Source organism: Lathyrus oleraceus, chromosome 2 (assembly GCF_024323335.1).
Source record: "Lathyrus oleraceus cultivar Zhongwan6 chromosome 2, CAAS_Psat_ZW6_1.0, whole genome shotgun sequence".
NCBI classification, from domain to species: Eukaryota; Viridiplantae; Streptophyta; class Magnoliopsida; order Fabales; family Fabaceae; genus Lathyrus; species Lathyrus oleraceus.
The window spans coordinates 146730629-146802717 of record NC_066580.1 but is presented as its reverse complement, the minus strand read 5'-3'; the positions used below and the strand labels follow the sequence as shown (position 1 = coordinate 146802717).

At 34.4% G+C, this 72089-nt stretch overlaps 4 protein-coding genes across 4 annotated transcripts; 2 read left to right on the top strand and 2 right to left on the bottom strand.

Moving 5' to 3' along the window:
* The first annotated feature begins 24849 nt into the window (after nt 1-24849).
* Nucleotides 24850-28799, top strand: LOC127118577 (josephin-like protein). Its single transcript, XM_051048791.1, has 3 exons — nt 24850-25024; nt 25195-25677; nt 28123-28799. The coding sequence occupies exons 1-2, from the start codon at nt 24941-24943 to the stop codon at nt 25666-25668; spliced, it is 558 nt and encodes a 185-aa protein (XP_050904748.1). The 5' UTR covers nt 24850-24940; the 3' UTR covers nt 25669-25677; nt 28123-28799.
* Nucleotides 28800-28869: 70 nt separating this feature from the next.
* LOC127118578 (uncharacterized) lies at nt 28870-29531 on the bottom strand. Its single transcript, XM_051048792.1, has one exon. The coding sequence runs from the start codon at nt 29264-29266 to the stop codon at nt 28982-28984; it is 285 nt and encodes a 94-aa protein (XP_050904749.1). The 5' UTR covers nt 29267-29531; the 3' UTR covers nt 28870-28981.
* A 14528-nt stretch (nt 29532-44059) lies between these two features.
* LOC127121252 (cytochrome P450 86A1) lies at nt 44060-46088 on the top strand. Its single transcript, XM_051051808.1, has 2 exons — nt 44060-44733; nt 44938-46088. The coding sequence occupies exons 1-2, from the start codon at nt 44060-44062 to the stop codon at nt 45794-45796; spliced, it is 1533 nt and encodes a 510-aa protein (XP_050907765.1). The 3' UTR covers nt 45797-46088.
* Nucleotides 46089-47384: 1296 nt separating this feature from the next.
* Nucleotides 47385-48954, bottom strand: LOC127122332 (transcription factor MYB119). The gene is made up of 4 exons (XM_051052683.1): nt 48913-48954; nt 48423-48835; nt 48202-48328; nt 47385-47936 (listed from the first exon to the last, which is right to left on the bottom strand). Exons 1-4 carry the CDS (start codon nt 48952-48954, stop codon nt 47385-47387), a joined length of 1134 nt encoding a protein of 377 aa, XP_050908640.1.
* Nucleotides 48955-72089: the final 23135 nt, after the last annotated feature.

The window sequence follows — 72089 nt, the reverse complement described above, 5'->3', positions numbered from 1 at the left end:
TCTCCTATGTTAGAGCATCAGGAGTATCAAAATAGATGCCAACGGTGGTTGAGGTAAAGAGGCCCTATCTTTGTTATATGCGTCTAAAAGAAGCGAAGACTGTTTGAAAAATGATGCATATCCAAAAGAGTTCTAAGCCATGTTTCACCCCTCCAACAAGTACAACAACATATGGTTTCCTTTTCTACTCGACTCCACGAACATTGTATATAAAACGCCTATCAGTAAAATAGAATCATTAGCAAAGATAATCACTAGTTGAAAGTAGTATCAAACATTAAGAACATAAATTTGAATGGAACTAAAATTTATTTTGATTAAATACCTTTTCATAATACACTTACCACCCTTTCAAGGAAAACCAATCATCAAAACACCCATTTGATCAAATATACTACAACATAGATACGGGTACGGTACTCAGTGCGAATATCAATACCAATACGGAATACAATATTTAAAAAAAATTAAGATATAAATACGTTAATAAAAAATATTTTTTTTATAAAATATATAAGTAAATAATTAAATTATTAGGTTTACAACAAAACATCTCTGTAAAATTTAGTTTAAAAATAATAAAGAAATTAAAATTTATAAATATACTAAATTGATATTTAAAAAACCCACAAATTTCACTTGAAATTGAGTAATTACAAAAATCAAAATACCTCATATACCTGATATCATTATTTCACCATTTTAGAATTATTCATACTTGACAAGAACAAAATTTAGTAAAAAAAGCCAAAATCAACCACATGCACTTAACATGTTAGATCCGGAACCAAACTCATATAAACCTTAGACCTTTGAGCGAAATAAAATTAACACTCTAAGAAACTCATTTAGTAACATCTAATTACTCGAATATGAAAATATAGAATACCATTGTAAAAGAACATTGACAATCACAAAGACCTTTCCTTTGTAGTCACCAAGATTGACACCATTACCCTTAGAAAAAAATCAATAAATTTGATAATTGTTTTAGAGATGCAAATGAGAATGGAGGAAGAAAAGGCTACCTTAATGGTGAAATCATGAATAGAATTAGAGTTTTAATGGAAGGTCGTGGTGTGATTCCTTATTATCAAAACAAGCAGAAACAACATGTTGCACGTTAAAACCAAAGAAGATATACAATTAGGGAAATGAAAATATAGGTTCACCACAAGGAACAAATTTGATGAAAATCCTAAAAGAAATCACATATTTAGCTACAAAATAAGAATGTTGGCCTAGATGTGTGACGACATTGAAAACTATCTTGTGATTTAGAACAACGAAAACAATGATGGTGGAGATGGAAGTTTCGAATCTTGAGAAGATGAAGCAAAGGGAAAGACAAAATAAAATAAAATTAGGGACAAAGAAGTGAAGCTACAACGCATGACATTTTTGTGAAAGAGGGAAACAAAATTAGAATAAAAATAATAAACGACATGAATAAAGATATTGTATAAATAATATATTGTTCCGTCGATCATTAGAGAATTTCTTAATGCAATATATATATATATATATATATATATATATATATATATATATATATATATATATATATATATATATATATATATATATATATATATATATATATATATATATATATATATATATATATATATATATATATATATATATATATAATATACCACTTGAAAATACTAAAATTCTCTCGGATTTCAGATATGTATCTCCGGACGCATCCCAAACACACATTTCATTCATTTTTAGTCACGTTCTAATTTTATAAATAATTTAATTTTGAAAATATATTTTCGGAAATGCATAATTGAAAAGTTTCCTGAAATGCATTTCCAGAACCGACTGAACAAAAAAAAAATCTTATGTCTAGCCTCCTCAATTTCGCCGCAAAAGTCACAAAATCAAAACCTCTATGACTAGATTTCTTGACATCCTGGATAAAAATAGACATAGGGGTTGTTAGGATTCAACACTCGTATATATTTTATTTGACATCCTGCAAAAATTTATGTCTAAGCCTCCTCGATTTCGCTGCAAAAGTCAATAATACATGTTTATACAATGTTCGGTTGAGTTTCCCTTTGAGTGATAGTAGAATTTCAATTTAATGGACAATAAAATTCAATTTAGTTGAATGCTAAGGTGTTACAATTTACATCATGCTTCATACCATATTTGAGTTTTTAATTGGATCAAAATTAATGAACAATAAAAAGTCTGGATTCTGATATGACGTCTTTGTCCAATTTAACGTGGGTGTGTAACAGTAATACGGAGAAATATATATCTCGTAATAGACATCCATTTTCTTATAAAATTCAAATTCTATTGAGCCTTTTCATTTTTTTATGTATTAATCTCTTAATAATGGGGTTTTTTTTACCGAGATAACCCAGTTTTTCGAAAAAATTCCCAAAATACCCCAGTTTTCAGCAAAATTCCCAATCTACCCCACTTTTAGGAGGAGGCGCCAATTGAATTGGCGACTTCTCTTAAAACTTGAAAGGAGGCGCCAATTGGATTGGCTAGGGCAGGTGCCCTAGCCAATCCAATTGGCGCCTATGTGTAAGTTTTAAGAGGAGGCGCCAATTCAATTGGCAACTCCCTTAAAAAAGCCTCAAATGACAAAACCTACAACATGAAAGTTGTATATCTTTTCAAGACAATGAATTTGGACATAAATTTTGCATCATTTGGATTTTTTATGAGAACGTTATGGGCAGTTGAAGTTGGACTTCTGAGTTTTTCAACTGTTATCTGACCTATAATGTTTTGTATTATCGCATGTGTTTCTTTTAGAATTATGAAATTTTGTCCAACATAACATTTGAAGTAGACATCTCAAATTTTGCAATTCACTTGGTCCCACCTCAAAATAATTAAAAATGAGTGAGTTAGGTCCTTGCGAACTTGACCCAAAATTAGGGTTTCTGTCAAAATGACCTATAATGTTTTGAAATGAATGATGAGCTTCCAAGTTTCAAATGGATTTTTGATAAACATGAAAGTTGTTCATATGGCGACTCTTCTTAAAACTTGAATGGAGGCGCCAATTGGATTGGCTAGGGCAGGTGCCCTAGCCAATCCAATTTGCGCCTATGTGTAGGTTTTAAGAGTAGTCGCCAATTCAATTGGCGACTCCCTCATAAAATGCCTTTTTTGTCTTATAAATAGATGCGTTGTGTGAGCAATTGTTCCACAGCTCATATAATCATTTGGCTATCATGTTTGGTGTTCGTCGCCGATACGGTAAGGTGATTTATGCGAGAGACAAACCTCAATTGTTGATGCTGTTTTGGAACATCACCACGTTGGATCAACTGAAGAGGGAGCTGGTTCGATGGTTAGACGGGAAAATACCAGAAGGGAAAAAAATCAGAAGTACTGAGAGACTTGACAGTATCTTTGGTTGGGTGCGAATGAAGACTGATAAGGATGCTAGGGAAATGATGTTCGGTCGAGACGACATTAATTTGATTGTTGTAATCAGTTAGAACTATTTATGTTTTTAGATGTTTTGTACTGATGTTTGTTATGAAACTCGTTGTAACAAGAACTTAATGATATATAATGATTGATTGTTACAAAAATACAATGTTACAAAAAGCTTAAGATCTAGATGATGCTCCTTGATTGGGACAGTTGTTTTTGTTGTGTCCTGGTTGACGACAGATACTACATAATCTTATCATTTTATCTGTGGAATCTATCTTTGTTCTGATACGTGTGCTGTTTGGCCTTCCTTTCTATTTTCTACGCATCTCTTCATTGTGCCAAACAATATCTCCTTCATATGGAGGCCAGTAACCCTCCATTGGTAGTACTGAAAAGCTTTGACTATATACATTCATGATGGTGTTGGCCTTGTACACATCAGATAAATGGTTGTAAGCGTCTTGACGAGTATAAGCGCATGCTGCAATGACATGGGAGCAAGGTATGCGGAAGGCCTGAAATTTTCCACAATCTCACCAACTTCTGTGTAGTCTAACAACGTAGGCCAAATTTGGTCTCCCCTCGTTGTTGCCCATTGTTTCCTGGACGCTGAAATTTTGTCTATGACGGTCAAAGACTGTTATAGCGTGTGTCGTAGCTTTGATGCTCTCCTCTTTCATGACCTTCATGCAACACTCACTGAATACTTGTTCGGACATTAACACTGCACTCCATCTTTCACCTCTGGTTGCGAACATAGAAGCCAACCTATAATAGGTTGATCTTACCAAGGCGGTTATCGGCAGATTTCGAATTCCTTTGAAAACCCCGTTCATGCATTCCACAATGTTTGTTGTCATGTGGCCCCATCGACAACCACCGCCAAATGCTCATTCATTCCATTCTTTGATTATTTGATTTGATCATATACTTGTTTATATATCTTATTGTTTGATTAACTGTTGCCTACTTGTATGGTGTATGAGGCATATATTTTTATTGCTTGATTGCCATGAACAATCCCCATTCATAACAAATGTACCCTTCTCCCATAAAGTGTATAATGTTTATTCTTTCACTCTTTATTCATCTGTTAATACAAGAAATAAAACGAACATCTGATAACCATTTCAAAACAAGATCAAAACCTCGATCCAACACCGAGTAACCATTTTCAAAACTTAACAGAACCAGCACGTGTTCATCCATTCTTTTGTAAGTCGATTGCTTCATGCATCGCTATTTCTCTTGTAAGTCGATTGCTTCAGGCATCGCCATCTACCACCCGTAAGTCGATTGCTTCATGCATCGCCATCTACCCTTATCCTCTTCTTGCTCCATTCGTCGATTCTTGTTCCATTTAGGTAGCACCCATTAGGTAGAACCCTTTGTATGATAACATAGGTAGTATTCCCTCATTCTTTTGTATGATAACATAGGTAGGATTCCCTCCCCCTTTGTATGATAACTTAGGTAAAACCCTTTGTATGATAACATAGGTAGTATTCCCTCTTTCTTTGTATGATAACATAGGTAGTATTCCCTCATTCTTTTGTATGATAACATAGGTAGGATTCCCTCCCCCTTTGTATGATAACTTAGGTAGAACCCTTTGTATGATAACATAGGTAGTATTCCCTCTTTCTTTGTATGATAACATAGGTAGTATTCCCTCATTCTTTTGTATGATAACATAGGTAGGATTCCCTCCCCCTTTGTATGATAACTTAGGTAGAACCCTTTGTATGATAACATAGGTAGTATTCCCTCTTTCTTTGTATGATAATATAGGTAGTATTCCCCCATTCTTTTGTATGATAACATAGGTAGAATTCCCTCTTTCTTTTGTATGATAACATAGGTAGAATTCCCTCATTCTTTTGTATGATAACATAGATAGAATTCCCTCATTCTTTGCATGCTAACATTAGGTAGAGGTTCCCATTTGTAAATCCTAACACATAGGTTCACATTGCATGACAACTCTAGGGCAGAGCTTCCCCACTTCTTAGACCTTCCGTGCGTCTCCGATCCTGTGGCATGTCAATCCGTTCTATTGCAAAGAGGTAACTGCCTAAGACTCGATTCAGCGAGCTGCGACACCTGCTGCTAGGACGTGAACACATTGCTCACTCTCCTTTGACACAACTGGTGTCCTCCTTTGTAAGTCCATGTTCAGATGGCAAACCATATGTAGCTGAACTACTGCAACTCTGATTCTCATGTTCAGATGAGATACGTAGGCACGAGATGCGATGTCTTGCCGAGTTTTTTTTTGACAACTAACAACTAATCCTTGTTTGCTTTCGCCCCCATTGCGATTCTTTTCTCTCGCCCTCATTGCGATCGAGACCTTCCCTTTCTCTTGCCCTAGTTGCAATCGAGACCTTTGTTCCCGTAGTTAGCTGAACTATGTTTTGCTCTGATTCTCATTCCAGATGAGATACGTAGGCATAAGACGCGATGTCTTAGCGAGCACACTTCTCTTTCACCCATAGGTAGCCGAGCTACGAAGACTCTGATTCTCATATTCATATGTGATACGTATGCAGTGGATGCGATATCTGTGCGAGTCATTTTCTTTTGACCCTTTCTTTTAGTAAATAATACATTAGATATTACACACGCCCTTTAGACAAGAACAACAAGAGTGGATCCCGTAGAGTACTACAGATGCGTAGGGGTGCTAATACCTTCCCTTCGCATAATCGACTCCCGAACCCAAGATTTGGTTGCGAGACCTTGTCTTTTCCTTTCCTTTCTCCAGGTTTACTTCGAGCGTTTCCTTTTCCTCCTTTTGGATAAATAACGCACGGTGGCGACTCTTCTGTCATTTCTTTTTCGTCGGTTGTTTTTTCGCACACTATATTTTTTTAGGTTGCGACAGATGGGAAGTATCATGCTAAGAAGGCTTTCTTCAATTTATTTCATGTGGTGATGGAGTTTGATGGTAGAGATTGGATCCAAGCTCTAGCTCTATCTCTTAAAGAAAAGGGGAAAAGACGTAGTCGTATGGATTTTGAATTAACACCATTAGCTTTCAATGTGTCTGTTACAACACAAACACTAACGAATGAAGGTTCGATTCCTCTGTGGGATTACCAGAGAATTGGTTTTGTTGCACGATTTGCAACAAAGAGAGTTTCAACTCGAAATTGTTCGCCTCGATGACGGGGGTGTAATAATCGAGTGTTGCTCCTCTTGAGATGGAGAAGCGTAGTCCTTGAGAGGACGGTTTTGGTTTGCAGCCATATCTAAGTTTGGGATATTATACTCTAAGCGAAGTTGTCTAATTTGGCGTCTAAGGATAAAACGCTCAATTTCGTTAATGGGTTGTACTAGCTCGTCCTCTGATGAATGAGTGTTTGACATACAATCAACTAACTAGTAGGGAAATATAACTAAATTTTCCCTTAGTCTATACAGTGCAACAACGAAGTTACGTTGTTGACTAAATTGGTCCCCGACAACAGCGCCAAAAACTTGATGGGTGTTATTCCGCAAGTGCACGGAATCAATCGTAGTTTTAAAAGATATCGAACTCAAACTGACCAATAATCAAACTTATCGTTGTCTATTGATGCTATCTAAATATAAGGCTATAATTCTTGGATTTGAAGGAAACTAAAAAAAACTGAAATTAAACTAGTTGGTTTGATGACTATTTAGATAAGTGAAACTGGAATGTGATTTCCAGTGTACCTCGGAGATTCGGATAAATTTAGACATTTTTTACTAAGTTTAAAATAGTTTTCGGAGGAAATATAAATTTAAATACACTAGTCACTCTCGCACAACCCGTGTCATATTTCGAAACCGTAAAAGTCATGTTGTCGCTCCACAAATTACAAATTCGAAACAAATTTTGAAAATAAATAAGTCCTAATTAATAACTAAAGCAGTGTCACTGTTTTTAGAAATTAAAAATCTAAATTTTAGGATCGGATACCGGTCTCACACCATCGCGCTATTGATCGGTATTTGAGTGTGTTCGCTGTCGTGCAAAACTTTTTGTCCTTTTTTTATAAAATAAAATTTAGAACCAAAAAGGAGAAATAATATTAATAATTAACGCCTATTAATTTTATCAAATCCCGTCGGAACGACGATCATCACATTTCTAACTTTAGGAAATCAGCGGGACATATTTGAAACAAACAACTTATTTTTTACTAAATTATAAATTAAACTAGAAAACATGATATATATATATATATATATATATATATATATATATATATATATATATATATATATATATATATATATATATATATATATATATATATATATATATATATATATATATATATATATATATATATATATATATATATATATATATATATATATATCATGTGAAAAGTACTCAAAAACTAATAAAATAAAAACATATTCCAATGGAGTCTTTCTTTGGCACAGAAAAATAATGCTGGCAAGCTTAAACAACAAACGACTTGAATATAATAATCAATTCTCTAAATACTTATCACTCAATGCGAGCAATAAGCTGTTTTACAAAAGTAGTGTCTGCTTAAATTTTAAACTCGGAGAAATTTGGATGCAAAGTTGAACAAATGAAATCCCATTTATAGAATCCAAAAAGTGTTAAAATTGTTTCAAAGTCGTACAATAACGGATGAAGAATTCTACTCAAAGTGGGAGAAAAGTAAGCAAAAACAAAATACTGGATGCTACCTATTGACGCTGACGATCGTCAGCTGGATGACGGTCCTTCCATCAAGCAGGGTGAGGAGGCCGACAGTAGTCAGGCCTCTGACGTTCGGACCATCAGGCTCTCAAAGCTTGACTTTTCTGATTTGTTGACCGACAATCCGTGACCGCATCGTTTTTATCAATTTTTCTTTCTAATATCTCCCGTACGAAGAGTTGTAAGGCTTAAATACCTGAAATACACAAAGAATACATGCATAATACTAAGTGAATCAAGTCAAAATATACTATGTATTTACACGTTATTAATAGTTTCCAGAATTATTTTTAAAAATAATAGTGTAATAAAATATGGAAAAAGTATATGAGTAAAATGTATTTATGAAAATAAGCAATGTGTCTCCTCCTTTCTTCTCTAGTTTGAGGAGAATTGGAGTGAGGTTCTATATAATGTAACTTATATTCCTAGGTTTCTACTGTTGTAAACTTTGACATGTTAGGAGGTAGATTTATCTTATAAATTAATTGTAATTTTTCTTACATTCATTAAAATTAACCGTGTAAAACGAAACATGTATTATGTTAAATTATGTTTTTATTTTTAAAATATTTATATGATTTAAGAAATTTAAAGATTTTGATTTAATATATTTAATATATTATATTATCTTTAAACTCTTATTAAAATGGATATAATTTTATATAAGAACAGTTTTATTGTCTCTTATTGACAAATTTTTTGTTATTTTATCATAACTTTTTTCTTCTTTTGATTTCTTATATATACCTTCTTTATTAGAAATCATTTCATGATATATATATTTAGATTGAAGACTTTAAAATAAATTTATATATATATATATATATATATATAAATAGTATGATACTCAAATTTTAGATAGCCTCGTGTAATTAATATAGCATTAAACTTAAAAGTTGAGATATTATATTGTTAGTAAGTATAACTAAATACACACTACTAAAAATCAATGTTCAATTACAAACACGATTAAATGTACTAATAAACTAAAATTTATGTAATACATAAATAAGATATAAAGTATTATTTTAGTTTTTCTAATTTATTTTTTATTAAATTATTTTATCACAAATTATGTCTCTTTCTATCCCATTGAATGTTTTTCTTCCTATAAATTGACGTCTAAATTTTTTTTCTTCTCTTTTTTAAATAAATTGTAGCTTATATTATTTATTATTTAAAAATTTGAAGAAAATATTGATCAACTAGTGATCATTATAATTTTTTGAGAGAGAATTAAAATAGAAGAAGAAATTTAAAAAATCATTAAAGAAAAATAAGTGACCAATGAAAACTAGTTCTTTTTTTGTTGGTGTTATAATGCTATTATTTTAATAACTTATGATGTTATAAAGTAGTAAGACATTCGTATTTCTCCAAGGTTAACAGAAACGGTTGAGTAGTTTAAACATGAGGGATTCACAACCAATTACTCATATATGCAAGTAGTTTCACATGAGAGGCACCAAAACACACTGTTATGATGAGTGGCGGAACATGTCCAAAACGTTAAAGGAATTTGTAAATATTAATTAAAATATTATAATTAAAAATAATGAGAATAATTTATAACTCTATCAATAGGAAATATGTAAATAGCAAGAAATTTGATCAATGGTCAATCTAAATAGCAAGAAAAAGAGAGTTTTTGCCGCAATTATCTTTAGCTATTGTGACAATTTGAACCGTCGTTATCAATAATCACATTACATGCACTCTCTATTATTACACAAAGTGATATTCAAATCTGCATGGTATGCAGGGAAGTAAGAATATTTATAAATTGATAACTAACTGAACTAAAGATAATCATTTCATAAACATACCTTGATTTCTTTTTTCTTAAAATATCGATATCGTGCCGCACTTTTTATTAATCAGTGAAATATCCGTTTTTGATGCGTGTAAAACATCAATTTCAGAACTTGTATTGTCAAATGATTGAACCGGTGGTTGTGCCACAAAGAGGAATTGGGGTTCTTAACAATTTCATGCGTGTTGTTAACATCTTTTGGTGAATTCTCAATAACTAGAATTTTTTTTTAAAATATCCAGAATTTTTAAAAAAATTTCAAAATTAACCATTTTTTCAAAAATATTACATAAATGGGCAAAATTTGCCCTAAATGTGTACATAGGCGCCACCCTAGTTGGCGCCTACCCTTAATGGGTAGGGCAAGTCGCCACTAGGGGTGGCGCCTACACCCATTCCCAATTTTTTTTTTTTTTTTTTAACATGTTTTATTATTTATTTTTAATTTTTTTTTTAAATATTAGATATTTGATAAATATATTTTTTTTATAAATTATATTAATTTATATTAACACTTATATATAAATAAAATTATTACAAGATATATATATATATTAATTTATATATATATATATATATATATATATATATATATATATATATATATATATATATATATATATAAATTTAATTTATAAACAATTAATATTATACACATGTAAATTAATATATATAAATATTTATTTATAAGATATATATATATATATATATATATATATATATATATATATATATATATATATATATATATATATATATTAATTTATATATATATTAATTTAATTTATAAGTAAATAATATTATTTATAAATTTTTGGGAGAATAAGGGTTAATCATGTTAAGGTTAATCTATCAATTATAATTAGGGTTTATTGATCGGTTATAATCAGAGTTTGGTAGTTATGACCTAATTGAAACCCTAATTAATCAAGTGCGACACTAATTAGGGTTAAGTAGATTGGTGTACAACCCAGATCTTTTCCTATAAATAAAGTGTTATTTCCTTGCATTTGCTTCACCACTATTTCTTATCACTTTCTCTATCAAGTTGAGTTCATGGCATCTCCAAGACCGTCGTCATGGCAGCGAACATCATCAAGGCGCCCGGATCCTGAACAAGTAATCTTAAAAAGGGATGGGCATGTTATTTTTTCGCCTTTGAAACCCCCAATGGAGATGAAGTTTTGGAACATCCGTTCGTTGGACCAACTAAAAAGGTCCTTGATGTCTTGGTTAGAGGGAGATTACCAACCTGGTGAAGTCATAAGAAGGATTCAGAGGCTTAGAACAAGGTTCTCATTTGAAACTGGAGAAACAATACGTTGGTGGGTTGAAGTTGAAAGCGACATTGATTGCATCCAAATGATGCATGGATCAGACGATATAGTGTTAACTGTTGTAATTTCTTAGATTTTAATGGTTGTCTGTCATGTTGTTGTTGTATTTGTTATTGTTCTAGTACTTGTTCTTGTTTTAGTACTTGTTTTTGTTCTAGTGTTTGTTTTTGTTTCTCAGGTAATTGGTGTTGTAATGTTAGATGTTTGTGTTTGTTGTTCAAGTGTCATCTTCTATTTGGAATAAAAAGTAAACTTTAATGATAAACAGCATTGGTACACAGATTTATGAAAATGAAAACTAAGTTGTGGAACTAGATCCACGATATGGACATTTGTTCTTATTATGCCCTAGTTGTCTACATATGCTACACTTCCTCTGCATTTTCTCTGCGACGTCCATTTCAGTTCTAATGCGCCTGCTATTTGGGCGACCACTTTTATTCCGCCGCATCGATTCGTTGTGCCAAACAATTTCCCCGTCATACTCTGGCCAATACGCCTCCAATGCTACCACCGGAAAGGGATTGTCGTATACATTGAGCAATGTTGCAACTTTGTAGATTGGAGACACTAGCGATAATGCATCGAAGTGGCTGTGTGAATACGCTGTAATGACATGGGAACAAGGCATACGATAGGCCTGAAATTGACCACAGTCGCACCAACGGTCTGGTATTAGGACCCTATACTCTTGTCTGGGCAGCCCTTGGTTGTGGTCAATTGTTTCCTTGACACTAAAAGTGTGGCCATGGCGGTCGAATTCCGTAACCCGATGGCTGCTGGCTTTGGCAGATTCCTGCCTCATAAACTTCATGCAGGCATCACTATATACTTGACTCGTCTGCAACACTTCATTCCAGCGCCTGCCTCTTGTTACGAACAACATTGCCATCCGAAAATAGGTCGCACTCACCAATGCGGTTACCGGGAGGTTACGTATGCCCTTAAACACGCCGTTCATTGATTCCACAAGATTTGTTGTCATGTGGCCCCACCTCACCCCATCGTCGTATGATCTAGTCCACCTCGCTCTGTCGATATTATCGATCCACCTCCCTGCATCAGAATTTGCCAATACTATTTCCCGGCGGTAGTATTGGAATCCAGGTTGGTTTAATGCATACCCCGCGTTTATCAAATGTTGCTTCAAGAAGTTATCCTTGAACTCCCGCATAAAATTTTGAGCAATATGCCTGATGCAGTAAACATGGGTAGACGGGGGGTCATGCCAACCATTTGCTGGATTATTGTATGCACTGTCTATTGAAGCGTGCCTGTCAGAAATCACACAGATGCCAGCTTGTGGAGTCACGTGCGTTCGGAGATTCTTAAGGAAGAAACTCCAAGCAGCAGCCGTTTCTCCTTCTACCAATGCAAAGGCTATTGGGAAAATATTAGAATTGCCATCTTGTGCGACCGCCATCAGTAACGATCCTTTGTATTTCCCATACAGCCAAGTTCCATCGACTTGAACAAGTGGTTTGCAGAATGTGAACCCGATGATGCAGGGACGGAATGCCCAGAAAAGTCTATGGAAAATTCCATTACCTTCTAGACGAGTTCCGTCAGGGGATTGTGCCGGCAAGGTCTCCATTATAGAAACCGTCCCAGGTGAATACAATCGTAGTGCAACCAGGTAGCGTGGTAGTTGTTTGTATGATTCCTCCCAGTTACCGTATACAAGTTCAATTGCCTTGGTTTTCGCTAACCAAGCCTTTCTGTATGACGGTGTATATTTGAAAACAGCCACACAATGGGAGATAATTGTTTTGACCTTCAGTGACGGGTCAGCCTCAACTAGAGGTAATATGGAATGGCAGATCATATCATGGCTAAGTTTGCGATGATCCTGTGCCATGTTGGTGTTGACGCAAATGTGAGCTTGAGATATGGACCCTATCACCCACGCATTATGTTTCTTCTTGTACGATGCCATCAACCTATACCCACACTCCGGATTTTTGCATACAATAACGTATCTTTCCGGATTTGATTTGATAACATCGTAGTCAACACAATTTTTCAAGTGCCAGTTCTTAATTGCTAACAGACACTCTTCCTTGGTCCGAAATTGGTCACCCTTCTTTAAGTCCTCATCAGACCTCATATATGGGTTGTAGAACATATCTGATGAGGGCTCATCCTCGCCCAAGTTAAGTGTTGTGAAGTGCGCAGGCGGTGAGTAGCGTTGCGCTATAGGTATTTGAGCTTGGTCTTCGTCTTCAGAATGACGGTTCACCAAGTCATCAACCACGTCTTCAGCATCATCAACCACATCGTCTTCAACGTGGTGCTCAACATCTTGTTCGTCATCAATCACATGATCAATAACCTGTGATTGAATATTCTGAGTTGGTTGAGGTTGTTCCAACACAATGTACAACACTATGTATTCGTAACCAGAGTACTCATGGTTACGAAGCATGTATTGTGTCTCCATGTCATTTTGTATCAATGACTTATAAAACTTGACAGAGTTATTTTCTGAAAAAAAAAGGTTGTTGATAAAAAATTTGGGACACGGGTTGTCTTAGTTTGGACTTAATCTTCCTTTTCAGATAAGAGAAGTCAGCTCCTCTATTTAGACAAAACCGAGTGCATTCGGTGTTTCTAAATAGGAAGCCAGACATATCACATTCATAAGTCTCACCATTGACGTGAGCTTTGATTTTGTATTGTGATGAAGATGACATGTTTTGTGAAGGTTTTGTGAAGATATTGTGATGGTTTTGTGAAGATATTGTGAAGATATTGTGAAGGTTTTGTGAAGATTTTGTGAGGGTTTTGTGATGATATTGTGATGGTTTTGTGAAGGTTTTGTGATGATATTGTGAAGGTTTTGTGAAGATTGCTGTGAAGATATTGTGAATGCCTTTGTGAAAATGTGTGTGCATATTTATACTGCAAGATTCCGACACATCTTTGCATGCATGTCTTCAACCAAGCCTTCCCCAAGAGCAACGCATGCAAAACTTGGACACGTGTAAAGCATGCAAGAAACCAAGCCTTCCCCAAGAGCAACGCATGCAAAACTTGGACACGTGTAACTTGTCTGTCAAAATCTGGTTGAAAACAGGTAGAAATTCTGGTTTATAAACCTGGAAAAAATGTGGTTTAAAACAAAAGCTTCAAAAATTTTCGTATACCTTAGACATCGCTTTTGTAAAAAGCGCTGTCTAAGGGGGGATTAGAAAGCGCTTTAGGCAAAAGCGCTGTCTAAGGGGGGGCTTAGACAGCGCTTTTTGAAAAGCGTTGTCTAAGGTATACCTAAAAAAATTAAAATAGGAGGGTCTTAGAAAGCGCTTTTGGCCAAAGCGCTGTCTAAGGGGGGGGGGGGGCTTAGACAGCGCTTTTAAGATTTAAAAAAGCGCTGTCTAAACCTTTAGCAGCGGAGGTTTAGACAGCGCTTTAAAGCGCTGTCTAAGGCTAAAAAAAGCGCTGTCTAAGGTCTTGTTTGTTGTAGTGTTTGCATCATTAGATTCCACCAAGTCTTCACCAAGACAAGACAACTCCCACCTAGTCTGCACCAATGCATGCCAACACTACCACCTAGCCTGCACCTATTCTGCAAGATTCTCACGCATGCCTTCCACGTGTCACACCTTTGCATCATCAGATTCCACCAAGTCTTCCCCAAGACAAGACAACTCCCACCTAGTCTGCACCAATGCATGCCAACACTACCACCTAGCCTGCACCTATTCTGCAAGATTCCCACGCATGCCTTACACTTGTCACATTTTTGCATCATCAGATTCCACCAAGTCTTCCCCAAGACAAGACAACTCCCACCTAGTCTACACCAATGCATGCCAACACTACCACCTAGCCTGCACCTATTCTGCAAGATTCCCACGCATGCCTTACACTTGTCACATTTTTGCATCATCAGATTCCACCAAGCCTTACACTTGAAAACGAGTATAAATAGAGGGTCATTCTTGCAAGTTTTCATCACCCACAAACACTTTTATTCAGAGAACTCCGGCGAAACTTCTCATCCACCCCACTTCGTTCTACATTGCAGTCATGTCTCTTCTTACCATGGGCCAAGAACACAGAGGCACTAGGGCAAACATTGCCTCATTCGTAAGTTTTTCTTGAACATTGCCTCTTTCGTATGTTTGTAATTAGTTTTTTAAAAGTCCAATCTAATAATTGTTTATATTGTTTGTTTTTAAAGGATCCCAAAAAATTTCGTCAACGTTCACACCCAATGCCTTATCCAGACCCATGGTGCGTACCTTACATACAGCGTGCGGGTTTCGGTCATGTTATGCATGTCGTAAATGCCACAATTGATGTCAAATTCATTTTGGCTCTGTGTGAACGTTGGAGACCTGAGACACACACTTTTCACCTACCAACTGGTGAATGTACCGTCACATTAGAGGACGTGTACATGCTTTTGGGTCTTAGAATAAATGGTAAGCCTGTCACCGGAAATGTTCAACAGCCTAACCAAATATGTGTTCAAATGTTGGGGGTAGATCTGGTCGAGGGTGAGGGGTCTGCCAAAGCAAGGGGTCAGGGTATTAAATTATCTAGCCTACAATTGTACCACGACTCCATAACTTTGACTGAGGAATCCTCCGAACAAGAAAAAGTCATAAAAACCCGGGTTTACATTATGCTATTGTTTGGGAACTTGCTATTTCCCGAAGGGACGGGAAATAGCATAAACTTTATGTACCTGAGTTTGCTCGGGGACATTGATAGAATAAGCACATATAGTTGGGGTTCTGCAGTATTAGCATTCCTATATAGCTCTTTGTGTAAAAATGCACAAAATGAGCACTGTACATTTTCTGGATGTGCTTTTTTGCTCCAAGCATGGGGGTGGTGGAGATTGCCGAGGCTAGCCCCAGAAAATCCTAACGACTACTCCTTCCCATACGCAACTAGGTAAATTTCTGATGCTATTTCATTTTGTATATTTATTGTATAAATATTTGTAAATAATATTATTTATCTTTTTTTGTTTAGGTTCATTACAACCGGACTGGATTACAGTCTTACCCCCAAAAATAAAATTATATTTTATCGCCAACTCTTGGATCGTCTTCGAGCACAAGATGTATTACCACTAAATCACTCATCTTCTAACTGATTTATTAATATCATGCATTCTCGATAAATAACATATTTACTTTTTTCTTTGCAGTTTATTTGGAGGCCATATTTGGGATTGGAACATCAACCCAACCCCGAAGATGCAGCTGTTTGGACAGCAAAAACGGCCATAATGCGGTTCACCACTGTGGAGATGCACCAAAGTGACCGTGTCAAGCTTCAATTTGGAATGCATCAAGAAATCCCACCCCCCCAATGTCTATGGAACCTTGGCATCTAAAAAAAGTCAGCCACCAGTGGTATGCCCAAAATTGGAAGGAATTTGCTAAGGAGTTTCGTAAAATGTGGAAAGACCGTGCCCACTATGTTCTACAATTTCCGGTGGCGCCCAACGAAATGAAGCCGACAAGGGAATATGTGGATTGGTATAGAGCAAATACAAATCCAGAAATGATTGTGTCTGACCCGTTCTATTTGGACGATCCCCGGATGCAACAGCCATATTTCCAACAACAACAACCACCACAGTATTCCCAACAACAACAACCACCACCTTATTACCAACAACAACCACCACCACCATTTTACCAACAACAACCACCACCACCTTATTACCAACAACAACCACCACCACCATATTACCAACAACAACCACCACAACACATGTCCACCCCCTACCAAATCAACAATACATACCACAAACTCAACCCCAATACCATGAAGACTACCAACAACAAACTCAACATTCCCACCACCATCAACAGTCCCAACACCTACCACAATATCAATCCCCCCACTTCCACCAATCCCAACACTTCCATCACGACAATGTCCCGAGCTCTTCCAGTCCTCCACCTAGCCCCGACACGGGTATACAAGAGGACTACCAACAGGACTACTATACACCACAACAAACATTGTACTTTGGCCAACCCGATTCAACCCTAAACTACCAAAGACCACAATTCGAGGGCGCACCCAGCAGTAGTCAGGTTGTCCCACCGAGACAAAGCTTTGAGGGGGCAGAGGGGACCCGTCTTTCCTACAGCACTGAAGGGACTTCGACCCAACCACAACGGCAAACGGCAAGGGGACGCGTTAGGGCAAGGGGTGGTAATAGGGAAGCACCACCACCACGTGAACCGTCTAGGCGAGTAATTAGACCTCCCCCGTGCGGATCGTACCAGGGACCGCATCATATGTGATTAATTATATCTTTGTAATATTTGTCTTGTCTATTATTTAAATAAAAATATTTTCTGTTTATTATCTTTATATCTTTATCTTTATCTTTAAAGATATTGTCTATCATATCTTTATATATATATATATATATATATATATATATATATATATATATATATATATATATATATATTATATATATATATATATATATATATATATATATATATATATATATATATATATATATATATATATATATTAATTTACATGTGTATAAATATTTATTTACACGTATATAAATTAATTTTTTTTCCAAAAACTTACAAATAATATTAATTACTTATAAATTAAATTAATATATATATATATATATAAATTAATATATATATATATCTTGTAAATAATTTTATTTATATATATATGTGTTAATATAAATTAATATAATTAATAAAAAATATAAATTTATAAATTAAAAAAAAAAAAAAACATATAAAAAAAAAAGGAATGGGTGTAGGCGCCACTCCTAGTGGCGACTTGCCCTACCCATTAAGGGTAGGCGCCAACTAGGGTGGCGCCTATGTGTCCATTTTGGCCAAAAATGACCATTTGTGTAATTATTTTGAAAAAATGGTTAATTTTGAAATTTTTTTGAAAATTCTGGATATTTAAAAAAAAATTCCAATAACTAGATGTTAGAAAAATTGATTTAAATCAAAATAAACCGATGCTAGAATCGTGAATGGTGTCACTTTCCTTAAAAGTATTTCAAGCACTCTCTTATAGTCTTAGAGTTGAAACGCAAGAATATCCAGGATACTTCAGTCTTCTAATCAAATATGCATAAGACTTGTGAAGATTCAAATGCAAGGAAGAATGTCTGGAATTATGTGAAGAGGATGTATATTTTGTTATTATTTTTCCTGAATCAAGAATGTTCAATTTATAGGCTAAAGTGGTGATTTTTCACGAGGTTGCGACCCTTGATGAAACATATCCTTTCAACAACATTTTTTGTTGAAAGTTGTAACTTTTCACCTACGGCAACAGTTCAAAACTGTTGTCTATTTTTGATTCATAAAACAAACAGTCTATTACAACGGTTCAGAAAGCATTGTTACTTTTGAATTCAAACAACTATCTATTGCAACAGTCCACCAACCGTTGCCTATTTTCGTAAACATCCTATTGCAACCGTTCACCAACCATTGTTTGTTTTCGAATTCAAAAGGCAAGTAGCCTACTGCAAGAGTTTATCAAACGTTGCACTATTTTGACTACATCAACGGTTTTATCAAATGTTACATTGTTTCATATTCTACAACATTTTACAAAATGTTGTGTATTTTCAAATTCAAAATACTAACTTCACATGCATATTTTCTTGTCATTTTGGAATACACTCAAGATTATTAATTTTTACTAAATTTACAACACTAGAGACCTTACCGTTACACTTGAAGGAACATGAAATTTCAGTTTCTCTTGGTAATGATTTAGAATGATGTCTTTAGAAAACATATGAAACAACTATCTTTAAATCTCAAGTATACTTGTTTTTTATTTTAATTTATTTTTCTCTCTGTCATCGGTCCTCAATTTTCTCGCCAACAATTGTTCTTTTTTTAAAAATCTATAAAATCTTGCAGAAACACTTTGCATTCCATTTTATTAGTGCGTGAGACACTTTTAGTGAGAGAAAAAAAAGAGAAAAAAAATAAGGATTATCATTATTAAATGATGATTGTCTTAAAAAATTAAATTACAAAGTATCTATTTATATACACTTGAGTGGCTTGATTACTAAATAACAAATATAACAACCATAAACCCTAATTAACTTTGGATTTGGACCTCACACAACTAGGATTATATTACATATCTCAACATACCCTCATATACTTCAAATTGTTGAACATACACTAATCATAGTCGATCTGAACAATTCCTAATTTCTTTCTCAAATTCAGGAACTCGTCGGTATTCAATCATTTGGTGAAAATGTTGGTCAATTGTGCTTCACTTGAGCAGTGTCTTACTTCAAGTTCACATTGATTTAGCTTCTTCCTTAAGAAGTGAAATCTAACTTCGATGTGCTTACTTCTTCCATGCAAAATTGAATTCTTCGTAAGATTTATGGATGACTTGTTGTCGATTTGCAGCATCAGAGGTTTCTTCACTCCGACCTTAATCTCTTGAAGCACATATCTGATATAAACTGCCTGACACGCATCATATGATCTTGTTATATATTCAACCTCGCACACATCAATAGTATGCTCCTTAAAAGGGTTTCATGAAAGCCGAACAAGGATTGCATCTGTTTTTTCCATCAGATCCAATTTTTGCCTTCAAAAATTAGAAGAGAATTCAGAATGCCATTAGTACCGTTCTTCTTTGCAACGATTGATAAGCAAACCACGATCCCAGAAACACGATCACCAACGTGTGATTCTTAAAAACACAATCAAAAATATAATCGGAGCTCTAGATATCAATTTGTTAGTGTGTGAGGCACTTTTAGTGAAGAAAGAAAGAGAGAGAATAAAGAAATAATGATTATTTTTATTGAAGGATGATTGTGTTACAAAACTGAATTACAAAGTATATATTTATATACACCTAAGTAACTTGAATACTAAGTAACAAATATAACAATCCTAAATCCTAATTAACTTTGGGTTTGGACTTCACACAACTCGGATTATACTACATATCTTAACACATTTGAAGAAATTGTAGAGTTCATTGTTTCATGTATTTGATTAACATGCGACATAGGTTTTACACAAATACACATGAGACGACACTTGAGTAAAAATCAAGCAGGACCAAATATGATCTAACAAATGATAGTATCACTGACATACCAAGATCCTTAGCCTTCTTCAACTTTATATTTATCATCTCCTATGTTAGAGAATCAGGAGCATCAAAATAGGTGCCAAAGGTGGTTGATTTGGTTGAGGTTGAAGTAAAGAGGCCCTATCTTTGTTAAATGCGTCTAAAAGAAGCGTAGATTGTGAAAAATGATGTATAACCAAAAGAGTTCTAAGCCATGTTTCACCCCTCCAACAAGTACATCAACATATGGTTTCCTTTTCTACTTGACTCCATGAACATTGTAAATAAAACGCCTATGCGTAAAATAGAATCATTAGCAAAGATAATCACTAGTTGAAAGTAGTATCAAACATTAAGAACATAAATTTGAAATGGAACTAAAATTTATTTTAATGAAATACCTTTTCATAATACACTTACCACCATTTCAAGGAAAACCAATCATAACACACCCATTTGACCAAGTATACTACAACAATGTATCAAGTGTGAGTAGTACGGATAATAGTCCCACATTGGCTAAAAATATGGAGACTTGAGCATTTATAAGTGAGACAACTCATCCAACTATTACCTTAAGGTTTTAGGTGAATATATGGTGTGTCTCTCACAAAGGTGTTGCTCTAAGAGAAGAAGTCTCACAATATTCAATGTTCCCTAGTATAGTAATATATTGTTCCGCCATACCACGTGAAAATACTAGAATTTTCTCAGATTTCAGATATGCATCCCGGACGCATTCCAAACACACATTTTATTCATTTTTAATCACGTTCCAATTTTATGAATAAATTTTTTTCGAAAATATATTTTCGGAAATGCATAATTGAAAAGTTTCCTGAAATGCATTTCCAGAACCGATTGAACAAAAATAAAAACAAAATCTTATGTCTAGCCTCCGCAATTTCGCCTCAAAAGTCATAAAACCAAAGCCTCTATGACTAGATTTCTTGACATCCTGATAAAAATAGACATATGGGTTAGCTAGGATTCAACACTATTATATCTTTTATTTGACATCCTGCAAAAATTTATGTCTAAGCCTCATCGATTTCGTTGCAAAACTCAACAATGCATGTTTGTACAATGTTTTGTTGAATTTTCCTTTGAGTGATAAGTAGAATTTCAGTTTAATGGACAATAAAACTCAATTTAGTTGAATGCTAAGGTGTTACAACTTATATCATGGTTCATACCATATTTGAGTTTTTAATTGGATCAAAATTAATGAACAATAAAAAGTCTGGATTCTGTTATGACGTCTTTGCCCAATTTAATGTCAGTGTGTAACAGTAATATGAAGAAATATATATATCCTAATAGACATCCATTTTTCTTGTAAAATTCAAATTCTATTGAGCCTTTTTCATTTTTTTTATGTATTAATCTCTTAATAACGGAGCCTCAAGGAAAAGTTATTGTTTAGCCTAAGAAGCAGCTAAATATGATGAGATGGTATCACACTTCGTGAAGCAGGAAAATTGTTTCCTCAGACTCAATCATTCACAATTCTATCATAGGTTTTCCTCTTTCCTCGGATGTTGTTGTGTTTTAAAACTTGTTCTCTTAAAAAATGATTAAATCATAAAGAAAGGGATCCACACATATAATAGAATAATAGTGAAATAGAAAGACTATATCATTTCAAGCTACTATGAAAATACAAATGTAAATGGCCTTATCAACTTTACTAGTTCTACTTTCAGAAGAGGATCAATAATTAATTATGAGCATAGAAAATGTGTAGGCCTTATTAAAAAATTCATCCATCTACAATCAATGTAAAAAACTTTTCTTTTCTCAATGAAGTAAGTGAATATCAACAAAAACAAATAGAAATTGGATTCTCATATGTAAGAAGAATCTCATATAAACTAGGTTCAAAATTTCTGAAAATCAATGAAATTAATTAAAATTTAATAATATAAATTTGGTTTAGCAACAAATGGTGAACGGTCCAATGATGAAGGTGCTGAAATGATTTGAATCTCCTATAATTTAAAAATTAAAGCAGTGAAAATTTAACCATTATCCTATACTGCAAGAGAAAGAAAACTACCTAACAAAATTAGCTTCATTTAAACATATAATCAATCAATTACAAATTTAAAGTGAAACGTCAACTTGAAGCATGAGAAAAAACGTGGTGTAGAAAGAGAATTAAATTAATTTTAAAGAAAAAACATTTTTTGTTTATTTTAAAATAGACTTAAATGTATTTTTTATCCTTCATTTTAATATTTTTAAAATTTGTCCTCCTATTTTAAAAATCAGTTTATTTCCCTTAAACTTCATATCACTTGGGATTTTGATGGTATCCTCCCATTTTACATATGTGACGATGATGATTGAGACAAAAAATTGTTTTTGTTGAGTTGATAATACTGACTTAAAATAATTTTCTATTTTTTATATTTTATAGAATAAATTAATACTTTTTAATTATGAATTATTAAAAATTTATTTAAAATTGAAAATTAGTTAATATAATTTTTTAAAAAATTGTTGGACTAAACACCCAAATTTTGATAACATAGCTCCAGCCCACAAGTATGCTTGATATCGTAAAGTTTTTTTGTACAGAAAACGATGTGGGACATAAAATGCAATGCAAAGAATTCCAAACAATTCATCAACTTAACTAACCTCCACTTCTCTTCAACTCGAAACAAGTTAATGACATAGGCTGTGACATTGTTGGAACACTTAAGATATTTGATTCTAATGGAAAAAAAACTACAAAACTTGATGGTATAATCACTAATAGTTCATGTACTGGTATTGATTGTTGTCAAGCACCAACACCATAAGGGCATGTGATATCCAAAGTTGGTTATCTTTCTGAAGACGATGTGGCCAACTATGTAGGTGGGAAGAAAACTTGTCAATAATCCAAAAAAGATGTTTCAACTCCAACGTGGTTAAGGAACAATTTACAAAGGAGTTTTACAAGATATCATAATTGTAGCAATAAAAAGATTCAAAATCAGTGATCCAAATCAGGTTGAACGGTTCATAAATGAAGTGACTCTGCTTTCTCAAATCAACAATATAAATGAGGTAAAGCTCTTATGTTGTTATTTAGAGATAAAATTTCCATTGCTTGTTTATGAATTTATTTAGAACATACTATTTTTGAGCATCTTCATGTTCAAAACAAATCTTTAGAACTTGGATTTAGAATAAGATTGAGAATAACAATAGAAACTGTTGGAGCAATTCCGCTACTTCTACACCATTCTACACCAATCATACATAGAGATGATAAATTACTGAAAGTTTCATTGTCTTCTTTCAATGTTGAAAATGGTGTCAAGCATTAAGTCTTCTAACACATATAGCATAAATCAAATTTCAATGTCATTCATTGGTGGAATACTGATATGTAAGTCTTGTTGAATTTTCTGGTTTTGTTATCTCTAAAAGTTACAGCTTTGTCATCTCTAGAAGTTGCAGTAGCTTGAATTCCTTTCGTAAACAAATTAAATGGTTGCATAAAGTTGGACAATAGTGGAGAATTTGTTGGTTTTGCTTTTTAAAGTCCTACATTGATTGACTTAGTTTTACTTTAAGTGTTTATAAAATATACACTGAACTAACTTTATTGTAAACCTGTGGGATGTTGAAATGTTGCAAATATATGGGCTTAGGTCTAACAAGACTTATTTTAAAATTTAAGTATAAATAAATTTCTATTAATTCAAATAAATTTCTAAATAAAAATTTAATTAAAAACATTAATAATTAATTATTTAAAATATTATTAATAAATTAATCATCCTAGTCCGTCAATATTGTCAATTCATCAAAAATAATTTTTGTCTCAATCATTAATTTACGTATGCAAAATTGGAAGGGGACCATCAAAATCTCAAGTAATATAAAGTTCAGGATCAAAACATTGATTTTTAAAATAGGGGGATCAAAAATTAAAAAATATCAAAGTAGGGGAATCAAAAATGGATTTAAGTCTTTAAAATATTATTGAAAAGTAAAAAAATCTTAACAATTATCTTTAAAAAATTAATGTATATGTGAATGATTGTTATTACTCTTTATTAATATATTAAATTTGAAATAGTTATTTAATTTTATGATTTTTTATTTTAGATTTTACTTGTAAAACACTTAATTGATAAATGAATTTTAAAAATCTATAATAATATATAAAAATAAAATTTGGTTTTGATATAGCCTATTTTTCTATCAATTTTATCATGAAATAACTTGCATAATAATTTCTATCGATATCTTTCACGGATACGCTAAATTTTAATATAAATGAATTTTAAAAATAATAAATTAAAAAATAAAGATAAAAAATAAAAAGAACACTTATGGAAACAAAAATACAATATTAATATGTTTTCATAGACCCATTAACTATTTAAATAAAAAATTTAAAATCCCATAGATGTTTTTAATAAAAAAGAAAGATCAGAACTAAAAATTTCCAATAAAACTCATTTCATTCTCTTATGTTTTTTTTTTTGATATGCTTATTTCACCAAGCTTCAAGCAACACAGAAAATAAAAACCTAATCTACAATGTCAACTCAGACTTCAAATGTCTACCATGAAAGACAAAGATTACAGTTCTGTCTCTTACATGCTCTCAATTCACTCTTTCAGGTACTTCTTCTTCTCTTCCAACCCTTTTCAATTCAATAATGGATTCTTCAATTCAACTATTACCCATCACTTAAACCCTATAAATTTCGACTCTTTTTTAATAATCTGATTGAATTAGGTCTGTTTCTGATTCTGGGTCTGTTTATTGATTTTGATTTCTATTCAATCAGCAAAAAGATGCTTTTACTCGACCAAATTTGAATGCAATTTCTGAGAAACTAGCCCTTGATGACACCTCTCACAGTGATTCATGGACACCGTTTTCTATCCTGTTCAAACCCCATCATAATGCATTGACCGGAAACTATGATATAAATGTTCTAATAGCTGCTTTGGAAGAGAAAGGGAAGAGTGTAGTTTGGCACGATCGGCGAAATGGAGGTTCGTCGATCGAACTTGATGGACCGGAAGATGTTTTGATGGGGGTTGTGATTAATGTTCCGGTGAAAAGGTTTGCTGGGATTTGGAAAGGTCGGCATTGGATTGCTTTGAGGAAGATTGATGGGGTTTGGTATAACTTGGATAGTGACCTTCATGCTCCTAAATGTTTTCGCGATAAAGATGAAGTAAGAGAGTTCTTGGATTCTAGCATTGTTCATGGCGGCGAGGTTTTGCTTGTCATGAATCAGAAACAACAGTCGTGAGTTTTTTCGGTAAATGATTGTAAACTGACTCTCTGTTTTTAAATTTTATGCTTGTCTCGTGTATAGTATAAGATTAATAGCGTTTCAATGTAGAATGCTGATTACTAATTCTAATGAATTTTCAATGCATGGTTGCTTCTGGAAATGGTCATTGTAAGTAGTATGTGTTTGTATCGAATGTAATGAACTTATGAAATGCATGCTTCATTGTGTGTATTGGATTTGTAATGCAACTATGAACCATTGGCAACTTTGAAAGTCATTTAAACTGCAGAGATTAGAATTGAATACTGAAGATCCTGCTAAAGGGTTTCTAAGATTTCTTTTTATTAACCACATATGCTCCCTCTATGAATATTTGAGGAATACTAACTAACGTGTTCTTTAGAACACACTCTTGAACACACACTTTACGATTGATCCATTTTCTAAAAACAAAAAACCGACTGATAGTGTAAAGTGTGTTCAAAAAAAGATGTTGCTAGCATTACTTATATAAATGATTAGGTTTATTCTTGGCTCCAAATTTTACATTCTAATTGATACAAAAGTACTTACTATATAGTGATAATACTATATGGAAAATATCAAATTTGTAGAGGATAGTCTCTTAACTGGTGTTTACTTGTATTTTGAAGTCTTATCCTGAGGTAAGCGAATCTTAATGATGCTTTCATATTATAAACATTTGCTTAGGGGTGACAAAACGGACCTGGTCTGCCAGACTTGCTCATTTTGCCAGTATTTTTTACGAGACAAGATAAGGTTTTAGATCCGCATCCTCAAATATGTCCGTATCCGCCCCGTTTTTTTGCGTGCATTGTAACTTTTAGACTTAAGGGGTGCAGTGTCTGTGTGCTCGCTCTATCCTAATTTTTTCACGGGACGGGCCAAAGTTTTAGATTCACACTCTCGACTAAGTCTGCCCGCCCCACCCTGCCCCATTTCTTTTGTGAACTTTTGAGAGGCGGACCTAAATGGGGCGAGAAAATATATTGTCCTAATTATTAAACATTTTGCTTCCCCATTTCTTACTTGAGTTAATAATTAAACCACTCCAACATCTTAATGGAGAATATCAAAGCCTTGGCTTTTTCTTTTGGCATGTGGTCCTCACATTTGCTAATTATTTTCTGACAGAAGGATAGTCCTGATAAGCTGCATAGAAATAAAATATTGCAGCATGTTGTTTATAAGGAATTCCAAAGTGATCTCAAGTTTCACACGAAGTACTGATTAGGACCTTTTGCAAGTATATGTGTGGACTCAACACTGTTCCACTCAATGAGTGCAAAATCTGATAGAAACTTGAAAGCATCAAATTTTAAAGCATGCTAGATGTGCTCTTTTGCTTTCTTTTATATACACAAAAGTCTTAGAAACTGCATTAACATTCAATGTTTCACATTATACTTTTTCTCAAAGTTTAAAATATGGATTTGGATCGTATGCAGTGTGATTGTACCTAGTCAGCCATATTTCCATCGCCTGATCTTGATCCGATGATCAGAAATAGTGAGCTTGACCAGTCTCTCAAATAAAGCATTTTCTTTTATAGACCTCGTGTTTGAGGGATTATTTACATATCCGATTGATTTGGCCGGATCCAAACTCGGATTAAACAGAGTCTGTCTCGGTTTTAAGTCATTCCGGGGCAAGACCGAGCTAGTTCAAACTTAATGGCCAAGTCGAGTATGCCGGCTTAGAGCCAGCGCGCCATCAATCGGTCTTAAGGACACATAGTATTTGGTGTTCTATTTATAATGGCAACCATGAACTGAAAAGCGTCGGAGTTATCAATTAGTGTTATGTGTGTACAACCGTGTGATCTTGATCAAAAGGCTTAGATGTGTCTTGTTGGACTATAGGAGCTTTGAGGAAAGAATTAACAAATAACAATGGAACACAACTCAAGTGCTGGTTTTGCAAGCTTATAATAAAATAAGTAACTGATGTATTGCCCCACCTTCCTCATTTTTTAATGTCTTGTTTCTGAGGTAGGAATGGAATGATGACACAATTGCTTTAAACTAAATATTCCTGCTATCTTTGATTTCACTCAAGTTAGATACCTTTTGTCCTCTTCACCATTACACACAAATCATAAAGTATGTTCTTCAAAGTCAGGGCGGCAATTTCTCTGAAATAGAAAGCAATAATGACCTATCAAGCACTGACACCGGACACGACGCTGACAATGACACGTCGACACCAGTAATAGTTTGAAAATATGAATAAATTAAGTGTTGTGTCGGTGTCAGTGTTCAACATTAATATTGACACGCCTGTGACATCGACATGTCTTTTTTTCAGAGGTGTTGGTGCTCTAAAGATAAAGAGTGCAAATGTATCTGCTACTATTTTTTAACTTAAATATACATGTTTGTTTTCTCACTACCTTAATCCACTTTTCTACTTGCTTTTTGATGAACTTTCCTTTGTTCTTTCACACAGGTTTTTCATGATAAACATACTCACATGAGAAAGAGTGAATTAAATATCTCTATAAGTACTTGCTTCTTACTCAAGCACACAGTACCTTCCTCCTTCCAAAGCTCTCACCTACAACACTTTTAACTTACAACAACAGCTTCACATGTATGGTCTCTTTCTCTGTAGAATATTAATATTAGCATCATCATGCAAACAATAGTAGTAAGCAAGAGTCACAATGAGAAAACAAGCTTGTCATGGAGACAAAGTTCTAACAGAAAACCGGCTAGAAATCGGCATGTCAGGAGCTGCACATTCCGTATTCCTTGGCAATCTGAATTCTCTCCCATTGAGCTTGTCAAAGATCTTGCAGAAAGAGTGACGAACGCTTTACGGTTGGTCTCTCCGAGGAGAACTTTACACCGAGACTCATCGTCCTTACGAAGATCAGCATCAGCAGGATCATCAGTTGACTCTCATAGAACAGCTGCTGTTGAGGATTGCATTGAGTTCATCCACTCTTCTTTTTCTAGATCAAATTCCTCAACTAAAACATCACGCGAAGATTCTATAGAAGCTTCTTCTTGAGATACTAATGATTAAATTATCAACCACAAAGGTGTGCTTGCTTATTGTATATAAACAGAATCAGTGTTTAACCTTTTTTCCATGAATTTCTAATATTGCATTTCATTTCAGCTCAAATTTATTCTGTAAAATTTTATTAACCTTCTGTTTTCAATATAAACCAGAAAGAAAAAAAAAACATATTAAAAAGACCTTGTAACCGTAAATAGATTAAAATCTAAATAAACAGAAACATATAATACTAATATGCATGCAACTGGATTAAACACTTGCATGATATACATTACTTCAATTAATTCTTGGAAAACAATCCTTCAAAAACACCCTTTTTCTTTTGTGGAACTGCCACGGAATTCTTGCCGCCACTTCTGCTGGTAGTGGTGCCTCTACTATTCTTCTTCTCTTCAACTTTCTTGAGAATAGGATCAGTCTCTAGCAACTGATCTTCTTTCTGCATACCACCAAGAATCCAATCAAGAAACCCTTTCTCTTCCTTTCTTCCACCTGCTGCACCCTTTGTAGCTGCAAACACTCTTCCTGTTGTTGGAGCAATTGATAACATGGTAATGGAAGCCATTGATTCTCCAAGCTTAGTTCCAAAGTTTATATCAACATGGTAAGTGTTAGTGATGACATATAGTTATTTATAGATATTTTGTAGCTGTTTTTCTGAAGTAAATATGAGCCGTTGGGTTTAGTTTGTATGGTTATGTTGAAATTGAGGAGCAAAGTTTAGCGCAAGATCTCCACATGTGTATTATCTTGTTGAATGTTTTGGAATTTTCTTTGGAAGCTAAAATATTTTCCTCAATAAATAAATGATTATAGCATGGTTGCGAATTTGACGTGTGGCACAATCAAAACCAGTTTTTATGTTGTTTTAGTCCACAAACAAAACAAAACAAAAAAACAGGCTCTTTTAAAATATGTTTTCTAGTTTTGTTGTTCTTATTTTACAAGTATTATTTTTTTTTGGACTTTTGTTTTAGAATTTTGATGCAAGTCCATTTTCTGAGAGCGGTTAAACATACTCTAACTACTCTGTGTCTTGCACTCCACGCTGTGTTTGAAAAGCTTACAAAGAAAAGAGATGAAGTTGGCTTTGAAACTTGTAACCTTTTGTTGAATTGTCATACAAGAAATCGTACTTAAAAATTATGTACTTGTGGTGGTCGGGTACCTCAACTAAGATATGATATTTGAGTTAAACGAGGGTAAATTAATAATTTAAGATTCAATTTTTATCGGATATTTATATTTATGTATTAATATAAATGAATTATAAATTATAATCGTAGCTTCCAAACATCTCCATTTCAACAAACCATCTACCTGCTTTTCCGTCTACCCAGTTAGAACTCTCAATACAACGTTGCAATAAATCCCATTTCTCATCATGGATATCCTAGAAACAAAAAATTGAAAGATAAATGGAGAAAAAGGATGTACTTGTAGTTAGGCTTCGAGAATGGTAGATGGAATTGAGCTTGAGAGAAAGACGAGAGCAGCGAAATATTGATTTTCGAAGAATGAATATTTGTTGTGTGAGAGAACGTGAGTGAAAGAGACAAATAAGTCTTATATTTTTTGAACCATATTTTGCAGGTTATTCAAAGAAGTGATCAAAACTAAAGATGACAATCATGGTTTGTTTTTGATGATGTATTTTTCATGATGATAACATGATTTCACTTGTGAAGATACAATCTTTGATAAACATTAAAGCATAAAGCCATGCAAATATGTCAAGTGGTTAAAGATGCACAAGATAGTTTTTTCAAGATCATTCCTCCGAATCAAGCAGACAAATTAGGGTTTGATGATCTCTATCCTCTTGTGGTGGAATTCAACCTAAAGATATCTCAAGCTTTATATCCTAAAAGATTCAAACAAGTGCATATATGATTGGATTATTCAATAAAGTCTTGAAGGTTCAGAGTATGAAAGAGTGGAAGTGTGAAATCTTGCCCACTCACGTCAGAGTGATTGATGTTTTGTAAAAATCCGATGGCATTTTCGTAAAGTAGTATAGATAAATCACACACATGATAAAACATGTTTTAAAGCCTCTATTTCTAAAAGTAAAAAGCCTAAAAAGGTTTTGGATCCTAGCCAGTTAAATAAGCACTGTCAAAATGTTCTTTGATAATTTTTTGAACCATCCAATCGATTCCAATATATACCAAATTGATTGGGTCATTGCTAACGATTATTTGGGGAATCCAATCAATTGACCTAAGGTCCCAATTGATTGAATCATTAATTTTTTCCATGGATCTTTTCCTTTTTTGCGCCAACATCTAGGCTATAAATAGAGGCATCTCCCCTCAGATTTTCACATCCATAAATATGAGCTCTCAATCTCATTCCAAACTCTCTCTCTAAAAATATTCACACATTATATCACTTTAATTTAACTATAATGCTTCGAGAAAGTCATTGTGTTTAAGTGAGATGTGTGTTCTAGAAAAGGGTGATATTATAAATTCACCAATAGGTATTTTAATCTTGGTTGAATAATTTCTCTTTAGAGAGTGTTTGTTTGGATTCAAATATAAACTTATTAAAACATTTATTTGAGGATTTAGTATTAAGTCGTTGGTTCGGTTCGTAAGCCCAGCCTGTGTAAAAGCTTACTTTCGTTCATGAATTCAGCCTGTGTAAAAGCTTACTTTGGTTTGAGTTCAACATGTATAAAATTTCACTTTGGTTCGAGATCAACCTGGTATAAAATCTCAACTTGTCCCTTGATTAGCCTGTTTAAAACCATGTTTCAATTCGTGGTAAGCCCGTGTAAAACCATCACTATAGTTTGGAGGATAGCCAGTCGAAACTCCTCATTGGTTTGAGATTAACATGTGTAGAATATCAAGAGTTTAAGCTTAGAGACTAACCATTCGAAGCTTCGTTCGTAATCGGAAGGAAGACTAACCACTTTCATCCATTATTCACTGTTTGGTTTGAAGTTAGCTTGAAATTTTATTTTTTCTTGTATAAGGGGGTTCACCTCACCTCAAATTAAAATGGTCTGGTCCATCCGCTCTAGAGTATGCTGATCCCTTAGAGAATACTTGAGTTTATATATATGGTGTGAATCCGACCTAGAGTTACATTGACTAGGTCGCTGCGATATGATGAATGAGAGAGGTCACCAAATCATGAAAGCAACTCAAATTTTAGAGACAGGATGCTAAATCATCATGGATCGCGTAACAACTTATTTGATGTTGTGTTGCTGAATCCTAGGCTATCAAACATGATAAAGAAGACATAAATACACAATAACCACGATCAATAAAAGTCATTAATGTGTGTCATTCAGTTGACTCTTAGACAAAATTATGTAACAGAATTAGGAGATAAAAAGTAAGTCAAAACAACTATATTTACCCAAGTCAGTTGTCATAAATATATAGGAGAAACATTGATTGACACTATCAGAGGCTTTTCTTGTTCTACATGGGTGAGGCCAAAGATATTGTAATTTTTAAAGTACAACATTAAATTTATGAGTCATCTTTCTTATATATTTAATATTTAACCCTTCATAGTTGATATGATACTTTGTCACTCACATCAATCCAACAAAATAATCTTAAAAGAAATACTAGTGTGATTTTTCATTATTCAAAATTTAATAAAAATAAATATTTTATTAATTTATGATGGATACAAATATCCAAGTTCCTAAGAACAATCAATCTCCTATATTTTAGATAAGTTTTTTCAATCTTTCCAACTCTCAATATATGAATAAAAAATTTAAAGTATTTAGAAGTGTTTCTCGATCCCCTTAGATATTTTCAAAGGTTTTTTGATTCTCAACCTTCAATCCTTATAATCCCTCACTCTTTCTTCTCTAAGTTTCTCTCACTAAGTTTTCACCTCAAGTACTCTCGCATGTCTCTCGTTCTAATATAAATGATGGAATATGCCTTTTAAATGTGTTAAGAGGGGCATTGCGTTCTTGACACACTATTTTTTTCCAAATGCAGTGCATATTCATGAATCCTCTAAAATTGGTTTTTAAGTCAAATACTACAGAATCCTTCGCTCGAACCCTCTTTGGTAACTAGTTTGAACATATTATGGCTTCCTTAATTATCATGATTAAATTACTTATTAGCTTCCCATGATGTCTCTCTATGTAACTCATTTATTCAATGTCAATCCTTGATGTCTCGCATCATTTACAATTGTAACACCCTAAATCTCGAAACTTATATAAAAAGATTTAATCGATAATTTAAGATGTCACTACGACAACCGTCCAAAAACATTCAAATGTTTTTAATAATATGGAGCAAAAATCATCATAATAACAACTTAAAAATTCAATTTCATAAATAAAGTATTATAATTTAAACCACATAATTCAGTATTAACTCAAAACATAATAAAAATGCTCTGTTTTCGATGTTACAGATCAAAGCATTTAACTGTCTAAATGCGATAAACAATAAAACAAATGAAGGTAAGCTCCAAGAAGCTATCTTCCAACAACAACAATAAAATTCTACTCCCGATTATCTGCAAGATGTCCATGATGGAGAACATAAAGCAAATGAGTGAGAAATAAACTTCAATATAAATGGTGTAAAGAATACAAAGGTAGAGAAACATACAACATGTCATACATTCAATACACAACCAACATCACTATCATCTCACACTTATTCACAAAAATATGCAAATATATGTATTGTGAATCACGACACGACATGACATTATGCATGTGGTACCAACTCAACATTTGATTCTTGAACCAAGCCCCAACATTTGAGCTCCAAGCCCCTAATCCGAGCTTGGGAGAAATCACAAGTCCCAATATCTGAACTCGTGACTCGCCTATTTGGTTATTGATACAAACCAGGTCCCAACATTTGAATCCTGAGGCCTAACATCTGAGATCTAAGCTCCAACAACTGAGCTTAGGATAAGTCCCTAATCTCAATAGCTGAACTAGCGAACATGTCTATTTCAAAACAACGACAAATATGATACATGACATACAATAATGCAATGGCAACAAAACAATAATGAGTATAACCCAACATCTGGATATAAACAATCATGCAACAAAAACAACATAACAACGATTACAATCCAATATCTGACTATAAACGATCATGCATTCAATGTATCATCAGTAGTTCTCACTCCAAACTACGCATCTCAACAATCATCAGAAAGTATTTACAATAATTCACATAATTATACTTGCACTTCACATCATATATTCACATACTCATCAACATTACCAAATACTAACCTATTATCACACTAAAACTCACCAACAGAGTAATTCATATTATTACTTATGTCAGACCACCAACAGGGTAAGAAATCAACTATTCAAGACAACTCTAGCCTTATCAAAACAACTCTAAAGAGTCAAATTACTCAGATCACAACTCAACTCAATAATATCATTATCAATTACTCAACAACTCAATTTTAACTATTTTTCCTTAACAATCTTAAACAAATAAAAGTATTAATCAAAAGGTAACTTTATAATGTCAACATTGCTCCAAACTCAACTCAAGTGTATCCTATATTATGATCTTCAACTCTAAACAACTCAAAAGCGACTCTGGCAACTCTATAACAACTCTAACCAAATAAAATAGGACTCATAAACTCATCAAAAGGTAACAAAAGATCACCACACTCAAAATTGCTCAAAATTATGGACCTAACTCTAAAATTGTCTCACTACAAAATAGAACTAAATATTTTAGACTTAGGATAAAATTATGAAATGCTCGAGTCTAAAATATGTTTAAACCCTCCTTCAAACACACTTAAGCACACCTCAAAAGGAGTTACGATACTATATTTATATATTTCAGTTTAGCTCTATCGTAATAGTTTCTACTTAAACTCTAAAACATAATGTCTGACTTCAAAATAGCATGAAAAATTATATACTCATTATAGAATTACCAAACTCTCCAGTTTGAAATACCATTAAATTCTCTCTCTAAAACAACTGGCGACACTCCAAAAGGACTTACAAAACTCAAGTTACGCGTGAAACAAGATGACCAACACATGATTGAAATTGACTACGCCTCTGGTATAAAAACCAATAAACTGCTATTGTTGTAGTGCTCCTAGACCCAACTTTGCTACTTCAAAAGAAATATTATCGCATTAGCTTTCCAACACAAATGATGATACCTCAAACCAACTTATGAAACTCATATTATGCCTGAAATAAGACGATTAATCCCCTTATATGTCTATATGTGATTTTTTTTCCTATTTAACAAATTCGAAACTCACATATTTCTCCCAATTTGAGTTCTAACCACCCCAAGAGCACACCAGTAAATACAATATTGATCAATATGGCTCAAACATCATAGATCTAACATGGTATCACAACAACATCATGGTTCGACCATATAAGGATGATAACTCTAATTATCGCCTTATCATAAGGCATCAACAGGGAGAAGGTCGAATTCAACCTTCACCTTATCACAACGCGTCAACATAATATATTATCACTTCAATTCACATAGGATAACCATGGATAACAAAAATAAACAAACATCACAAATAAGCAGCCATAACAACTAGGGTACAAATATTCCAATTTTATATTTTGCCTTATGGCATAAACATGGTTATCACATTAACCTTGCCTTATAAAAAGACATCAACACAAATTATCAAACAAGATCAACAATGATAAAAAATAAACAGAGAAACATTATCATATTCGAGAGTAAAAACATGATCAATCAATCGTCTCAAATGTTTTGCCCAAACTTTTTTTGCCACGGACATCAAATACATAGATAAATGAAGAAAGAAGGCATAAGGGTAAGGATCCATCACTATCCCTATTTTTCTCTAAAAACTCCAATTTTATGTACCGACTCCTCAAAAGTCTCACTAACCCTTTTTATCTTTAAAATTCTAATTTACTCTTTTGTTAAAATGTTCACCACTTCCCTTATTTTCTCTAAATTTCTACTTTCCACCCAAAAACCTCTTTTCTTATTTATTTTAATTAATTAATTAAAAATAATGATCAATTATAATAATTTATAATTAATTAATTATTCTACCCACCAAGATACTAATTAATTAATTAAATTTTGGAGTGTATTTTTAATTAATTAATTATTCTACCCACCAATTTTAATTAATTAATAATTTCTATTTAATATATATTTTTAATTAAAAACACACCACATACTATTAAATAAAAACACAAATAATTTGATTAAATAAATTAATCAAATTTGGGAGTGTACAACTCTCCCCCACTTAGAGAATTTTTGCCCTCGAAAATTACCTAACGGGAAAAGCTCTGGATAAGACTCTCTAATCCTACTCTCGAGCTCCCACGTCACACAACCACCAACAGGACCTCCCCAAACAACCTTCACTAAAGCAATCCCCCTTGCCTCACAAGCGCTTCACTTCACGATCCTCAATCCTCAACGGCAAAGTCTCAACTGTCAAGTTCTCTCTAACTTAGACATCATCCAATTGGATCACGAGACAGATCATAAATGTAATTCCTCAAATGAGTGACATGAAACACCTCATGAAGATTCGAGAGATACATCAGTAACGCAACTCGGGAGGCCACCTCCCCTACCCTCTAAAGAATATGAAACAGACCAATGAAATGCAATTTAAGCTTTTGAGACTTCAAAGCTCGACCAACACATATTACCGGAGTAACTCATAAAAACACACGAACTCCCTCTTAGAATTCAAGTGTCCACCTCCTCTTTTCATGGTAACTCTTCTGGTGAGTCTGCAAAGCTTTCAAATTCTCTTGGATCATTTTAATCTTCTCAATAGTTTGTTGCACTACCCCAGGTCCAAGTACAACACTCTCTCAAGAATCATACCAACATAAAGGTGTATTACACATCCTACCATAAAAAGCTTCGAACTGTGCCATCCTAATAATCGAAGGAATACCATTGGTCAGCTTCAACATGCCCAACTTCACATTGTTAGGAGTCCTTCTGCACCACATACTTAGATCTCTATATTGCTCGATTAACTCCAAGTCTCGAACCATCAACATCAACATATGCAATGACTTTCTGCTCATAGCATCGGCTACGACACTAGCTTTACCTAGATGGTAACTTAAACCAAAATCATAATCCTTCAAAAATTTGAGCCATCTCCTATGTCTCATATTCAACTCTTTCTGATCAAACGAGTACTTCAAACTCTTGTGGTCACTGAACACTTTAAATATGGAATCAAAAAGATAATGCCTCCAATTTTTTTAACACAAACACCATGACTTCCAACTCTAGATCATGCGTAGGATAATTCCTCTCATGAAATTTCAGTTGTTTAGAAGCATAAGCCACATATTGACCTCTCATTATGAATGCAATCTTTGGAATATCTTCCGGTTTCACACGAATCTGATGATAATCAAAACATAAATCAATCTTACTGAATATGTAAGCACCAACCAATTGATCCATCAAATCATCAATTTTTAACACACAACCTCATGTGACCATTTTTATTCTTAACTAACAACATTGACGCTCCCCACGATCAAACACTACATCGAACAAACTTCTTCTCAAGTAGGTCATCCAATTGGTTCTTCATCTCACTCAACTCTGAAGTAGACATCCTATATGGCGCCATTGACATATGACGAGTACCAGGTACTAAGTCTATAGAAAACTCCACCCCACGCTCTAGAGGAAAATCACTAATGTCATCTGTGAACACTTCAGGAAAATCATACACAACAAATTGATCCATAATCATTCTCTCGCTTCCCCATCTCAAGGATGCAAACACCATGAACACTTGAGAACTCTCTCTTAAGGATACCCCTACTTGTCTCGCGGTCATGAAACTCGACTTTGTACTCTCCTCGGATTCAAGAAACTACACCGACTTATCAAAACAATTGATATGTACATGGTTGAACTCTAACTAATTCATTTCCAGAATAACATCGAGTTGACTTAGAGAAAAGCAAACTAAGTCAATCCCAAAATCTCTACCTTAAATTATTAAAGGATAATTCACACACACCAACGAATTAGTCATTAAACCATACTTTCTTCGGGTTAGCAAACAACACAACCTCAACAACACTTGCACTCTTGCAATCGATGGCACATTGAACCAATCCTCCATACTTGAAACATCTCAGAGAACCAGAAGCTTTTCTCCCACTTCTTTCAATCTTGCTCCTTGCTGGTAAGCGGTTAGAAAAGTAAATGAGCATCGATAGTGTTTCACACACATGTCATGTACTAGGGAACATACAAAATTACAAAAACCTGTCTGGATATTCCGACCCGCTATGATACCATATGTAACACCCTGAACCCCAAAACTTGTGTAAAAAGATTTAATCGACAATTTAAGGTTTCACTACAACAACCATTCAAAATCTTTCGAAAACATTTGACAACATGCAACGATAATGTGTATAACTTGTTTATAACAGATTAACAGAATATAGAATGCAGTAAATCATAAAGTAATAAATAACACAAAGGATTGTTAACCCGGTTTGGTGCAACGTCACCTATGTATAAGGGGCTTTCAACCCAAGAAAGGAAACACACTCTTAATAGTATTAAAACAAATAGTCTTAGATGAACAACCCTTGTCCAATGCCCTTCTTCCTAATACTACATGTGTCTTTCTATTTAGGACCCCCCTAAATATGATAACCCCTCTTACTTTCTCTCAATCACTAACCTAGTGATCAATACATAAAACAAATGTAAAGATTGTTGAATTATAGCTCAACTAATAAAATAACCTATATGCCTTTGATATGAAACTTAGGCTCTATAGAGGTGCACAAATATAATTAATTACAAAGACTCAAGTAACAAGTCCTAACATTCTAGATCTTAGATGCTTGCACATCCTCTTTGTTAGGAATGAGTCTTCTTATATATCAAACCATATGATGGACATGGGCATTTTAAGTAAAAGAAAACATATTTGATTTGATGCATAATTAGTTTTGAGGCAAATTTTCTTTGCTTATTCATTAAAGTCCACCAAGAGATTTGATCTCATTCAATTTGATTTGGTCTTGGACAATCTTTTTAGCCAATCTTATTTAATAAACATATTGATAAAAGATATAACTAATAAATGATAAATCTCCTTAGAATTAAACAGAATCACACACTGATTTACTCACAGACCCTACAGACTGAGGCCAGATGTTATACCTCATGTTGGCACATCTTGTCCCACATGATGCCTTTTCATAAATAACATCTTGTATTCTCCATGTTGTTTTAGCTAAAGCAGCCACTTAAAGAAACAACACTCAGTTTAAGGAAGCAAGATCTGAAACCTTGCGACGACTAAAGTCTGATGGCTTTTAATGACTCTTCCACTTGTCCATAGGGACAAATTTATTTTCCCTTCACCTTGGGTAAGGGAATGGAAGAAGGACGATAAGTATCCACTTTTTTCATGGTTTCATGCAAAAGTGCGTATAACAACATCCTAAGATGATTGTTCCTAGTAGTATTATAGGTCATAGCATGCCCTGTACACTTGAAGTTTAAGTACCATGTCAATTCCAGTAGACTTGTCGTGATCAAAGCCAAACTTCTCAAGGATCTTCGGATGCAAGAAGCTGTTATAAAGAAATATATTTCATTCTCTATCATCTCAGAAAAAGAGTCTGGGGAGGACAATCAGGCAGCAAACGTAGTGGACCTCAGCACTTCCGATGATGACCATCCATTAAATGATGAATTGAAGTCTGTGATTGGGGTCAGAGCCAAAAATTGAGACCAATCTCGAACGAAGATTTTGAGATTGTCCAGTTAGAGAACAACCCTTTGAGGAATGTAAAGATAGAAGTCGGCCTACCTACCACAATCAAGGAAGGTTTGGTGAATTTCTTCAAAGTTAACATTGACCTTTTCCTCATTTCCCTCCATGAGAGTAGGGAATAGAACATAGTATGGTATGCCACCACTTGAACATAGATCTCGATGCTCGGTATTTACCACAAAGACGAAGGCGACAATCCCTCAAAAAGGTGGAAGCAATCTCAAAAACTATCGAAGGGTTACTAGACACTAATTTCATCTCCAAGCTAAAGTATAATGAGTGGTTATCTAATGTGGTGTTAGTCAAGAAATCCTACGGGAAATGGAGAATGTGTGTTGACTACACTAACTTGAATAAGACATGCCCTAAATATTCTTATCCGCTCCTTAACATAGACAAGTTAGCCGACAGTTCCGCCAAATATAAACTTTTGTCCTTCATAGGGGTGGAAAACGGGCATGCCCTCCCTATTTAAGCCTGCATCGCAAAATCCCGTAAAAATTGGGGTGGCGAGGCATGCATTGTTGAAGGTGCGAGCCTAAAACAACAACCCACCCCACATAAAAGTGCGGGCGGGACGGAGGGGGATGGAGGCACTGCACCTTTTAGGTCTAAAAATATATAAAGTTATGTTAATGCTCATGCCCGTAAAAAAACAGGGTAGGATGGGGCAGACACATTAGAGGATGGGAGCCTAAATCCTTAACCCGCCCCGCACTAAAGTGCGGGTAGAATGGGCATGCCCAACGGGGCAGACCCATTTCCCACCCATAGTCCTTCACGAACGCATACTTTGGTTATAATCAATTACCAATGTACGAGCCAAGTAGAGGAAAAACAACAATGAAATAAAATTGAAAACGGATAAGACAACGGAGTGAAACCATTGAAAAGAAGGAATTAAAATAAGAGAAAGTAATGGAGTGTTCAAAAAAGCAGAAATCCAAACAGCTAAAAACATTGTTAAAAAATATTACAAAGGCCCAACAGATCAAAACATTACTCAAAGAAAATCATGAACGTTATGCATCCACACCAGACTCTTCCTCTTATTCCCAATCCTCTTCACCTTCCTTTGTCATTTCCTCCTCGTCGCCGACAATTTTCCCATCCATGATCTTCTTCCTCAAGCCTATTTTTTCCAAAGTAATATTAACTCCAAGACATAGAAACTAGACTTACTCGATTTCCCTGTGAAAGGCAACAAGAGCACCCAAAATACCCTCATCGACAGCGGCAATATACTCTTTCCTCAACTCTGGCAAAATTCTATTCCCTCCTTAAGATCTTTTTAAGTAGCGGCCACTTGGGAAGAAAACTCCCCAACATAGTTATTAGCCTCCACTAAAGCCTTTTCTTTTTCAACTAGGGTCCGTTGCAGGTTGATGATCCTAGCCACCTTGTCGAAAGAAGCACCATGGGCCTCTACTTCTTTTTAAAGACTAGAAAATTTCCAAGACTTAGACTTCTAACGTTCAGCCTCTTCCCGGGAGTGATTCAACTATGCTTGAAGTTTTAACATCTTTTCTTGAAGATCATTCTGTTCATAAATGGAAGTCTTACACTTACTCTTCCACTTCTCCTTTTCTTTAGGAATATTATAGGGGGAAAACACCTCACCCTGACTAGTATCCGCAAATTCCAGTAAAGAAGCCCCACAAAACAAATAATACATCATCTCAACCATTCGTTCCATTTTTACAGTATCAGATAGACCTTGGACATAAGACATATCTGGTTCAGAGAAGGAATTTCACAATTCTTGATATGTCCGGGGAACCCTGGAAGGAAGGGTGGATGGAAGTTTGGGTAGCGTCATAGTAGAGACTTCAAGGGAGATCCCAATTTCACTAGAATCAAAAGTTTTTCATCTTTTTTCAAGAACCCTCTTGAGTTGGATCTTTATCCTGACTCCTTTTGTTTTGGTCACCAATCGAAGAGATGGAATAATCATACAAGCCTTTTTTTCCTCCTCTCGCCTTTGTTTCCATAGATTAGAGGAGGAAGAACAGGCTATGGGATGACAATGATGGAAGGTTTCTCGACAGTGACTACCACATATGGTTTCTTGTTGGTCGGATCAGATGGATCGAAAGTGAGTGAAGAAGGAAGGGCCCTGGAAGCACTTGCAACCTCCTTCTCTTTCCTCGTCTCATAAAATTTCCTAAGGGACGCCATAAATTATGTAATCTAAGAGAGACTATTAGTTATCGACGAAAAAAATTCCCCTCCTCACCAAAAATTCCTCTTCTCTCTTCGACACTAGAAGTGTCAAAGATGGCTTAAGGATTGATAACCTATCTCTACTACTTCATGAACCATACCTCCCCGATACTTTTCCCTCTTAAAAACATAGCTCTAGAAGGCCACCCGGTTATTTTTTTTGACTCCTCATCCAGGGTCAACTTATAATCAACAAATGCATACTTAAGAGAATCCTGTTCAAAATGATCCCAAGACCAATGTATCCTAACCTAGTCCCGACATCAAGATGAAGAAGAAGCAATATTTCCACCAGAAGTAGGAACCTCACTACTAACCTTGCAGAAATTTGAATGAGCTTATGGAGTTACCAAAATATAATGATCCTTAAGACTCTTCCAACAATCTATATAGACGTCGAACATCCCAATCGAATGGCGGATAGAAATGATACCCTAACCAAGAACAATATCCTTTAAAGTATGAGATATAGATAAACATTTAAATAAAAGTCGAATAGACGAATCCGTTTCTCGGTACTCACACAAATGTTAGAAAATTTTAGCAAAATTTTGGGTAGACAAATGAAGCTAAGAACGGGTTATGTCCAGGTGATTCGACAGTTCTTCCTTAAACACAATAAAAGGTATCTAACCCTCAACCGAGTGAAAATACATTTGTAGAAAGGGATGACACATCCATCATAACAACTATAAGTTCTCTTACCCTTGTCAATATGCAAAATTGCCAAATCAGTAGACATGACCACCACTATTTAGGCATCTTCCACTTTCTCTGCACAATTGTACATGGAGATCTTCCTACCAGCTCAAAGTTGACCCGTGTTTAAAGTCTAGAATTAGGAGGCTGAACTTAAGTTCTGTGTCCTGATTTCACCATGTCGTCTCAACTGTCACATAAAAGAGAATGTCGGTCAGAAGTAGGATTCTTGTTCCTAAAGATGAAATCTTCCCTAATCTTATCAGCAATTGATTCTCAACCATAAGCCACTCTATAGGTTTCTGAGAAATAAAGAGTTCTTATCTCATTTTGAGAAGCAAGAGCCGCTTCCATTTCTTCGTGATCTCGGACAGAGGAAGTCAAACAAGCGACCACTTTCATATATGTCAAAGTGTGAGAATCTCCCTCCTCATTCCCATCAAAAGGAATGTGGGGGCCATTCCACTCTTAATGAAACCACCCCTAATCACAGAATTATCGAATTTGGGATAGGGTCGTTGACCTCCGATGGTTCCTCATCGGGAATATAAGGGTTTATGTAAATGGATGCTATGGGAGAGTCACCCTTATCCCCTTACCTCCCGATTTCCATTTACCGATACACCTCTTAGGTTATCAATGAAAGACGGTAAAAAGGACAAAAGTGTAAGGTAAGAAATGGTACTTGAGGAAGAAGACAAAGTATAGGAGCTTGTTTGAATAAAGAAGGATCAATAATGTAAAGGTCCTAGCAAATGGATACCGTAAAGGAGAAGAAAACACATAAATGACAAATGCAAACGCAAATGGAGAAACAAAAGTTGTGAGAAATGTCAAAGGAAACCTTTTATAAGTAATGGAAAAGAGGAACCAATGTCATAAAACGAGAGGACATGGAAGATTAATAATCAATATTTAAATGACGCCTCGAAAACACAAATGTACTCAAATGCACTCGAATGACCTAGGAAGACACACTACTCCCTGGCCTATTACCCAGAGTCACGCGTAAGGCATTCACTAAAACGTCTTAATGATTAAACATATAAAGGAAAAATGGGCGTGTTTCTCAACTTTCCCCCGACCTTTAACACGATATGAAATTTGACATATATTTCATAACAACGTTAATTACTCATCACACCAATCGAGATAAAATTCATTTTCAGGCTAGTTAAAAAGCTTTTTTTTTTGGTACACTTTTCTTAATTTAACTTCCTAATTGTAATTATTGTTTTTTTTAATAAAACTAAATCACATAACATAACATCCATATACCGAAACATTGTAGTCCAACTAAACTAATTAACTATACGTACATCCAAAATACATTTTATGAAGTAGATATTGGCCACATGTCGACCTTAATAAACTTGTAGCAAGCGAAAACGAAAATTTCCGATTACAGTTCTAGGCAGATCTCCATGTACATGTTCCAAATTCCTATACATGTCTGCAGATGATATTTCAACCTAACTATTTTCACTATATTTTACTTTATGCCAAAAACTTCACACCAACTCTCTCCTAAACCATGTCATAATGTCATTCCCACAAAATATATAAACAAGCAAAAACAAAACCTCTTCTCATAACATCTCATGCAAAAATGGAAACACTGCCTCTTCTCCTTACCCTAACAGCTTCCTTCTCTGCCTACTTCCTTTGGTTCCATCTCCTCGCTCGAACCCTAACCGGTCCAAAAGCATGGCCTTTCGTCGGTAGTCTCCCGGCCCTATTCAAAAACCGGAACCGAGTCCACGATTGGATCGCTAGCAACCTCCGCGCAACCGGAGGTTCAGCCACCTACCAAACATGCATAATCCCCTTCCCTTTCTTGGCTCACAAGCAAGGGTTCTACACTGTTACATGCCACCCTAAAAACCTCGAACACATTCTCAAAACCCGGTTTGATAATTACCCCAAAGGGCCCAAATGGCAGACCGCATTTGATGACCTTTTGGGCCATGGAATTTTCAATAGCGACGGTGAAACATGGCTAATGCAACGAAAAACCGCTGCTCTTGAATTCACGACACGGACGCTAAAACAAGCTATGGCACGGTGGGTGAACCGGTCTATTAAGAACCGGTTATGGTATATTTTGGATAATTCAGTTAAAGATAATGTCTATGTAGATTTACAAGATCTTTTGTTACGTCTAACCTTTGATAATATTTGTGGACTTACGTTTGGTAAAGATCCTGAAACTCTTTCACCTAAATTACCTGAAAACCCCTTTTCTGTTGCTTTTGACACCGCCACTCAAGCTACCATGCAGAGGTCAGTAACTCTTATACTTGTAGTTGTAAACTTATGCTTTTAACTTTAAAATTAAGTACACGTTTGGACTTATTGCGAAACGTGATTTTGGTAAGATTAATCTATCAGTTACTCATCATAATTAACTTTGCTTTATTTTCAACAAATGTATCTACTAACTTTTATATATAATGTTATTTATTATTCTCACACAACTGCATCCAGGTTCCTCTACCCAGGTTTAATATGGAGGTTCCAGAAATTTTTCTGCATAGGATCAGAGAAAATTTTGAAACAGTCTCTCCAAATAGTTGAAACTTACATGAACGACGCCGTATCAGATCGGAAAGGAACACCTTCCGACGACTTAATGTCCCGTTTCATGAAGAAACGCGACGGAGAAGGAAAACCAATCTCCGCCGCAGTGCTACAACGTATTATCTTAAACTTCATCCTCGCCGGGAGGGACACGTCATCAGTCGCTCTCACCTGGTTCTTCTGGCTCGTTATCAACCATCCTAAAGTCGAGGAGAAGATAATCAAGGAGTTAACAACCGTTCTCGAGGAAACTCGCGGCGTGGAACGTGGAAAATGGACGGAGGAGCCTCTGGATTTCGGAGAAGCTGATAGGTTGGTTTATTTAAAGGCTGCATTGGCTGAAACGCTGCGGTTGTATCCTTCGGTGCCGCAGGATTTCAAACAGGCGGTGATGGAAGATGTTTTGCCGGATGGAACGGTGGTTCCGGCGGGTTCGACGGTGACGTATTCGATTTATTCTGTTGGGAGGATGGAGAAAATATGGGGTGAGGATTGTTTGGAATTTAAACCGGAGAGATGGATTTCGGTTCGGGGAGACCGGTTCGAACCGCCTAAAGACGGGTTTATGTTTGTGGCTTTTAATGCTGGACCGAGAACTTGTTTGGGTAAGGATTTGGCTTATTTGCAGATGAAGTCTGTGGCTGCGGCGGTTCTGTTACGGTACCGGCTATCGCTGGTTCCCGGTCACCAAGTGGAGCAGAAGATGTCTCTTACTTTGTTCATGAAGAATGGGCTTGAGGTTTTCTTGCATCCACGTCAGCTCTGAGAAGTTAAAGGATGCCATGTCAGCTTGGACGAAGGGTGTTTTCGTCTTTGCAGGAAAAAGATTTGTAGATGCTCAGAATGGCTTTCAGAGCATACAATTTGGATGTTGTTATTTCATATTTGTGTACCATTGTTTTAATTTTAAATTTTGTTTGATTTGTGAAAATTAATAAACATAGTGAAAGTGGAAGTTGTAATTGTGAAGTATAATTAATAGTAAAAATTATAAAAGGTGGACTGTAATAGTCGGGTGCAGAAATTAAAATAGAATATATCATAACTTTCCCGATGAAGTTGTAAATATAAATGTATTATATATATATATATATATATATATATATATATATATATATATATATATATATATATATATATATATATATATATATATATATATATATATATATATATATTTATTTATTTTTTTTTCTGACAATGTAGTTGTTGTTTGAATTAATGAATGTTACACTGTTTTTTTAAGGGTGTGGTGAAAATTTTAGAAAAACTATTATAAGTATATCCACAAATTGAGTTACAGCTTTCTTTAAATTGGAAGATTTATACTGAAATATGTGTATTAATTTATTTTATTAATACTCCTAATTATTTAATTTCAAATTAATAATTTCTTTTACTTTCAAACTATTATCTCTACAATATAAATAAAAATAAATTTAAAAATATTTATGATTAAAATAATTTGTTGATTTTAGTCATTAAAATCAAAATTTATAGATTTTTTGTGAATTTTTTTGAGGGATTTTACTTTTAATAACTAAAACCAACATAAAAATTCAATATAAAAAAATTACATGGTTCAAAATAAAAAATTTATTCAAACCCACATTAATTTATTAATTTCTCAAACTCGGTGATGTGGAAACTTGTATATTTCACATGGCAAAATATTAAAACCTTTTAGAATTTGATGACATAACAACTTTCAAATTTTACTTTCGTGTTCGGTGATATGCCAATAAAGTTGCTTATGTTTTCGCAATATAATTTTATCTTTTTACTAATATTTAAATTACATATCTTCAACATGTTTTTAAAAATGAAATGGCCTCATTATATAAATGGTTAATAATTTTGATCCATTACACATCATAGGATTCCAATGCTGAAAAAACATAGAGCTAAAAATATGGCTACAATGAGTCAACAATAACATAAATGGAAAGAGGAGTTCACGTAAAACATTAAATTCACATAGAATTAAACATTATTATTGCAGCTAAATCAAATACAAACAAAACATTAATAACCTTTTATTAAAGTTTAGAAACGCCTAAACCACAATTAACATCCAAATAAGTAGCACCATACCAATGGTTTCAGTCTTATTAACAACAACAAAAATAGTCTTATTTGAATTTATTAAAATGAAAAAACTAAAACTCTAGGCTCAAATTTTGATCTCATGCATTATCACGATGAAAAAAAGAGCATTGCATATTACTAGAAAAACCTAATAACGACTAAAATTAGAGAAGAAATATTGTTGAATTAATCTGAAAGAAATTTACATTTTTTTCGGTCTCTAAATTTCGTCGTTATTTCAACTTTTTCTAGTAAAATATATAAATCTATGAATTCAACAATTGAGAGAGATAGAGATCATAAGAAAGTAAGTTATTTATATGATTAGTTGGAGTAGTCTCATAACCCAAGGGCATGTTGTTGTGATTTAGACATTGCACTGAATTAACAAGTCCACTCTCATCCACATCATCAACAATGTTACCTTGAAAAAACTCCAAATATTCATTAGAAAATGAATCAAAGGGTAGTTCATTGAACATAGGGTTAGGGTTAGGGTTAGGGTTTGAAAGATTTTCTTCAAGTTTTTGGGAGAGTGTATTATGAGTGGAAGAGGGTATGTTGGTAATTGCAGTAGTGATGGTTTTTTTGATATAGTCTTCAAGTATAGAGGATCTAGGGTTTGATCCATTGGAAGTTTCATTCTTCTTCTTGTTCTTTCTTTTTGAGTTTTGTCTTCTTTTTGTTGCATTCCAATGATTCTTTATGGCATTTTCAGTTCTTCCTGGAATCCTCTTTGCTATCTCAGCCCATCTGTTTCCAATCTTTGCATGCATAGCTACTAATATCTTCTCTTCTTCTTCACTCCAACTATCTTTCTGAAAAATAAAATTTCTCAAGAAAATAATTAATATTATAAGTTTAATAATAAGCAAAGATCCTACCAAAAAAAAAATACATAGATAATTGAATATCTTAATATAAATCTAGCTTATACATATATAGGAAAATATTATATCAATGAATAATTTGGGAAAATCATAAAATTAAGTAAAACATTCCATGCAACATTGTAGAAGAAGATTCATCATCATTGTAATAAAAATTATATTAGTAAAGCAAAAATTGATATATATTTCAAACCTTAATATCAGGACGTAAATGATTATGCCATCGCTCTCTACACTGCTTGCCAACTCTTCCTTCTAGCTTCTCAGCAATTTGAGTCCATTTTCTTTCACCATTTTCTTTCACCAACCTTATCAGTTTCCTATAATCATCGCAATTTAGAACTATATTATGTTGCAAATATATGTAAAGAGAAAAATATAAAGAGTACTAAAAAAAAATAAAAAATATCAAACCTATCTTCTTCATCTGTCCATTGTCCTTTGATCAAAACCATAGAATTGTCTTTCTCTTTCTTAGTGTTCCTTCCCACGATTTTTGTGCTTTCGCCATAACCATTAGTATCCTTAAGGCACAATGTTGAGGTTTGGTTGAAGTTAGTCCACTTTAAAGCCTCTTCATTTGGTAAGACCCCATGATCAACAACAAAGCTTGATTCTTGAGTATTTGGCCACATAAACTCATCGTAGTTTGAACCATAAGAGTAAGGAAAAACACTTGCATTATTTTCTTGATGGTTAGGGTAATGAATCATTTGGCCATATAAGGATCTATCCATGAAAGGATCATTGGTATTTATATTCTCATTGCCAAACATTTCAATGAAAATATGAGGGTGATAATAGAGAGTGAATAAAAAGTGCAAGGACTAGTTTATAGGAATGGTGATTAATGTAAATTGTTTATGAGCTGGTCTTAAAATTTGTTGATTAATAAGCTTATTACAAGCCTTGTAATAAGCCACATTGAATAGTAGCCATAGATCATGTTTTCTATCTGAGGGTCAATATTTTATTAAAGTTTTTTTTGTAACTCCTCAACTTCAATTCGGACAAAAGAGATTATGGGGTATTATTAACCTTAATTGTTTTTCTTTTTTATATTTATTTTTATATTTTTCGATTTAATTGAAATTTTAATAGACTACTTGATTAGATTGACATAAATTTGAGTAAATTTTCAATTATGAGTCATAATTATATGTTGACTACATTTTAATTTTTTTCAATTTCTTATACAAATATTATTTAATTTTGTAAAGAAATTGGTTCAATTTTTTTTTGACTCTAAATATATAAATTTTAATTTTTACTCGATAAAAAAAAGTTTTTCAAACTTTGTTTTTCACATGCGTATTTCTTTCTATCAACTTTTTAACGCAAATAAACATAGAAGTGTAACATGACTTTTTTTTAACGAAATTGTATTGCTAAAATATTAATTCAATATTATTTTTAAATTTTATAAATTTATTCAAAATCCTAATTAAAAATTAAATGGTTAACTGACTAAATATCTACTTTTTTTTTCAAATAAATTTGATGATATTTTAAAATGTTAACAATAAACGTGTCATTTGTCATATCACTTTTATTAGACATGTGTCACTAAATTTGTAATATATATATATATATATATATATATATATATATATATATATATATATATATATATATATATATATATATATATATATATATATATATATATATATATATATATATATATATATATATATATATATATATATATAAGAAACAATTATTATTTTTTGGTACAATAAGAAACAATTATTTTAATAAACAACAACTTTTAAAAATCTTATAAAAACAAAATAAAAGAATAAATTATTTTTTTGACGGGAGTGGATAATTTATTTTATAACTAATATTTTCTTAAGTTTGTATATATGGAATTAATTTATGTATCAAGTGCTAATGTTATGTTGATTAACATAGTGTCATAGTTTGTTTTTACCTAAGTAAATGTCTCAAATTTTTAAAAATCTTGTATAAATCAATAGAAGTTTAATCATGATAAAATAAATAAATTTTTTATTTAACACGATTTAACTGTGTTAAAATTTTATAAAATTCTATTTTACCTAGATTTATTCGCGATGGAGTATGCTTAATCGGTTGTTTATTTCATCTAACATTCACAGTCTTTACATAAAGTAAAATTCAATATAAATTGTGTTTATCTAGTCTTAGTAATGCTTCTTAGTCAATAGAGCGTCATTTACTACAAGGAAGACACTTAGAATTTATTTAAAAGATTTGTTATCTTAAAAAATAAGAGATTATTGAGATAAAAATCTTTTTGATATATGTTTTAATGACTACAAAATTTATGATATAAATATAAAGTTTATGAATCGTGATATGTTGATGTTCACACTTGAATTTATATTGAAAGAAAAGAAAGTACATAAGTGGAAAGGCTAGAAGCCATTGACATGAACGAGTGAGTTGTATACTCAATAGTAAAAGAATTACATTACTATAAGCTATTACAATAGTATTACAAGTATCCTTAGATGATGCAGTTGCAAAAGATATAGATCCGGTATCCTTTTATGATTTCAGTTTCTAGAAAAAGAGCTGATGCTCAGTCCCAAGTTTTCGATCAGCTTCTTTGGAGGGAGGAGTCAATGATGAGACAAAAATTAAGGTATAATTGGTTTAAAGAAAGAGATCAAAACTCCAAGTTCTTTCACGCCTTTAGGAGTCAATGTTGAGACAAAAATCAAAGTGTAATTGGTTTAAAGAAGGTGATCAAAACTCCAAGTTCTTTCACGTCTTTAGGAGTCAATGTTGTGACAAAAATCAAGGTGTAATTGGTTTAAAGAAGGTGATTGAAACTCCAAGTTTTTTCACGCCTTTATGAAGGTCAGATTCAGACATAACGAGCTTTCGGTATTAAGGTAAGTAGGCATGCTTATCGATGATGTCAAAGGTATCAAAGCTACTCTATTTGACCACTTTAAAAATAGGTCCCAAGAATATTCTCAGGATTGTGGTTACACAGTTTTAAAAATTAACCATAGAAGAAATTATCGGGTCGAGTCGTAGACTATGTCGTTCTCTTTAAAACTTTGCAATACTGTCCAAAATTATGTAAAACAGTCGAACTACCGTGCCGCCTCCAGGATAAAACAACTCAGTTCTATAATGTATGATTACTAATTGCACGGTAGATAAACTGTCTAAAAATACACCATCTGATGGTACAAATACCATTCAAATATGATATAAATATCACTCGTAGTATCTGGTATAACGATCGGTCGCAATAATTTCTCAAACCAAGAGAATTCCAATAATTCTCCAAAGAGAATTCAATAATGGTCATTTGACCACTCAAAATAATTTCTCAAACAAGAGAAATTCAAATAATTCTCCAAAGAGAATCCAAAAATTAATACTTGTAATTTCTCAACTCAAATGAGGAGAAATTAACATAATTCTCTATAAATATTCGAAAAATTCAAAGAGTAGAAAGAAAGGGGAAAAGTTGGTGCTTCGACAATTCGAAAGACGCGGAGTTATGAGAGTGAGGAAGGAAAAACTCAAACGAAGGAGTTTTTGGTGTGTTTTGGAATGAAATCGAAAAATTTTCTTTTATAATGAAATGAGCTAGCTAAGATATCTTACCTAAGCAATGTGGGACTAAAAAGTTTTTTTCAACTAACACACAATATATGACTTAGGGAACTTTTTCAAATTCATCTCCCTGTATTGGAATATTGACATAATGTTCCAACAATCCCCCACTTGAATTTAAAAAAGTGTTTAACAAGTAACTGTAAGACCCCAATTTCGACCCCTAAGATCTCTCATGTCATCTCATAGCTTTGCACCGACATTGGGATCACACCTTGGTTTTCTCCTCACCTACCATTCATTGGATTTGCATTGGGAGAGATCACCAAGTATATTTGATTTTATCATACTTTATTTTCTTTGTTTACTAATCAAAATACAAAAATATGTCTAGATTATCTTTGTTTCTTTTGTAGGTAGTGTGTGTGTCCATATGTGCCTCATCAAGTCCACAACTAGGATTTGAGACCCTCAATGCAAGAGGTCAAGCAAGGAAAGGACCACATTGGTCATCATATACGGATCCCCATGATCTTTATTTGTCATTTTGATCAAGAGTTCATCAAGAATTTGAAGCTTGTTTGTCAAGGAATCCCTAATTCATCTGGGTATCTTGTGTGCCTTCCTCAACAAGTTTCTTCAATAATTGGTCAAATATATCAACGAATACTTAATTGTACATCATCATAAGAATATATTATCCTCCATGATCCCCTAAGAGCAAAGGAACTTCAAGTGTGCAAGTTGGTTCAAGGAGGTTGACCAGAAAAGTCAACTGGTCAAATCTAAGGTTTCCTAGACCCTATCTCCTACAATTTTTGTCATATGAAAATGATTCCAAGATAAAAGTTACTCCTTATGGAATTCCAAAAATCTTTCATGTTTATATTAAGAGCTAATGTTTCTTGAAAATTCATTTTTTATGGTGAAAGATTATAGGTCATTTTGTTTGTGTCCTAGATAGAAGGTCAACTTCCAAGAACCATAACTTCCTCAATTTTTATGATATTAACATTATCCAAGTTTCATGATTAATTTAAATATGCCTTATTCAACTTTGATTCTTTGAGAAAGATAAAATTCTACCTGCAAGGTCATGTACCATGAGGAAATAATATAGGTTCATTTTGGTCCTCATCATTGAACAAACAAATTTCCTCAACTTCTAAAATTCATAACTCCATCCTCCAAACTCCAAATGCTGCCAAATTTGTGATCAAATTAAATATAATTGAAATGTCTACAACTTTTTAGAAGGAGAAAATTTCATTTGAACCTCACAAGTTTATTCAAGGTGGAAAGAGAGATCATTTGACTTATAACTTAGAAAAATTTCTAAGTATGTTTGATTCCTCCAACTTCAAGGCCAACTTTCTCCATTTTCCAAGCTTCAAATTGAAAAGTACCAACATAAAATTTGTTCCTTATGATGATAGTTTTCTAATGAGTCCAAGATCACACCATTTGGATGAGAATTGAAGGACTTGCGCATGATTTCTGTCCATGGCTTGTTTTAGCGAGTTTCAAACTCCAAACATGTACAACTTTGCATGGCTTCTTGAGATGACTTCAACAACCATTTGGCACGATTTCAAGTGGATTTCCATCATCAATTGGGCCTGCCCATGCACCCATGCACCCATGCACCAAGATTTACTCAATTTCATTCAAATTTGGAAAGGTGCACATAACATTGCCTTGGCCTATAAATCAAAGGGAATTTGCTCAAAATAAAGGAGGAACCCTGCCCAAGCTTTTCCAACCATTTCCATAACCCCGGAACATAGAACACTTTGAATATTTCTTTGAAGTCGAGTTTTTGTTCAACTCTAGTTTGTGAGCAAAAACTCCAAAGGTTCCTTCCCATTTCCATTCCATTGAACTTCTGGAAGCAAGAGGAAGATAAATCACTTGGAATTGCATCAAGGTCAAGGCTCAGAAGCTGCTAACAGAAGGTGATTTTATCAGAATTTTATCTCTTCAATTCTCCCTCAATACTCTAGATATAGACTCAATTTTGTGATGACTGAAGTTCTACCAATATAGGCAATATGACTGAGTTGTTTTGGACTTAATTCGAAGTAACTCAGGTTGAACACCTCGATTTTCATCTCCACTTTTCTAACTATAGAGTGAGATATGAAATAATTGGAGGTCAAATTCGCGATCCTTGTAATTTTCTCTTTAAAATGATGTATGATCTATCCATTTTTGGACATGTTTGATCCTAACAGTCCTATGAGCCTCACCGGAGAAGATGACCAGAGCTAGAGCTCCGGTGGTGGCGTGGCTCATCCCTCACCCTTGGATCTTCATTCCACGTTTTAATCCTGGCCTTTGGTTTTGATTACCAAGTGTGTATGTGCATTGACTGAAGCACATGTGAAATGCACGCTTGTGGCCATCAGATCTGCCACCTCAATTAATGAGGGAGATCTGATGGCCCTCGTTTTTCCCTTTTATTTTATTTTCTAAAATGATTTTTTTAAATAACTATTTCTTCCAAAATTCATTATGAATTCATTTTTGATCCAAAAATTCACAAATATTTCCCTTTTCCCCTTTTTGATTTAAAATTAATTTTTGGATTCAGTTTGATATTTTTGGAGAATTTTGTGATTTTTAATTTGTTTTAACTAGTTTTTAATTACCTTTGACTTTTGAAAAATGCCAAAAAAATTAGTCAATGGTCCTTTGACCTTGTTTAACCTATGATAAATCCCTTGGCTATTTCTTTGGTGTTTTGAAGGGATTTTAGGTTTTTTTGAACTTTGAAAACTTATTTTCTTCATTTTTAAATTGTTTTAAAATAGTTTAATTGATTTAATGTTTTACTGAGCTTTTGTATTGACTTTGTGTTGACCTTACTTCTGTTTGGCCTTGGTCTTGGTTGAATTGGATTTTGATTTGGTCAATACCATTGGATTTAGGGGGTTGATGAAGTTTGAACTTCATCCCTCAAGATGAATGAATGATATTGATCAAGTAAGGTTCATCCCTTGACCAATTTGGGGTCCCATTCTCTTCATCTCTTTAGTTTATCTCATTTCTTCCCCAATCATCTCTTGGCCAATGATTTCTCATAGATCATTAGCTAGTTGATTCATCAATGACCTTGTGTCAGATGAATCAACATGAGCATGATTGAGATATGTCTATCCCCTCTTATTTTTGTGTGTGGTGTGCTTTAGGATCTTGGTCTTGGATACCTTGTCTCTAGCATGCATTAACACCAACATTATTATTGACCGACCTCAGATAGTTGTGACTTCTACATAAGTCAAATTACGATTCCTTAACATAGCGCTAAATTTTCCTCAAGGCACCAATTAACATACTAACTTGACAACTAACAGTTAATTTTCTTGTCATTTACTTTAATGAAATTTAGGTTCTTGCACTTTATCATTCCTTGTCATTTACATTCATGCAAATTGTTTATGCTTCAGCCATTTGCTCTTTGCCCACTTGGGTCTATGTTTATGCTTCAACTATTTTCATTTTTGCTCACTTGAGCCATTATATTTTGTGCTTGTGATATATGTGTGCTTGTGATCATATTTTGTTTGTGGTCTTAGGACCTTAAAAATAAAAACAAAAACACTAAAAAACACATTGGTGGACTGTTGGATCTTTGTATGTGACTTGATTTGGACCTATGGACTTGGAGTAGGCAACATTTCTGAGCTATGGAAGAAAACTTGGGCAATGCTATTAATTTGAGACAAAAACATGTCCAATTCCATTCATCTTACACAAGCTTGGGAGACTCCCTTGGGTTTATCTGATACATTCTTTCTCTTTGTCTAAATTGTTATTTTGATCTGATTATTATCATTTGATGTTTTCTCTTTGAGTATGTTTCAAGGGATTTTTCATATGATACACATAAAGGACATTGAAGATTGCTTGCTTTGGAGTGCTATCTTGAATGTTTGGTTATCTTTATTTGATACCATTGGGTTTCTTATTAATTGCTTGGATGATTATGGCTTTGTTGTTTGCTTGGCAATCCAAAGGAAATTGGTTTCTATATGACATTATTTTCTTGTGGATGCATCCCATGGGTTAGATCTTTTCAAATCTAAACTTTAAATCTTGTTTAAGATAGCCTCATCATATCCACCTCTTTCTTCTTTAATTTCAAAATATGCCTCTCATTTTCAAAACTTCTTTGCTTGTTCACTACGCCAAAAAGTGCTTTTGGCAGCACCAAAAAGAAAGCGCTTTTTAAAAAAAGCACTGTAATAGCTTGAAAAAAAATTCGCCTATGTAAAGAAAGCGCTTTTAAGGTAAAAGCGCTCTTATAGGTCTCCACTTATGAAAGCGCTTTTAAGGTAAAAGCGCTCTTATAGGTCTCAGTCTCACATCTATGAGTTTCACACTTATGAAAGCGCTTTTAAGGTAAAAGCGCTCTTATAGGTCTCAGTCTCACACACTTATGAAAGCGCTTTTAAGGTAAAAGCGCTCTTATAGGTCTCATGGGTTTCACACTTATGAAAGCGCTTTTGAGGTAAAAGCGCTCTTATAGGTCTCATGGGTTTCAGACTTATGAAAGCGCTTTTAAGGTAAAAGCGCTCTTATAGGTCTCAGTCTCACATCTATGAAATTTCCACTCACCTGTCCCTCCTCACATAAACGACAAAAAAGAAAAAAATAAAATCCCTCCTATCCTCTCACGCTCGGATTCCCTCACTCAGAAGGCAGCTCACAATACCTCTCTCTCACTCTTGAACGAAATCCTCACAACTTTCCTCTTCATTCCGCCTCTCTCAAAATCCCTCACGAACCCTAAAAAACCCTATCTTTCTTCTTCATCGCCAAACCCTTCATCATCTCTCTCAATCGCCGCCGAGCTCGCCACCATCCGTAAACCTTCTTCTTCCGTCGCCGCTGTCAAAGTCACGAAACACCCTAAACAACCCTCAAACCACCATCTTCCACTCACCAACCTGAAACCCTCCGGATTTACGACCCACCACACGAAACTCAATGAAACCCACTCATCGCCGCCAACGACCACCGTCGCTCACCGGTACACTCCTCAACCCTTCTTCGCCGAACCCAGTCGCCTCATTTTCATCCCGTCGTATCTTCCGTCCTTTACCGGATCGCGTCCCAAAGAGATTTGCGGTTCTTCACGGACGGTTGGTAAAAAGCTTGCAGGGCTTTGGAGACAAGGTAATATCATTAAATCAACTGGCTGTTTGAAACATTTTTGCATTCCAGTAACGATGTTGGTTTCTCCTGGAATGAATCTTGGTGGCTGTTGTTTATTTCTGTGAACCTCCTGTTTTAATTTTTCATCATTTTTTGGATTTGTATTTAGTTGATTCATGTGAGTCGATTGCGTGATTTTAGGTCCTTTCCAGTATTTAGCATTTTTAGGGCCATTTGTTTATCTGCAAATTAGTTCCCTTCTGTATAAAGGATTTGTTTCGAAAATATGTACCTTTCTTTTCATTTTTGGTTTGGTTATGTAGACATGATAATGTATATTCCGGTTATATGCCTATGTTAATTACGTTACCATGTAAGGTCGGTTTTGGACCTGTTGCATTTGTATAATTTCTGCTATAATATGTGTTTCGTTTCCTCTTGATAGGGTAACAGAAAGAGATTTCCATTAAACGTAATTGACATTGTTAGGATCTCATTTCATGTTTGCTTTTGTTTTCAAAAAAAAGCTTATAGGTGATGACATTTCAGTTTAGAACTCCAAGTGTAGTCTTCAAATTTCTTTTCATGATAAACCACTTAGTCCAAAAGTCGTCATTGTGTGGGTGTGGCTATGGGATTTGTAAGCGTTATGAATGCTAGGATATTTCGGCCAACCATTTTTCATTGTGAATTAATTGATTGTAATTACATCTGTGGATTCGGTAATTCGATGCCGTTATGCCGCCCAAATTCTAATATATCAATTACATGACTTTACCGCGTTTAGATCTCGCATACTTTTTTTAATTCTAATATATGTTTTTATTTTGTTAGATCAATAAAAGTGTTCCGATCTCAAAGACAAGCTCGAGTACCACGTACTAAATCCAGCAACATTACGTGGATAAAAGTGCAGGTACTTTAATTTTCACAATTTTGCTTATAATAGTGATGCTACTTGATAAGAAAAGATAACTATACATTCTTATTTATTTTTCTATGTAGTGTCCTCTACAGCGCAACGGTATCGATTGCGGATACTTTGTAATGAGGTTTATGAGGGAAATCATTAATATGAATCAAATAGAGATTCCAATCACGGTATGGATTTATAACTTAGGATTTGTTTTAATATTTATCGAATATTTCATATTATTTATTACTTTTAACTAAATCATGCATATTATGTTTTGTTATGTAGTACTTTGATGAATACAAGTGTGCTCATTACACGAGACTGCAGTTGGAACAAATCAAGGAGGAATTGTGTCAATATTTTATTGAGAAAAGATTAATTAGTATATAATGGTTTCAAAATAACATGAATACTTTGATGAAGAATGGTTTCTGGTTGGCAAGTGTATAGTTCTTTATATTTTTAACAGATTAGTTATGACTCCAAATAGGCCGTATAACATATTAGTTTTGACTTGTGTATAGTTCTTTATAATTTTAGTGATATCTTTAATTTCATGGATAGATTAATGTGTTCATTCTTGTGTTGGTTTGCTTTAAAAAATTACAAATGCTTGAATTATGACTCCAAATGTGTTCAGTGCCTATCTATCCTTGTGTTGGTTTGCTTGAATTATGACTCCAAATGTGTTCATTCTTGTGTTGGTTTGCTTGTGTTGGTTTAAAAAATTACAAATGCTTGAATTATGACTCCAAATGCTTGAATTAGAGAGGCTTGATTTACAGGTTTATGGGATTATTCCCAAAAAATATTACAGGTTGAAATGGTAGGCTTAAATTGAAGGCAGCGTTTTGTTATTTTACTAGAGGAAAAGACAGCGCTTTTTAGTAAAAAGCGCTGCTAAAGGTTGTCAATAGAGAGCGCTTTTTACTAAAAAGCGCTGCTAAAGGTTGTCAATAGAGAGCGCTTTTTAGTAAAAAGCGCTGCTATAGGTTGTCAATAGAGAGCGCTTTTTACTAAAAAGCGCTGCTATATACCACCTTTAGCAGCGCTTTTTACTAAAAAGCGCTCTCTATTGACAACCTTTAGCAGCGCTTTTTAGTAAACAAAAAGCGCTGCTAAAACCTATAGCAGCGCCACCTACGGCAGCGCTTTTAAGCGCTTTTAAAGGCCAAAAAAAGCGCTCTCATAGGTCTTTTTTGGCGTAGTGGTTGTTTTTTCAACTTAGAATTGTCTTAATGAGTAGAAACCTTGGCCTTATGCCATTCATTTTCAAACTATTTTCTTAATCAAACTTGTAAAAAGACTTAATCATATTGACTTTATTTTCACAAAAAAAAAAGAACTAACAACCTCATCTAATCATTTTGGCCACTTTGTGCCTTTTTCCTTTTAAACTTTTCAGAAAGAAAGTATTTAGATTTGAGTTATCCTTGGTTGAGATGTAATTCTCCCATTCCATGATATGTTGAGTGTAAGACTTTTCATTTATTATGGGTTAATGGCATGCTTTTTGATTTAATCCAAGTTGGAGCCCTCTCTCTTAAACTCTGTAAAACCCTCATTATCGGTGGATGTTTGGTTGAGTATTCTCCGATTGATATCAAAAGATCTTTAAGCTTTTATTAAAATCAATCCACCCTTCTTTGAAATTTTTACCACGAACTACGAAGTTTTAATCCCTCATTTTATGTTGGTACGTAGGCATAAGACCAAAAGTCTTATCAAACATAAAAATGTAAATAATGAATTATTTTCTCATCCCCTCAGTCTATTTTTAAAACAAACATTTTTTCAACCAAAACAAATGCACAAAAAAGGGTTTCCTAGGAGTACCTAGGACACTTTGGATGCTAATACAATCCCTCTGTGTAACCAATCCCTTTACCTTCAATCTCTAACATTTTATTAATTTTGATTTGAAAACTTCTTACCTTTGGGTTTTGTTCGTACTTTCTCCCTTTTCCTTTGGAAATAATAAAAGCCCGGTGGCGACTCTGGTTTTATTAACGCTGAATTAACCAATAACTCAGTGGCCATGAATTTACCGCTACAGTAACATCAAACGTTTCTAAGATTGTGCATAAACAAAGGTGTCAACGAATTGAACCTTTGCGTAACAAGTAGGATTTCGATTCAAAAAGAGTGACATAATGTTCTTGAACTCTATCTCAAACATCAAACTCACACCCAACCTTTTCTTAGGGTGTATTCTAATAACTCGTGCTTTAATGGCCTCTCACGTGTACCCCAGTTTAGTGAAGGCTCTAGGTATTCTGCCTCAAAATTCCATAGGAACCAACCTAAGTTCCACAATCTCATATGTGAGTCTATCAAGAGTACTTTTGTAGCCTAGGTACTCCCTAATACAAAGTGTATATCTCATTAAGAGTTTATATTATTTCATCCTCTTATCGCTTTAGGATTCATGTTTCTCTTATTTACTCTAGCATGATCACCTCATATTACTCATAACTTGTTATTACCCATTGAACATATTTCTTGGGATCTCCATTCATTTAGGTCGGTTACCATCAGGAGTAACTCATTTTTCTATAAGCATTTGTCCCATCTTATTGGATGTATTATAAAATCTCTTTCTAGCTAATCCTTTCGTCAAAGGATCTGCTAAATTTTCATCAGTGCAGACACGGTCCTCTCTTACAGCTCCTTTAGAGATGCAATCTCTAATAGTGATGTGCTTTCTTCTAATTTGACGTCTGTTACCATTATAATAATGTTTCTTAATTTTTGCAATAAATGCAGTACTATTGCAGTGGATCAACACAATTGGCATATGTTTTTCCCATACACGTTTCTCAATTCTTGTTGATTTCCAAGATACAACTCATCCAGCTATATTGAATATATAGTCACTAGTTACTTTGGAATCATCTGATAAGGTATTCCAATATGCATCATTGTAACCTTCAAGTACAACAAGAAATCTCTGATAATGCAAACTGAGATTCACGTTATTTTTAAGATATCACATGACTCGCTCAATAGCTTTCCAATGCTCGCTACTCGGTCTACTAGTGAACCTGCATAACAATCCTACGACATATGCAATGTCAGGTCTAGTACAATCAGTGGCATACCCTAAGACTTCCAATGATGCTCACATACTTTATTTGTCTGGCACTTTCACCAGTGATCTTAAACAGTTTCACGCTTGGATTGTATGGTGTGCTCACAGGTCTACAGTCCAAGTAATTATATTTCTTTAAGATATTTTCCATATAGTGTGATTGATCTAAAGAAATTCCTTGCTTAGATATTATAATCTTGAAACTGAGAATCACGTTTGCTTCTCTAAGGTCTTTCATATCAAAGTTGTTGCCCAACAATGATTTCACATCATTAACAGTCTGAATGTTTGATCCAAATATGAGTAGATTGTCTATATAGAGATATATGATAATGCATATACAATTCTCATATTTGTAATAAATGCATTTGTCATTTTCAATCACTTTGTATCCATTCAGTATCATTAAGTTATCAGACTTTTCATGCCATTGCTTTGGAGCTTATTTTAGACCATACAAAGACTTATCTAACTTATAAACCTTTTTTTCTTGTCCGCAAATCACAAAACCTTTCGGTTGGTCCATATAGATTTTTTTTCTAAGTCGCCATTTAAAAAAGTTGTCTTTACATCCATTTTGTCTCCTATTAAGTTATAAATAACATGAATTGAAATTAGTGCCCTAATGGATGTAATTCTAGTTATTAGAGAAAAGGTGTCAAAAAATCTATATTTTCTCTTTGCCTAAAACCTTTTCCTACAAGGAGACATTGTACTTATCACAGTTCCATCAGGTTTCAGTTTCTTTTTCAAAACCCATTTACAACTGATTGGTTTGCAACCAGGAGGTAAGTCTACAAAGTGGCAGGTCCTGTTAGATTCTACAAAGTGGTAAATCACAACAACACTTTCTTATTCGTGTATGTTTTGAACATTGCACGATTATTACAGATATGACAATAAGAGCCAATGCCAATCCACTAGCCATCAAATTCAATAATCATGTCAATTTTAGTGATCAAAGCAATAAATGGCTCATCAATAAGGTTAACCTATGCATTAGGGTCAACACAAGGTTTAAACTCGATCTTACATTTCTTAATCATATGACCTGGTTTTCTATAATTGAAGCAAGAGAAAACACTAGTGTCATTTATTTGTGGTGGTGGTTTTTGTCTATTAATTGGAGTAATTGGGGCCTTTGAAGGGTTCTCATTCTTAATTTGGTTCACAACATTGTCGTTCTAATTCTTTAATCATTTGCCAAATGGCTTCAGAACTACACCAAATTTATGTTTGTTGTTTGAAACAACCAAGACTTTTTCTCTTTGATCACATTCTCTAAGATTCTTCTTTAATTCTAAGGAGAATAATCCGACTCTCAATTAAAAATTCCTTTATTTTGTAGCAAAGCATAATTTTTAAAAACTTTCAAACCAGCGGGAAATTTTTCAATAGTAAAAGAAATTTGAAATTGTTCATCTAAACACATACCTTCAGTGATGATCTAATAAGAAATATTTTAAAGTTAGTAACATTGATCTCTAAGTACCTTTCATCTTTACCATTTGATACCTGAGGTAGGGGCTAACAACATACTTTTTTGCTATAACTTCTACTTCATACTTATTTTTAAAAGTCTCTCAATCCTATTTTACAATATCGAATCTACTGTAATAATCATATAGATCATCAGTGAGTCTGATTTCTTTCCTAAGCTTTGAATAATTCGCTTTAACACTATTAAGTGTTCCATATGAATCCTCATATTTCTTATCGTTAGTTTGTTCATTTGATCCAGAATGAGCAACAAAATGTCCTCGGTCAAAATGTTGACAACCTTCTCTAAGGTTAAAAAAAAATTCATTTTAGCTGGCCAATGTTTGAAGTGAAAAGCCTGAAACTTGAATGGTTTGTTAGAGACAACGATCGCAGTTTTACCAATAACTTCTTTGGTAGCCATGACAGTTTTTGAAAACATCTTAAAATTGTTGTTTCACAATTTTGAAAATCAGCCACATAAGCAATTATCGGGTCGAGTTGTAGACTAGGTCGCTCTCTTTAAGAGATTTTTAGGAGTGACAATCACTCATCTTTCTGTCTCTTTTTGTTTGCAATCACACGACTTTGTTCTTATTGAGAATTTTTGTTTTTGATTCCTCTTTCTATTTTTTTTTTCAATTTTAACTTCCCTAATTTTTTCCTGGATTGATTTTTTTAGTTTGCAGTCCACCGGGATACCCTAATTTTTTTTCCTAAGCCACTTGTTTTCAAGTTTTGACTTAGCGGGCTTTCTTCTTCTTTTGAGATATTTTTGGTGGAACAAATCGTGTGACATTTGTCCATTTGGTTTGAAAGGGTTGTGACTATCTCACTTGTTTTTTTGGTGAGAGATAACCATTGGGTTTGTGATTTCGACCTCTCGTGAGGGAAAATATGTGGTTGATCTTTAGACAAGACACTCCCTAGTTTTTTTTTTTAATTCGAACACTCTGTCAAATTAGCTGAAGACTACCCTACTCCAGGTTTAAGGTGTAAGGGTCTTTCTGTATAGAAGAAAACTCCTACTTCTAGGCTCAAAGAGGTTGGCTAGGGATTATCTTCCTTATACCTCCAGTGTTTGGGTATTTGAAGCAATGCCTTACATCATCAGCAAAGTCTTATTCAAAAGCATACATGCAGTGAGTTAGTGTACCTTATTTTCATCATTCTCCTTTTAAGTTCGTTTTTTTTATTTACTATTTTTTTAACAAAAGTTTGATATCAATGAATAAAAATGAGAGTGAACACAACTGGATTGACTTAAAACATGCATATTCATTTCATTGTTGCTATCAATTGAAAGAAAAATAGTTTCACAAGTGAACAATACATTGACAAACGAGAAAATTAAACATGAAAATAATTGAATGACAACATGATTATTGGCGTGATTTAGCCTTGTTGCCCCTCCACAAACTGGAGTTATCATGCTTGCAGAATTTGCTATAATAATTCTCAAGGGAGATTCCTATTCAGACTCTTCCAATGGAAACAAACTATTCATCCCTATCCTCTTGCACTAGTTATGGCATTACATAAGTGCCTTCATATGGTGGCATGAGGTTGTTCAGTATATCTAGGTTGTTTTGTGTGAACGCGATAGCCTTTGAGTCAATCAGTTGATGAAATTTGAATTTGAAACTCTTACAACTCTTGATCGAGTGTCTGGGTGCTCTATAGTAGAACTCACACCCAACATTCATATCGTAGTATGAAGGAGGAGGTGTTGGAGGAGGTCCTAGCTCTCTTAGTTGCACCTGTGAACTATTTAGCAAAAGACTTTAAAGGAGCGTTGCCACTGATTTGGGTGCCGATTCTGATTCCGCACTTGGTTCATCTGTCTTGGAAGATTTAAGTACTTCTGATCAATCAACTATTGTACTCTGGCTTTGAAAGCGTTGCAGTCCTCGGTTAAAGGCCATGTTGACCCAACGTGATATCCATATTGCACGTTGGGGTTATACCCTAGCGGGAATGGTCGTGGTGGAACCTCGAGAGGCTTGGGAACCACCATTGAGTTCTGAATCAGATATGGCAAGAGTTGATTGTACGTCACCGGAATCGGATCTATATGAGCATTCCTTTGTTACAGATTATTTCAGGGTCTCTGCTGATTGTCATACCCTTGGCCTCGGGTTTGCTGGTCTGGTTGAAGCTGATGAGACTGTTGATTGGGAAGCGTTGGAAGTTTGGGTTATGGATGAAACCTATGAGGCAAATCATGATGTGAGGTGAAGTCAGACAAATGTATAGGAGATACGATTTCCATCATGGCAGCTGATATGGGATTACCTTCCTTTTTCAACAATGCTTGTAGGATTTCCATAACCAGGCTCATATGAGTCTTCAATTGACTACTCTCTTCCTCCAATGCAACTTGGCCTTGCTGAAGTTCGTCCATAGTGACTTCAGACATGCTTTCAGTTCTGAGCGTATGTCGGGAAATCAACTAGCTGGGTAGAAACAGGGAGTGGTATGAGGTTTTATTTGTAAGATGAAAATGGTGCATGAATGTTATATTCGTTTATGATGCATGAATGCATGAACGCATGGATGAACAGATGCAGGAATGAACGATAATCACGCATGGGTTCATAAATCCGAGGTGTCTGAGGTAAGAAGTGAAGTATAACACTAATCACTTTTCAAACCAAGGTTCTCACTGTGTATGATCTAGGGTTCTTTAGAAACAGGGACCCTAGAGTCATGGATTCATCTGACTGTTTTCCGCTTACGGAAAAAGCATGTCGATCGACAACTCCATCAAATGAATCTATTCTAGGTTAGGTCTTAGTACCGACCCTCACGAGAAAATATTCTCGGGGACCCGCACTACGTGACCATATGACATTGGACAAGGTTCTCAAAGTCATGGATTTCCTTGATTGGTTGTCACTTATTTCAATTTACTTTCCAGACGTCAGTTCCATCAAGGAAATCTATTCTGAGTGAGGTCTTCGTACCGATCCTCGCAAGAAAATCTTCTCGGGGACGCACACTACATGACCATCGTTTCTAGTTAGCCAAAGGTTCAATGTTCTAAAGGGTCCTTAGAGTCAATGATTCCAATGAAAATATTGATGCTTACGCCAAAAGCTTGATGGCCATCAATATCCTAAAAAAGAATCTACTCTAAGCGAGGTTCTCGTATCTACCATTACGAGAAAAAGATTCACAATGGTCCACACTACTCAACCTCTCCTATCTAAAGCTTACGCTCTAGAATCGGGTAGAGAGTCATTCCCACAAGGTTTTTCTTGTAATCAATAGTATCCATATTGTTACCTCATCCTCAAAGAGCCACATGACCAACAAGATAATGTTAACAAAAACAAAGAAAGCAATTAGATAATAAAAAAAGAAAAATATAAACCCCCACACACGTAAAAAGATAATCTAGACTAGGCTTGACTTGCTTAGGAAAACCGGATCCCCACCAGAGTCTCCAGTTGTCGCTATACGAAAACTGACTGTCGTGTACTGACATAGAGTCGCCACCAGATTTTATTTATTACTATATGAGGAAAGGTAAAATATTTGATAAAACCCTCTAAAGAAAAGAAAATGGAAAGAATTGGTCTCGACCCTAAATATGGATTCAGAAGTCGGTTATGCAAGGGGAAGATATTAGCACCCCTCACATCCATCGTACTCGATGTGAACCTTCTAAGTTGTCTACATGTGTGGGTGTTTTTCTTAAAACTATCTTACTATCGGAAAAAGGGGAAAGGGTTGGTTTTTTTATTATTATGCTCGCCAAGGATTATAGCCCTTGTGCCTATGTATCATCATCAGTAGATTAGGAATCAGAGCTCCGTAGTTTGGAGTAGAAAATGATTGTGTGTTGGTTGTTTTTACCTTGAAAAAGGGTTTTTGGAGTGATGTCCTATGGCGCAAAAATAAGATTTGATGAGTTGATATTTGTTTTATGGTATTTGAAAAGAGATTGTTTTTTATTAGAATTTCACTAAAGACTACGGGCAGAGGTGAATATTTCAGACAAACAAGTCAAGCGTCTTGTGTCCAAAATACTCAAAATAAGGGTAGGAAATATCCATTCTTTCTCATTCTCCACCACTTAAGGCTCGTGGCGCATAATTCTAATCGTATTTTTAATGTATTTTGAATTTGATTGAGAAAATGCCGATTGACGTTGGATCAAAGGTTTATTGCTTATTTATTTTGAAATGGTGAGATACAAATATTTGCAAGGAAATAAATACGAGAAATAAATGGGTCTCATTGTAAGATAGCCCAATATAAAGCCTTTTGTGTGCGAAGTGACCCATGTTAACAAGTGGTTAATGGGCTAAAAAGCATATCTCCCTAGGATAGTGTCATGATTGTCATTCTTACAATAAAATATTGCAAGTCACATATGAAAATCCAAGTCAGAGCAATTGGTCAAGAATCATGATGTCATACCTCAATTTTGTCCGGCCATTTTAAAAACTTTCATAAATTCGATTTTATTTTCCAGTTCGCATCAATTGTATAGCATAACCTGCATTTCATCGTGAATAATACCTAAAATATCAGTCGGAGTAAACTCTCGAAAATACAGACAAATTGGTTAAATCATTCCTCAAACACGTGCAAAATCAGCAGGTAAAAAGTTTCGAAATCAAGCTTGCAGACGCCAGTATTATTAATCGACGATTCACGTAGTTTAACCTGGTGTGTTCGTTATATTTTTTGACGACTTTTTCAGCTACATTTTAATCCGTCTAAGCCTTTTAACCGGTGAAAATTTATTTCAAAATTAAAAGAAACGTTGTATTTTTTCAATAAGTATATTTCGTGCTGATCATTTTAGTGCATCCGATTTAATTTTTCGAGCAAATTTCCGCCTAATTTTTATTCATTTTTAGTCGTTTTAATTTAGTTCTTTTGTCAAAATAATCAAGATATTTAAATAGAGTTTTCCATATTCTCATTTTATTTTTATCAAGTGCATTTAGAAATATGTGAATTTTATTAGATTTGATTAATTTAAATTATTTTAAATCAATTAAATCACCTAGAATGAACACATTTGACATTTTAAAGTTGCTTGTGCTTTTTTGATTTAATCTGAATCATTGATTCAAATTAATCAATGATCCTCATTAGCAATCCTTGACCATTCCAATTCATCCAATCAAAATTAGATAAATTGAAATAATAAGCAATCAAGAAAATAAGAAAAATAAAGGAATATCTTCTAATTTCCAATGAGAAGTTGCCACGTACCCACCAATGAGGACCACTCCCAACGTACAAAAAGAATACTCTCACTCTCATTAGCTGGCGGAGGAATGGGGGATAAGGAAATGAAAGCATATCTTTTCGTGGCCAATAACACAGGGCCAAATGTCCCATTCTCCAGAGGAGGGGACATTATTCTCCTCTCTCAAAGGTCCACTAGAAGGGAGATAAAAATAAAAAGTTGAAAGGACTCTTCATACTCTCTCTCAAAACGGGGGGAAAATGAAAATTTGGAAAAGGCATTATTCATTTGCTTCCTCCACGGACACTCACAATCGCGCCTCCACCTACCTTCGAACCTCACCTCCGCAACTTCCACTATCTCCTCTTCCAAACCACCATCCATTACACCCACACCCATATCTTCATCCACACCACCGTGCAAACCACCCATTTTCGCCGGCGACACCGTCATCTTCCACCCTCTCACTGTAAATCTCTCTCTCATAAAACCATAACCGGACGAACACCACCGACCGCCGGCCAACTATTTTCGGCCACCCTCTTCGTCCTCCACCATTCCCCACAACACACCGCGAAACCCTCCGGCCGACCGATTCCATAAACAACAACACCCTTCTCAATATAGCTCATCCATGTTTTATTTTTCCGTTTCTGGGCACTATCGGGACACCGTGAGGATGCTGTTTTGATGAACATCGTAACGTCGCATGCAACTATTCCTCATCACGGCGGCTACTACTTCATTACACAGTGACACGGTTTTTGTTTCCAACATTACGACTCGGTTCGTGTTGTTTGTTTGTTTTTCACAGTGTTGGTGCAAGATTTGGAGGCGTTTGCGATTTGGATTAGACACAAATGTTGGAATAAGCACAAGTCGGATGAATGATAATGGGAAAGAACAGGGGAAGACAACCTCAAGTTTTCCGGTTTTTTACATATGCTGGTGTAGCGGTGTATTCGTCGCCATATGATTTATTGATTAAACCATAAGCAAAGTATACAAAGAAATCGAGTCGCCACCGCACTTTTATTTATCCTAAGGAATGGCTAAAAAGTGAACAAAAGCCTAAGAAGTTTTACACATAGAAAACTAATGAAAAGATCAGAGAAACTGGGTAAGGGGTAAATTACGCAATGGGAAGGTGTTAGGCACCCATCACGTCCTAGGTACTCCTAGGGAGCCCTTTTCACACTTGTTGTATAAGAATGTTTATTTGTTTATGACATATTGTGCAAACATGAGTGGGAAGATGAGAAAAGAATATACAATTTTATTATTTTTGTGTTTGAACGGATGAACCCGTTGCCTACGTACCTTCCATCAAAGGTAAGGATCAAAACGCCGTAGTTCAGCTAAAAGATTTCCAAGAATTAGTGAGTTCATTTTAAAACACAAGCATTAAGGCTTTTCATTACTAATGGGAGAAAACTCAACCTGAATCAACAATCCACCATGCGAGGACGGCTTCAACATACTAGTAAGGGGTTAACCCTATAATAAGTATGGAAGACTTACAATCAACTCACTAAGGATAAGGTAAGATTTACATCAACCACTATGGTAATTGAAACTTATGGCTAATGTATGAAAACATATTAACAATGGACAAAGCCACAAAACAATTGAATGGGTGAAGTTAATTGATTATGAGTATTCACAAAATATGGTCAAGGTATGATTAGGATTGATTCAAAGAAGTGTTATGAAATGGAGTTTGAAAAGTCAAGGACTTAGGGTCCAGGTTTCTAATTTGAAAAGACATGAAGATGTTTGCACAACAAGTCAAAGTTTTTTTTTGAAAGCAAAGTGTGAAAAGGTTTAGGACAAAGAGGGTATGGATGATGGAGTGTAAAACTTCTCAGAAAGGTTCACCTCTTGAGATCATATAGAAGATGATTCAAGTGTGTCCTTAGGAATAGGCAACAAAACAATAACAAATAAGCAAAACAAATGATACCGGAGGCCAATTGCTGGGCTTATACCAATCTCACAACCAAAGGCGGATATCGGATACCAATAGATGGATTTACACCAGTCTCCTAAAACAAACAGGGATGTCAGATGCCAATAAATGGACTTATTCCAACCTCCTAAAGCAAAACAAGACATGGATATCAGATGCCAATAAATGGGCTTACTCTAATCTCCTCAAAGCAAAACAAAACTTGGATGTCAGATGCCAATCTATGGGCTTACTCTAATCTCCTCAAAGCAAAACAAAACTTGGATGTCAGATGCCAATCTATCTGGACTTACTCTAACCTCCAAATGATGATCATAGGAGTGCAAAGGCCAACAACATGGTCTTACAATTGCATCCTCACATACAACAAACAAACAAGCATTAAGCAATGGACATGAGTGGCCAAATGACATGGTCTTACACTTAATCCCTTCCAAATCATAGGAACAATGGCCAAAGAATGGACTTACAGTTGTCCTCAATGGGTAAACCAAAGATGGATCACAAAGATATGAAATGATGATCATGCAATAATGAACAATTAATGATGATACATGCACAAAAGGTATGCAAGCAAACATGTACATATGAACCAAGCAATCAATCAAACAAAGTCATTTAGCACACACTATAACCAAGCAATTAGGCTCAAGCAAGGGTTAGACTTTAAAGTCAACTGGAATGGGGTAAGTGGTGCTCTTAACCTTGACATTGAGAGCCAAGGTGAAGCAGACGAAAGGATATGAGGGGTGTGCCTCATTGCTCTTATCTCTGGTCAGAGAGAGCATTGAATATCAGAAGGTGTGGGAGTTTAGAAAGTTGGAACTCTCTCCACAAGTTAATGACTCGATAGATCTTGGGTTTTTACTCACTATGCATCAACACATGTGGTGTGAGCAAGGTGAGTGACACATAGAATAGTAGGAGATAGGCTACATATCTCTTCTATCTACCAATTGCCTCATATGAGGTCTTTACCTGCTTGGGGACAAAAATAAACAATCACAAACATTGCCTCTTAAGGAGGACTTCAGACAGGTGTCTGGCCAAGTAACAGGCCAGGTCTTCCAGACTACATGGAGACAAGAGATTCTACCTCAATGCTAATGCTATCAAGCAAAGCAATAGCAAGTTCACAATGGAACTATAGCAACTAAGATACCTGAAATCAATCAAATATAATCAGTACCATACAAACAATCAAACCAACAGTTAATGCAACAGACAACCAAAATAGGCAAAGGCAAAAGCCACAAGTCAATCCCAATTGAATCAACTTCAACCTACAAAACACACATTAGTAATCAAAAGCAAATATCAAATGCTCTCAAGATGAGGCATCATCAATTGTGTAACCTGTATGTGCAACCTGAAACAAAACTTCAAATATGAGAAGCAAACCCTTAGGCCAAAGCCTAGGGTCCAAGATAGGGAAAAAATTTAAAACAGAACCTGAAAATCAACCAAAATCAAGATTAATCAAATAAGAACAAATTCCAATTGGTCTCATGTCAAAACTATGCACCAAAAATCATTTCATAAACAAATCATGTCAAACTAGGCAAGTTGAGAACTCAATGATGTAAACAGAATGAATCACTTCAAATCAAATCAATAATGGCTCAATAAATTCCAAGAAAAATCATGCTTAAACAGAACACATTAAATGAGCAACACACAAAATTTCATGCCAATTGGATAAAGTGAAGCAAGTCAATTAAAATCCCTAAGTCAATGCATGTTCAAGCAAGCTCATACAAGGCACCAAATCAATCATCAACTTCAAGCAAGCATAAAACAGTGAACAAACATGATAAATGAATGAAACCAAAGCCATGGCAAACTTCAAGATGTCTATAATACACATGCCAAATTTTAGGTTCATCCAATAAACACCAAGGATTTCACAAATCATATAAGATCATGACTCACAAAAGGTTCACAATTGGTCAAACAGAGGGAAAATTCTCAAACAAATAGAAAATGCATTCCAAAATTCCAGGAAAAATCACAATCAAACTTAACATCCATAAGTATCAACATGCAAAAATCCAGGTCATTTCAAGTTCAATAGGCATGGAAAATAAAATCAATAACATGAACAAGAAATGGTGTGACATACATTGTCACACCTCCAAAGATCACATCATATCTCACAATCCAGAAATGCAAAAATCACAAACTACATACCAAAATGACCAGGAATGAGTCTAGATCATGCATGTAAATTTTCAAGAATTTTGGATCAACCATCATGATTTCACAAATGAAATGGCAAGCTATATGCAAGAAATGACATGTGAGAACAAACCCTAGGCAAATATTAAATCCATCCGAGCACAAATTCATTAAAAATCATCAAAAAATAAAGGACATGGCAAGGATCATGGTGGAAAAAATCTCATGTGAAATGGATGAGTATTTTATGAGTTATGATTTTTTTCATGTGGGAGAAAAAATAAAAAATGGAAGGAAGCATGTTAACATGTGATAAGCATATGTGAAAAAATATAAGGCAAGGCAAATGAATTTGATGGAGCGGGGAATCGATCCCCTGGTCAATTCAAAAAGGAGCGCCACTTAAGTGAAACGCTGCGTTTCACTTAAGTGCGTGGCGTGTTGTGATAGGCTCATGGCGCACAAACACGGAAACGGCATGCAAACATGGATTGTGAAGATCAAAGGAAATT

Coding starts and splice junctions, on each gene's coding strand:
- LOC127121252 (XM_051051808.1), top strand. CDS start 44,060: ATGGAAACACTGCCTCTTCTCCTTACCCTAACAGCTTCCTTCTCTGCC. Junction 44,734..44,937: donor ACTCAAGCTACCATGCAGAG/GTCAGTAACTCT, acceptor AACTGCATCCAG/GTTCCTCTACCCAGGTTTAA.
- LOC127118578 (XM_051048792.1), bottom strand. CDS start 29,266: ATGGCTTCCATTACCATGTTATCAATTGCTCCAACAACAGGAAGAGTG.
- LOC127122332 (XM_051052683.1), bottom strand. CDS start 48,954: ATGATCTATGGCTACTATTCAATGTGGCTTATTACAAGGCTT. Junction 48,329..48,422: donor TGGACAGATGAAGAAGATAG/GTTTGATATTTT, acceptor CGATGATTATAG/GAAACTGATAAGGTTGGTGA. Junction 47,937..48,201: donor ATTTACGTCCTGATATTAAG/GTTTGAAATATA, acceptor TTTATTTTTCAG/AAAGATAGTTGGAGTGAAGA.
- LOC127118577 (XM_051048791.1), top strand. CDS start 24,941: ATGTCAACTCAGACTTCAAATGTCTACCATGAAAGACAAAGATTACAG. Junction 25,025..25,194: donor CTCTCAATTCACTCTTTCAG/GTACTTCTTCTT, acceptor CTATTCAATCAG/CAAAAAGATGCTTTTACTCG.